Source organism: Schistocerca cancellata, chromosome 3 (genome assembly GCF_023864275.1).
Source record: "Schistocerca cancellata isolate TAMUIC-IGC-003103 chromosome 3, iqSchCanc2.1, whole genome shotgun sequence".
NCBI lineage: Eukaryota > Metazoa > Arthropoda > Insecta > Orthoptera > Acrididae > Schistocerca > Schistocerca cancellata.
The window spans coordinates 796,101,051-796,173,139 of record NC_064628.1 but is presented as its reverse complement, the minus strand read 5'-3'; the positions used below and the strand labels follow the sequence as shown (position 1 = coordinate 796,173,139).

Below are 72,089 nucleotides of genomic sequence, written 5' to 3'. Positions count from 1 at the left end.
GACTACTCGAAAACCGTGGCCTGGTCAGATGAGTCCCGATTTGAGTTAGAAAGAGATGATGGTAGGGTTCGAGTGTGGTGCAGACCCTAGACCGCCATGAACCCAAGTTGACAACGAGGCACTGTCAACCTGGTGGTGACTCCACAATGGTGTGGGCCATGTTTACATGGGACGGACTGAATCCTCTGGTCCAGTTGAACCTTTCATGACTGAAAATGGTTATGTTTGGCTCCGTGGAACCATTTGGAACCATTCATGGACTTCATGTTCCCAAACAACGATGAAATTTTTATGGGTGACAATGCCTCATGTCAGAACATTCTAGACATTTCGAGGAAATGATTTGGCCACCCATATCGCCCATCACGAATCCCATCTTATATTTATGGGACATAATCGAGAGGTCAGCTCGTGAACTAACTCCTGCACCGGCAACACCTTCGCAACTACCAGGGTCTATAGAGACGCCATGACCCAATACTTCCTCAGGGAATTTCCAACGACTTGTGGAGTCTATGTCACATCGAGTTGCTGCAGGACGTCGGGCAAAAGGAGGTCCTACATGATATTAGGAGGTATTCCATGACTTTTGTCACCTCAGTGTACTTTCCTTACCACGTCAGGTACCCGCAGTCCCACCAGGCGACGTTCAATCTCGCGACGGGTAGTGGTCATCATTTTTCGGTTCATTAGTGTATGTTTAGCGTTTTTTAATTCTGGACGTTTCCAATAAAAACCATTTCTAACGCTCACTAGATGTCATCAGTTTGGAGGAGGGATTTTTCATTTCCTTACAGAAATTGTTTTATTAGATTCAGTAACCGGAAAAATCTCCCAAGAACATTGCCTGCTGATACCCCTCTCAGAAACAACACCCGGAAAATACCGAAAATGAACCTTGGATCAGCCGTTGTCCGTGAATGCCAGACCTTTCCACAGTTTCTTCTTCTTTTCCTTCCACCTTTCTCCTGCGACAGAGCATGGTTAATATGACTAGTTTAAGGGAATTCCCCTTCTTGCAGCCATGCAAAACTGTATATGCGTAATATTACTCGTGTCTTAAGTGATCGAAAGTTTTTGAAGTGTTTGCGTATCGTGTAGTGGAGGCAGAAATAAGATACCAGCCTGGTATTCACCTTGTGAGGTGTGGGAAACTACCTAAAAACCACACCTAGACTGGCAGCAAGAACGGGGAAATGAAGTAAATAGTGTGGTCTCAGGAAAGCGCGACTTGTGTCAAGTTTCCAGCTGGGTACCCACAACCACTCCACGCAGCTCAACTCATAGGACACACCGAAATTTCAGGTCACCCAGTTTACCTAAAAAAATCTTTTGTGTAGATGAAGCAAAGCTCTATGTAATTACTGTCTCAGTACAACGTTTGAATCTGGCACCAAAAAAAACACTGCTTTGGGATTCACGCGTGTTCCCCGCTCTGCAGTTTTTCTTATTCGATTTTGAGGAAACTAGAAAAAAAATGGCTCTGGGCACTATGGGACTTAACTTCTTAGGTCATCAGTCCCCTAGAACTTAGAACTACTTACACCTAACTAAAACATCCCTGCCCGAGGCAGGATTCGAACCTGCGACCGTAGCTGTCGCGCGGTTCCGGACTGCGGTACCGTTAATGGTCGATGCTTCTTCTGACGCAGTTGAAGCAGTGTTGCAGCAGAGAATAAACCAGCGGTGGCAACTGCTTGCTTTCCTTAGCCAACAGCTGTCACCCTCACAACAGAAATGGGCGACGTACGATCACGAGCTGTACGCAGCTTACGTTGCAGTAAAAAAATTCAAGCGTTCTTCGCCATTTCAGTATCTTTAAGTACCACAAACCGTTAACTTACACCTTCAAAGTGAAGCCAAATGAGGGATCGTCAAAACAACTGAGGCCTAGTGACTACAATGGCCAATCTAAAACCAACATCATGTATGTGCAAAGCAAACTTAATGTACCCGCTGACGCACACTCTCGGATGAGGCAATCGACGTAATCGAACGTACAACGCCGCACGTAGAGGTCTTAGCTGCAGCTATTGATTTTGATGCCATGGCATGAGCTCAACACGACAATGAGGTGCTGCATACATTGCTTGTGCAACAATCACGTTTCTAACTACGAAGATTGACAATACCGGGCAGCTACGCGAAGTTATAGTGCGATGTCACCAAGATAAAGTCTCGGCCGCTTGTTTCACAGCAATTTCGAGTCCACGCAATGGCTTCAATATACAATCTAGCACATCCCGGAGTGCCAGGAAACACGAAACGGATTAAACAATGTTCTTCTAGCTCAACATGAACGTCGACTGTAAACTGCATGTCCGACAATGTAAGGCTTGTCAAAAGAACAAAATCACACGACATGTCTAGGCACCACTAGGTACATTTATAACTCCTAACCAGCGATTTGACCATGTACACATGGATATTTAGGTCCATTATCAACGTCCGAAGGCTATAGTTACTGCCTTACGATCGTCGACAGATACTCGAGATGGTGTATAAAAATGCAATTATTTTTGGCCGGAAAGAAAGGTATATGCTATAGTACATGCAAAATTCCGTGATCACCAGAAGCGCAGTCTGCTGGGGAAGCTTGGTGAGAGTGGCAGTGATGGGGGGCTGTAGGGGAAATGCTGAGCGCTGGAGGGCAAGTGCCGTTCTAAACTGAAGCCTACGCTCACATTTTTTGTAAATATTGAGTGGGGCTCTTCATGCCCACACTTCATGGCGACCATTCAAAAATATCTTGTCACCTCTGCTTTCGTTAGTATCTAAAAAGAATCCCACCGAAAATGCAGCATTATTTTCGCCTGGTTTGTTAACCATATGCAACTTCCACAGAAACGTCATGAGTGGAGAATTTTGAGTCAAACCTAAACATTTCTCTGGTTGCCATGTCAAAATGTGCTTCCTTTGCCAAAACATAGCGGAGTTTACACTGGCTAACTTCACTCACATGATGTGCAGACAAAGTTGCGAGTGAATTGTGAAACAGTGGTTTATTAAGTCTAAGCGAGGAAAAGAGGAAAAGTAAAGTCACTAGCTAAGGATAAAGCACATGATAAAGTACAAAAAAGCCGGCCGGAGTGGCCGAGAGCTTCTAGGCCCTACAGTCTGGAACATCGCGACCGCTACGGTCGCAGGTTCGAATCCTGCCTCGTGCATGGATAGGTGTGATGTCCTTAGGTTAGTTAGGTTTAATTAGTTCTAAGTTCTAGGGGTCTGATGACCTCAGCAGTTAAGTCCCATAGTGCTCAGAGCCATTTGAACCAAAGTACAAAAAAACACATTTATTGTTCCAAAACCCATAGTATTTGTCACTTCACCAGCTATCGATGGCCCTTAAAAATTACATTCTTTCAGTGATAAAGTCTGTAGTTATTGGAATAACAAGATAGATAATGAAGTTACACATAACAACGATATGGTAAAATACTCTCCTTTTTCCATGCTATCATTTGACAAAATAAGTTTCCTTTAATTTACGTCTATGGTCACAAACTTTTTGGCTGCAGTACATTAGGACTTTGTTTTTATGAAACTGATCTAATGATGGTCATTATATACCGAAACCAGTAATCTGTTAACAAAATGTTTGTGACCATAGACGTAAATTAAAGGAAACTTATTGTATGTACGGGTCTCTGTTTCATTCACGACGATGTCGCAGCTTGTGATTTGCCTAAATCTCCTTTCGACATCTGAAACTGTTTACGAAATATGAGGAATGTTGTGGGTATTTCACTCTGACTTTATCACTGGCAATGCGCGATGTCAAACGAGCGTGATCAATTTTCTCGAGACTGGTTGCAGATAAGAGACCTGTAGGCAAGTCTAAAGAAATATTCAGTATGTTAGCTACATTTTAAACGCAACAACATATTATGTACACTGAAAAGCCAAAGAAACTGGTACACCTGCCTAATATCGTGTAGGACCCCCACGAGTACGAAGAAGTGCCGCAACATGCCGTGGCACGGACTCGACTAATGTCTGAAATAGTGCTGGAAGGAATAAATCTTGCAAGGTTGTCCGTAAATCCGTAACAATACGACGGGGTGGAGTTCTCTTCTGAACTACACGCTGCAAGGCATCCCAGATATGCTCAATAATGTTCATGTCTGGGGAGTTTGGCAGCCATCGGAAAGGTTTAAACTCAGAAGAATGTTCCTGGAGCCACTCTGTAGCAATTCTGGACGTGTGGAGTATCGCATTGTTCTACTGGAATTGGCCAAGTCCGTCAGGATGCACAATGGGCATGAATGGATGCAGGTGATCAGACAGGATGCTTACGTGCGTAGGCCAATCACCTGTCAGAGTCGTATCTAGACATATCAGGTGTCCCATATCACCCCAACTGCACACGCCCCACACCATTACAGAGTCGTCACCAGCTTGAACAGTCCCCTGCTGACATGCAGGGTCCATGGATTCATGAGGCTGTTTCCATAAACGTACACATCCACCCGCTCGATACAATTTGAAACGAGACTCGTCCAACCATGCAATATGTTTCCAGTCATCAACAGTCCAGTGCCGGTGTTGACGGGCCCAGGCGGGGCATAAAGTCTTGTGCTGTGAAGTCATAAAGAACACAGGAGTGGGCCTTCGGCTCAGAAAGCACATAACGATGATGTTTCAATGAATGGTTCTCACGCTATCTCCTGTTGATGAACCAGCATTAAAATCTGCAACAATTTGCGGAAGGGTTGCATATCTGTCCCGATGAACGTTGTTGATCAACGATTCTGATCTTGAGCTGATCGCAATTGCACACTCAAGCTGCCCCTTTAAGCCATGTGTGTGTTACTCAAACGATACTTGCATTGCTCGTGTCAGTCACTGTTCTTTCCCCCTCTCCTCCTCCCAACAAAATCCTTCTGGGTGAGTTACGTCAGGTGTAATAAATCTACCAAGGTTTGGGCTGCTGTTGGACGCAGTCTTCATGAAGGTGACCGTGATGAAGACTGTCTGCCTGTCTGGCGTTCCCCATGGAAGTGATATAGGCACTCTGCTATTCCTGATCTATATAAACGATTTAGGAGACAATCTGAACAGCACTCTTAGATTGCTTGCAGATGATGCTGTCGTTTACTATCATGTAAAGTCATCAGATGATCAAAACGAATTGCAAAGTGATTTAGACAAGATACCTGTGTGGCGCAAAAAGTGGGAATTGACTCTAACGCACGAAAAGAATCCGCTAAAGTTCAGTATACGGTAAGCCACACAAATCTAAAAGCTGTAAACTGAACAAAATACTTAGGGATCACAATTACGAACAACTGAAATTCGAACGATATCATAGATAATGCGGGGAAAGCAAACCAAAGACTGCGATTTATTGGCAGAACACTTTGTAAATGTAACAGGTGTACTAAAGAGATAGCTTACACTACGATTGTCCACCCTCTTGTTTCAAATGGCTCTGAGCACTATGGGACTTAACATCTGAGGTCATCAGTCCCCTAAAACTTAGAACCACTTAAACCTAACTAACATAAGCACATCACACACATCCATGTCCGGGGCAGGATTCGAACCTGCGACCGTAGGACCGTAGCAGTCGCGCGGTTCCGGACTGAAGCGCCTAGAAACGCTCGGCCACCCCGGCCGGCGTCCGCCCTCTCCTGTGGTACTTGTGTGCGGTGTGGGATCCGCATCAGAAAGGATTGAAGGAAGACAACGAAAAAATTTCAAAGAAAGTCAGCTCGTTATGTGTTGTCGCGAAATAAGGGAGGGAGTACCATCGATCTGATACACTAATTGGGGAGGCAGTCATTAAAACAAATCCGTTTTTCTCTGCGGTAGGATCTTCTCACGAAATTTCAATCACCTACTTTCTCCTCACAGCGTGAAAAGATTTTGTAGGCGCCCACCTACATAGCGAGAAATGATCGCCATAACACAATTAACAGAAATCAGAGCCCATACGGAAATAATTCATCGTTCGTTTTTGCCGCATGCGGTTGGAGAGTGAACGGTAATGATAATTAGCATATGGCATTGGTGGCCGGAAGACCCCTCGCGGGGCGGTTCGGCCGCCGCTCCACAAGTTCTTTAACGCCACTACGGCGACTTGCGAGTGAATGAGGATGAAATGATGATGAAAGACACACAACACCCAGTCATCTCGAGGCAGAGAAAATCCCTGACCCCGCCGGAAATCGAACCCGGGACCCCATGCGCGGGAAGCGAGAACGCTACCGCAAGACCTAGAGCCGCGCATAGTGAACGGTAGAGTAGTAGCTAAATGGTGGTACGATGATCCCACTGCTCGACACTTGATTGTGAACTGAAGAATAATCATACAGATATAAATATTGATGCAGATGTGGTTTTTAGGCAGTTCACACATCCCAATAGGCGAATGTAGGGTTGGTACCCACATTCCGCCTCAGACCAAACCGTTCTCGCCCATTGGGTTAACTCTAGACACAGACAAGTGGGGTGTACAGTTTCCATCCTGGAGAGTGAGTAAGAGAGAGATGACTTTAGATGTTTAGTCCCTTCAGATCCTCAATCAGCAGCAGCAGCAAGACGGTCTGCAACAGCGTACGAAACCTTAGTGTACTTACTAGATGTGGCACCGACAAACGCCAAGAACGATTTTATTAAAATCGACTTCGACCTTAGCCTACACTTTTATAGTTTATTTTTCTCCCTTTCTGTTTCTTGAATATTTATAAATAATATTCGAAAATATAGATGGTGACGGCTTGGCACGGTTAGGATATCTTTCATTACGCAACCATACCGCTGAGATAACAGTTGTGCTACGTACATTCGCCATAAACGAAAACCATATCCATTTTTCCGACTGTCGCTTACATTCTGAAAGACTGAATAGCGGCAGGAGTGAGTTACCTTATCGCTACAACGGTAGAGCAAGGGTTCATAGGTGTCAAGCGCACAGGTAAACACACCAACAGTAGCTGGGTTAAGCTTTTTTTTACATTTGGTGCAATATGGCAGACGTTGTGACTCCACGTCTACTGATGCGGCGACCATTTGATCAAGTCCCACACATAGCATCATTGAAGTCTTTTCGAAGGCCCTTTCCAAGGCCGCAGGAGGAAGTATATACATTGATGTGACAAAAGTCATCAAATACCTCCTAATATTGTGTCGGACCTCATTTTGCTCGGCGTAGTACTTCACGTGGCATGAACTGAATACGTCGTTGGCAGTCCCCTGCAGAAATAATGAATCACGCTGCTTCTGTAGCCATAATTGCAGAAACGTAACCAGTGCAGGATTTTGTGCACCATCTGACCTCTCGATTATGTCACATAAATGTTCGATGGGACACATGTCGGGCTAGCTGAGTGGCAGAATCAGTCTCTCGAATTGCCCAGAGTGTTCCTCAAGCCAATCGCGAACAATTGTGACTCGATGATATGACGCACTGTCATACATAAAAATTACATTGTGAAACTTCCCCTTTGAACAATTTATACATGACTGTGCTTAACCTGACACACAATGTTTTTAGCGCAACGCAATCTGACTATCAAAGATCCCTGCAAAGGAATGGCCCTGAGTAACATTAAACTATACCTTTCACAAATAACTTACCTCACAAAAATCTTCATTACTGGAACTACTGCAATACAGCGAGCGCCACTACTGCCAGCTAAATAAAAGATTCAAACTACTGAAGGCACTAACTACTAATAGGGATAGTTAGCAAATGAAAGATTTTAATAGAGAACAAACACTGTATTTACCTTAATATCATCAAAAGTCATAATATATGTAATTTCAAAACTCCGCCATCTCTCTCCTCACATCCACCACTGCTGGCGGCTCACCTCTAACTGCGCAACGCTACGCGCTGTTCACATCCAGCTGCCGCTGCCCAACACTACAATGGCAGACAACAATGCAAAACTAGCCACAGACTGCACACAGCACAGCCAGTGATTTTCATACAGAGCGCTACGTGGCATTACCAATATAAAAATCTAAACAGCCTACTTACAATTGTTGTCTGAAAACATGAAGTGTACGAATGGCTGAAAATGGTCTCCGAGTAGCTGAACATAACCATTTCCCGTCAATGATCGGTTCAGTTGGACCGGAGGACCAGTCCATTCCGTATAAACACAGGCCACATTATTATGACCACCAGCTAGCACAGTGCTTTGTTGACAATTTGGGTCCATGGCTTCGAGCGGTCTGCATCACAGTCGAACTCTACCATCAGCTCTTACCGATAGAAATGGGGACCCACCTGACCAGGCCACGGTTTTCCAGTCATCTAGGGTCCAATCGATATCGTCACAAGCCCAAGAGAACCACAGCCGGCGATGTCGTGCTGTTAGCAGATGCACTCGCGTCGGCTGTCCGCTGCAATAACCCATTAACACCCGATTACGCCCCACTGACCTAACGGATGCATTCGTCGTACGTCTCACATTGATTTCTGCGGTTATTTCACGCAGTGTTGCTTGTCTATCGGCACTGAGAACTATACGCACACACCGCTGCTCTCGGTCGTTAAAGTGATGGCCATCCCCCGTGAGCGGTAGTGGATGAAATTAGGTATTCTCGGCAGACTCTTGACACTGTGGATCTCGGAATGTTGAATTCCCTAATGATTACCGAAACGGAATGTCCCATGAATCTATCTCCAAGTACCATTCCGCGTTCAAAGTCTTAACTGCCGGCGTGCGGCCATAATCACCTCGGAAACCTTTTCAGATGAATCACCTGAGTACGAATGACACCTGCGCCAGTACACTGCCCTTGTTACAATGTGTACGCCATACTGGCCCACCATCTGTGCATACCGCTTTTGTCACCCCACTGTTGTTCATGTAAGAATTAGAAAGTCTGTGCCGTAGTTCCATAGCTAAAAAAGTCATAAATTACTTACATACGGTGTGACAATTATTGAACTGTATGAAAAACGTAAATTAGTTACAAACTACGGCGTTCACACACTTTATCCAACATGTAAACGTCACTACAGTTATTCGGATTTAGGTTATGACACGTTCGATATGCCTGCCACCATTGGCGATGATGTGGCGCAGACGAATAGCAAAATTCTACATGACCCGCTGAAGTGTTGGAACACCGATGCTGTCAATGACCTCTTGAATGGCTGTTTTCAGCTCAGCAGTGGTTTTGGAGTTGTTGCTGTACGCTTTGTCTTTAACGTAGCCCCACAAAAAGGAGTCGCATGTGTTCAGATCCGGAGAGTATGGCAGCCAAACGAGGCCCATGCCAGTGGCCTCTAGGTACCCCAGAGCAAGAACGCGATGCCCAAAGTGCTCCATCTTGCATGAACCACGTCTTGTCGAAATCAGGATCACTTTGGATAATGGGCATGAAATCCTCCTCCAAAACCTTCACGTACCATTCGGTAGTCAACGTGCCTTCAAGGGACATCGCACCGATTATTCCGCTACAGGACACTGCACACCACGCAGCCACATGTTGATGGTGAAGAGACTTCTCGATCGCGAAATGTGGATGCTCAGTCCCCCAAATGCGCCAGTTTTGCTTATTGACGAACCCATTCAAATAAAAGTGGGCTTCGTCGCTAAACCAAACCCCGTGGCCAATCGCGCATTTTGAATGTCCTAACGCGAGCTGTTCAGAAGTTACGACACCTCGAAATACACTGACGAGAAAAGCGCAACACCAAAATGTAATTAATGTGGAGTAATAAAATTTCAAGGATACATCTGTCTAGGTAACATATTTAGGTTAGCTGCAGCTCCTCAAATGGCCTCATCCTAACCAACACATGGCCGTCAATTGTACCGAGGCAGAACTAGCTTTCATCAGAAACCACATCAGACCACGCCTTTCCCTCCAATGAACTCTCGTTTGACATCACCGAAGTGTGAAATGGCAGTGGTTTGGGCTCACGGAAACATGCATGCGTTATGTCGTACAGATGCCGGACAACACTTTGTGTCTGGATTTCCATGCCTGTTGCACTTGGTCGCTCAATACAGGGACGGTTAATGCAGGTTGTTGATGACGCTGGAATTGTCGTCCAATGACGTTCTATATATGCTCGAGTGGAGACCGATCTGGTGATCGAGCAGGCTAAGGGAACATATCGACACTCTGTATAGCATGTTGGACTACATCAGCGGTATGTAGACGAGTGTTATCCAGCTGTAAAACACCCCCTGTAAAGCTGTTCACGAAGGGCAGCACAACGGACCGAACCATTAGACAGACGTACAAATTTGCAGTCAGTGTGTGTGTGATAACAACGACAGTGCCCGTGCTATGATACAAAACCACACTCCGAATGATAACTCCAGGTGTTCGTCCAATGTATCTAGCACACAAACAGGTTTGTTGCAGGTCCTCAACTGGCCACCTCCTAACCAACATACGGCCATCACTTGTACCGAAGCAGAACTAGCTTTCATCAGAAACAACATCAGAAGTCCACCTTTCCCTCCAACGAGCTCTCGTTTGACACCACTGAAGTCGGAAATGGCAGTGGTTTGGGCTCATGGAATGCAAGCTTCAGGGCATCTAGCTCGGAGCTACCCTATAAGCAACCGATTTGTAGGAGTTCGTTGTGTCAGTATGCTCAAATTACTGCTGGCGATCCAGTACGATGCGGCAGAGCCATACGCCGAACACCGACCGTCTGCACTTTCGATAGTGCGTGACTGACCGGAGGTCTTCTGTATTTCTCGTGACCACCGCTGCCAGCAATCATGTACACTGGCTACATTCCTGCCAAGTCTTGTTGCAGTATCGCAGAAGGAGCATCCAACTTCTCGTAGCACTGTTATACGACCTCGTTCAAACTCAATGACGTGTTGATAATGGTGTCTTTGTCGACTTAAAGTCATCCTTGACTAGCATCAAGTCAGCAGGTCCAGTCTCAAAAGTAACTAAGGCTCACGACCGTTATATGTGTTTAAAGCAAACCTGATTTTCATCCTCATAGTCGCTCTATTAGTGCCACTCTTGCGCGACTGGAGTGAAATTGAAATAGACATCATCTTTCAGATGAAGAAACACGCCTATGAACTGTCTTTTATGTCGCACAACTCCTTCTTGGTGTTGCGATTATTTTCTTACAATGTATTTACGCGTTTTCGATGTGTATGAAGTGGCCTGTTTTAGCTGGCAAACTTTGTACGTATATTTATGATTTATTAGACATTATCTCACTGACAGCTCAGACCTACTGCAGGCAAACAAACAGATGCGTAGGTCCCTGCATCGGCCATCGTTGGCGTATCGCCTGCCGTCGTTTTCGACAAATAGGTGTCCTTTCAATACCTGTAGGTACATTTATACTTCGCAGCCCACACTCCTGTGGCTCGAGGACAGAGTTTCATCTAATACTAACATTGCCCCCACTCCTGTACCATTCTTGTAAGGCGCATAGGGATAACCACTGTCTGTAAGTGCTCCATGAATTAGCGTTTTTCTAGTACGATTGTCATGCTCAGTTCGCAAAGTGTAGTTAAGAGAGAAGTAAAATGATGCTTGATTCTTCTCGGAACGTACGGTTTCGAAACTGCAACAGTAAAAACCTCTGTGTTCTTCACGTCAAAAAAAATGGTTCAAATGGCTCTGAGCACTATGGGACTTAACAGCTGTGGTCATCAGTCCCCTAGAACTTAGCACTACTTAAACCTAACTAACCTAAGGACCACACACATCCATGCCCGAGGCAGGATTCGAACCTGCGACCGTAGCAGTCGCACGGTTCCGGACTGAGCGCCTAGAACCGCTCGGCCACCACGGCCGGCTCTTCACGTCACTTGTAGAACTTGCCACAGGAGTTAAGCATCTCCATAACGCTCCCGTGAAGACTAAATGAAGCCGCGAGGTAACGAGCCGCTTTTCTTTGGATCTCTTACAGTTCTCTTATTAAATCTACCTAGAAAAGTTTTCATATTTTCTTCCGCACTCAAGCATTCGTAAGTTTTCTCCCTGATTTACAATCAGGAGACAAAAGTCATGAGATAGGGATACGCACAAACAAGGTGATATTTTTACGCTGTGTTCAAACTCTAGTGATTGATCGATGAGAGGACTGTGGTCTAATAAGCAAAAAAAATGGTTCAAATGGCTCTGAGCACTATGGGACTTAACATCTATGGTCATCAGTCCCCTAGAACTTAGAACTACTTAAACCTAACTAACCTAAGGACAGCACACAACACCCAGTCATCACGAGGCAGAGAAAATCCCTGACCCCGCCGGGAATCGAACCCGGGAACCCGGCTAATAAGCACTGTATCGTGCAGCCACAGTTACAGTATGTGCTAAAAATCATTTCCTCGTGCCTCAACGCATGCTTGTAGGCGCCGGAGCATGTTCTGTCTCACACGTTCACATCGGCCAGGATGCATCCGAAGTGTCAAAAGCAGCATGGATATGCTGCTCCAGTGCCTCTGCATCTACAATGGGCTTTGCGTATACTATACATCTGAGATGGCTCCATAACCAGAAATCGCACGGGTTGTGATCCGATAAAGGAGCAGGCCATGTAACTTGACCCCTTCGTTGGATCCATCGGCCAGGGAAGACACGACTGCGATGAGTCCAGACGTTAACGGCGAAGTTAACCATCACGTAGAAGCCACATAGCCCTTCGAATTATCAATGGCACTTCTTCCAGCAGCGGACACCTGCAAAAGGCGCCTATACTTCCGGCCTGTTGGGTTGCGTGGAAGGCCAACGGCTTCACCGCAATGGTAACACGGGTTCCCGTTAGATCACCTCGGTTTGTGAGGCAAACTGAGGAGCTACTTGACTGAGAAGTCGAGGCTCCGGTCTCGTGCACTGACATACGGCTGGGAGAGCGGTGTGCTGACCACGTACCCCTCCATAAACGCATCCAGCGACGCCTGTGGGCTGGGGGCCTTCATGGCTTGTTCGGGCGGAGTCTAGTTTAGTTTTTAGGCGACGTGGAAGGAAGACTGGTCTCAAAATACGGTCGCCTATTATCCTGGCTCACACATACCGGCTGCACCGATGCTGATGGTTCGCTGTCACCACACCATGGGGGTTCTGCATATTACCCCTCAGATGACTGTTACGAAAGTTACCTCTGCCTTATCCTTGTATACACGTAGTAAAAGAAAAGTATCTGTAAATGAGTCTGTATTCATTTGGATTAAAGAGAAAGGTGTATGTGAGTATATTAAATTTGTTGCTGACTGTACATTGTATTTTCATAAAGTTATTTATTCACCTGCACATTGACCTGTAGCATAGCCCGGGCGAACGCGTTATGCAGGAAGTTTCTTTTTGGCAGGGGGGGGGGGTTTACTACGTGTATACAAGGATAAGGCAGAGGTAGACATATATGAGGATTTTCCAAAATTTGTATTGGCTAATTCTGCAATATGGTAGGTGCGGTAGGCAATTATGTCTCTGTCGACGAAACTTTTCAGGCCAGGAACATTGGGAACTCCAGTACCACCACGTACAATGGCAACAGTCAGCCATCCGTTACCATGGGTGAAAGTGTCATTAACATCTATGCTGAAGTTCAGTCTACAGCCAAAAAAGACACAGGGACCGTCGAGAAGTGCTGTTGATGCAATGTTTTTAATAGCGTTTTTCTTCTTGTCTGCAGCGGAGGTCGACAATTCTATGTTTTCAATAGTTTTGTAGACTGTTTTTCTCGCACGACGACGGTAGCGTCTGTACGCCATCTTGGCAGCGTCCAATGCAGTTGCTATTGAAAACATAGAATTGTCGACCTCCGCTGCAGACAAGAAGAAAAACGCTATTAAAAACATTGCATCAACAGCACTTGTCGACGGTCCCTGTGTCTTTTTTGGCTGTAGACTGAACTTCAGCATAGATGTTAATGACACTTTCACCCATGGTAACGGATGGCTGACTGTTGCCATTGTACGTGGTGGTACTGGAGGTCCCAATGTTCCTGGCCTGGAAAGTTTCGTCGACAGAGACATAATTGCTTACCGCACCTACCATATTGCAGAATTAGCCAATAAAGATTTTGGAAAATCCTCATATATGTGAGTAGGATAGATGATACAAATCCCAGAATCGTGGTTGCCTGGTGAAGAAGCCAGCGACAAAACTGGTCCCGATGTGGAAAGTCCGTCGCTAGGAAGCCCTGTACACACTTTATGTGTTGTCATAAAGAATGTTACACATGGTAGCCGGCTTACCCTGTACTGGCGGGGCAACTGCCTGATACTGACATGGCGGTCGCCTTCCGCAGTTAATCACATTTTTTCCAAGTCTGGTGTCCGAACATTTCGGGTACGTCCTCCATGATTACTGCTTCCTGAAACGAGAACGGCGAAGCAGTTCTGCAAACACTGAATGCTGTGGTTGTTGTCGGCGAGGATAGGTCTCCTGAGACAACCTTGCTGCTCGCCGTCTCTTGCCATTTGGCTTTCCGTGTCGGAAAGCTCTCCATTCGAATACGGAACCATTGGGTACAACGCTGTATCGCATCCACTACAAGGTGAGTCAGCAAGAGAAATAAGTCGGACACAAACTTACCAATTACTAAAGCAGGAGAGGTTGCTAGGGTATGACGTAAGAGAAAAAGTACCACCCTCTAGGAGGAAACCATACCTAATGTAACTGTGGCTGCATGGTACAGCGCGTATTAAACCGCAATCTCTCTAATAATGTGTGACTGAATGAATGGTCGCTAGCACAGAAACGATGCATTTCCGGACATAAGTTCTGCAGACCTTTTTCGTCCCGTATCCTCTCATCGATCAATCCCTAGAGTTTGTACGCGATGGAAAAAATCAGCCTGTATGCAAATAGCGGTATTATCGCGTAATGTATAAAGGGGCAGTGCGTTGACAGTGCTGTCTGTTGTACTCAGGTGATTTATGTGAAACTGTTTCCGACGTGATTTAAGGCCGTACGATGGAAGTAACAGACTATGAACGCGGAATAGGAGTTGGTGCTAGACGCACGGAACATTCCATTTTGGAAATCTTTAGTGAATTCAATATTTAGAGATCCATAGTGGCAAAAGTGTGCCGAGAGTACCACATTTCAGTCATTACCTCTCACCACGAACAGTGCAATGGCCGACGTCCTTCGCTTAACGACCGAGAGCAGCGGCTTTTACGTAGAGTTGTCAGCGCTAACAAGCAAGCAACACTGCGTGAAATAACAGCAGAAATCAATGTGAAACGTACGACGAACGTATCCATTATCACAGTGCAACGAAATCTGGTCTTAATGGGCTATAACAGCAGACGCGACTGACGCTAGTGCCTTTGCTAACAATTAGATATCGACGGCAGCGCCCCTCCCGAGCTAGTGACCATATCGGTTGCACTGTAGACAACTGAAAAACCGTAGCCTGCTGACTCCCGATTTCAGTAGTTAAGGGCTGATGGGAGGGTTCGAATGTGGTGCATATGTCAGGGTGCCTTGGATGCAAGATGTCAACAAGGCACTGTGCAAGCTGGTGTGGCTCCATAACGGCGTGGGCTGTGTTCTCATGAAATGGACTGTGCCCTTGTTACGTTACCGAGCGAAGTGGCGCGGTGGTTAGCACACTTGACTCGCATTCGGCAGGACGACGGCTCGATCCCGCGTCCGGCCATCCTGATTTAGGTTTTCAGTGATTTCTCTAAAACGCTCCAGGAAAATGCCGGGATGGTTCCTTTGAAAGGACACAGCTGACTTCCTTCCCCGTCCTGCCCTAATCCTATGAGACCGATTACCTCGCTGTCTGGTCTCCCCCCCAAACAACCCAACCCTTCTTATGTGCGCCTTCTTGGAGACCATTTGCAGCCATTCATGGACTTCACGTTCCCAAACAACGATGGAATGTTTATGGATGACAACAGTGCGCCATGTCACTGGACCACAATTGTTCACGATTGGTTTGAAGAACATTCTGAACAATTCGAGAGAATGATTTGGCCACTCAGATCGCCCAACATGAGTCCTATCAAACATTTATCGGACGTAATCGTGAGGTCACTTCGTGCACAAAATCCTGCACCGGCAACTCTTTCGCAATTAACGACGGCTATAGAGACAGAATGGCTCATTCTTTCTACAGGGGATACGCTGAGTCATGGCACATCTAGTTGCTGTGCTACACCGAGCAAAAGGACGTCCGATACAATTTTAGGAGGTATCCCATGATTTTTGCCTCCTCAGTGTATACGAGGTTATAAATGACTGAAGCGATTTCATAAATTCGTCGTGGTTACATTAACTTGTATATTGTCACAAAACTCGGCACTCACATAGAAAAACTCAAATGTTTTTATCGTTGCAGCTGCACTTCAGATTTCTGCCATGAGGACACACCAATAAGCAGGCAGACAACATGGCGACAGGTGCCTAGAAAACGTATGTTGTGCTTGAAATGCATTTATATCAGTTTCCTTCGGCCTGCAGAGAGTGAATAAACGGTTGATCATTCTCTCTCTGGACATATTGGAAAATTGACTCATGCTACAACTGGAGACAGACAGTGAGGGCTTCATCTACCAACAGGATGGTGCTTCACCCTATTTCCATCATGATATTCGTTAATTCCTAAACAGGAAATTGGAACATCGGTGGATCAGTCGTGGTGAGATTGATGATCAGCAACTCATGTCATGTCCTCCACGCTTTCACGACCTAACCTCAACGCGAATTTGTTGTGTGGGGTTATGTGAAAGATTCAGAAATTACGCCTCCTCTACCAACAAAATTACTAGAGCTGTGAGCTCGCATCGACACTGCTTTTGCACAGACTGATAGGGACATGCTACGCGTAACGTGGGAAGAACTGATTAGCGACTTGATATCTGCGGAATCAGTAGGAGGGCACATTGGAGAATATGTCAAAAAAAGCTTTCTGGCTTTTTCAATCGGTGTGTGCAAAACCTATGGCAACATGTCAAACCAAAGAGTTACCGCAAATCTGTGAAATTGCTTTAGTCATTTACAACCAACTTGTACTTTCTTAGGTTTATTCTAATCAATTGGTATGGCACCTCTCTTTCCTACAACGTGCCAACGTGTACTACAAGCAATCTGTGGAGACCAACTTTTCTCATACATTGAACGTATCCAAATGGAAATCCTGCAGTCATACTTTTCTCTGATGTGTCTTGAGCGGAATTTCACTTGTTGCGCTTCTACGGTGGTGGCCGTCTACCAATAACGAGGAAGTGGTTCTAGATAGCCTGGCAAAAGACTGGTGGTTTTTGTTGTTCAACATTTGAATCGGCCAGTAGTTTTCTGAATCGTGGTCCCTTTATCTCTTTTGTTGATGACTGGATATATGTTTTGTTCACTTGAAGAAGCGAAAAGTTATCTGTAATTTCTAACCAGAAATCGTACGTGTTGAGATTCGCTGAAAGTATAGTTACAAAAGTCGACACACATTAACGGGTGACAGTAGTCAAAAAAGAGTGAAACAGTGTTGTGGCCTATGGCGCAAGTTACTCAGTCTGTGAATCGAACCATCCGCAGTTGCGTCATCAGCCTCAAGCAGACCGACGCAATCAACATAGGGGTATGCAGGCCAGCCACAGACTTAACTCTGCAGCGGATCTCTGCAGTACAGTGAGGTGACAAAAGACGTGATATCTCCTAATGTCTCCTTTTTCTCGGCGTAGTACAGAAAGTAGGCGTGGAATGGACTCGACAGTTTGTTCGAAGCCCCCTGCAGAAAAATTGAGGCATGTTGACCTCTATTGACATCAATAATTGTAGAAGTGTTGCCAGTGAAGGAGTTTTGTGCACGAACTGACCTCTCGATTATGCCCCATAAATGTTTGATTGCATTCATGTTGGACGACCTGGGTGGCAAAATCATACACTCGAATTGCCCAGAATGTTCTTCAAACCAGTCACGAACAATTGTGACCCGGTGACATGGCGCATAGTCATCCATAAAAAATCCATTGTTGGTGGGAACATGAAGTCCATGAATGGCTGCAGATGGTCTCCAAGAAATCGAACATAACTGTTTCCGGTCAATGATCGGTTCAGTTGGGTCAGAGGACCCAGTCCTTTTCATGTAAACACAACCTACATCTTTATCGAGTCACCAACAGGTCGCACATTGCCTTGTTGACATCTTGGATCCATGGCTTGGTGCGGTCTGCGCCACACTCGAGCCCTACCATCAGCTCTTACTAACTCACACGACTAGACCACGGTTTTCCAATCGTCTAGGGTCCAACCAATATGGTCACGATCCAAAAAGAGGCAGCTGCAGCAGACGTCGTGCTGTTAGTAAAGCCCCTCGCGTCTGTCGTCTGCTGTCATAGCTCATTAACGCCAAATATCAACGCACTGTCCTAACGGATACACTCGTCGACAACCCATATTGATTTCTGCGGTTATGTCACGCAGAGCTGCTTGTCTGTTGGCACTGACAACTCTACGCAAACGCCTCTCCTCTCGGTCGTTAAGTGAAGATCGTCGGCCACTGTCTTGTCCGTGGTAAGCGGAAATGCCTGAAATTTGGAATTCTCGGCACACTCTTGATTGTGTGGATTTTGGGATATTGAATTCCTTAACGATTTCCGAAATGAAATGTGCCATGCGTCTAGCTCCAATTACAATTCCGCATTCAAAGTCTGTTAATTGCCGTCGTGTGGCCATAATCACGTCGGAAACCTTTTCACATCAATCGTATGAGTGCAAATGGAAGTTCCTCCAATGCACTGCCCTTTTTCACTTTGTGTACGCAATACCACCGCCATCTGTATATGTGCGTATCGTTATCCCATGACTTGTTACCTCAGTGTGATGGTGACGTAGCATTTTGCACCACTACGTTCTACCCTTAGCAGTGGCTGAGACTGCTGCAAGCTGTACCATCAAGCAGCATGTCCACAGGCGACTACGTGACAGGAACCCAACTGTTGTCGCAATTAACCCAGATCCAATGAATATATACATGGCACATCACAACGCAGTTGAAAGTACGACATATCAGAAGTAAAAAAAGGTCTCAGTAAACGTAAGTCCGGAAACAAACCGTTTGCGAGATAATTGCAACCTTGTTACCAGCCACTACCGACGTGATTCTGTTTAAACACTGCATGCCGGTCTGTGGTGTAGTCTTTGTTAAAATTTTCTAGAAAACGGAATGTACAGGACAGTATGGTACACAAAAGAATCAGAGACTTAGCTGCCAGTGAACATTGATTTATATCAGTGAGAAAAGTTGAATATCTGTTCCGGACTGGGATTCGAACCTCGGTCTCCTACTTATTAGGCATATCCGGTGACCAATACGCCACCAGAGACAGTGGTCGTCACAACCGCACGGACTAACGTAGCACGCCTACCTAAAAAACCCTGATTCTCAGCTTACTCTACCTGCTCATTAGATTCTTTAGTCGTGGCAACTCGACGATTTCCGTAAGAATTAGAGCTTGGTGTGCATCTGCACTGAAGGGATCATTCGCCGTCATCTTGGTAACTATATATGTGGTGTCTGTTTTCTTCGGACAGAATTTCAAGATCAATGAGGAGGAAGGTTATTTAACCCGTAACGATGGGGCTTAATGGCAGTGACGTACTACGGAGAAGATGGGTTCAAGTCGCTGTTCGGCCTTACGCACATAGATCTTCCGTTGCTTCTACAAATCTCCTGTCCTGAACGATTTGGACGCTTCTTTCAGTAACGTTGCCTTGCTCGATTATATCAAGTCTGTAACATAGAGTCAGTCGTATGTTATAGTTTTATAAGAAATACAAACAAGATGAATGGAAGTCCTGAGATGGGAGTACTCCTCTGTTGAACTGTTGTCAAATAAAGCTGTTTCGCCACATTCAGCGTTGGCTGTGGGCTACATTATCTTTTGTTACACAACGCTGTTCCCAGTTGGTAACACGTGCCACTGCGCGGCCTATTCCTGTTAATGCTCTCAGCTGTTATCTAATGTAAAGTCGTGTCGTGACACATGAATAGCAATGTGACCCCCGTATATCATCGTCCTCTGGGCATTCATTGGTTAGTCATTTCCAATGCCGTTCCATATAAAACAAGCTGTTTTGCGTTACTAGTGTCTACCAGTCTGCACAAGTCCCCGACAACACCGAACTCGCAAGAATGCCGAATACTCCACCAGTTTCGCAAGAAGAATGGGTGAAAGTAGTGAAAAACCGGCTGCACACCAATGGCTTCAGAATTACAGACATTTCTTTCTCAGAGCTGGAGAAGGAGAACAGAGGGTTCCTCGGAGAACATTACAAGGCCAAGGTAACAATCAGCAGAGGCGCCGAAGGAAATGATGAAACCAAAATATTGCGGTTTTTCTTGAAGAACTCCCCTCAAGAGGACGGCTCCCACGCAGACTTCGTTAGGGCAGGCAACGCATACCAGAAAGAAACTTTCTTCTTCGAGACACTGCGGCCACTTCTCAGCAAGCACTTGAAGGGCACACCAGAAGAGACGTCGACGCTGTTCTCCGTAATCAGCCCTTGCTACTACATCAGACCCGACCTACTGGTGCTGGAGGACCTCTCCCCCCAGGGGTACTTCCAGCTGGAGAAGCGCACCCTGCTCAACTACGAGCAGTGCCTGGCCGTGGTGGAAGCCCTGGCGCGTTTCAACGCCGCGTCGCTCATCTTCGAGGAGAAGGAGTCCGCAGCAGGTGGGCGGCAGTGCCGCCTGGGAGACATGTTCCCCATCCTGCGAAAGGATACCTTCTTTGACCAGCCGGAAGACACAGTGTACGGCCAGGCGGTGGCGGCCGGCGTGACCTGTATGTCGGGCCTGATCGAGCTGTCCGCAAAGTATGGCCGCGGCACGCCGAACCACGAGCTCGTCCAGGGCCGGCTGGACGCCACCATGCGCAGCCTCTTCTCCCACCTGCGGCCATCCGACAGCGAGCGGAACGTCCTCTGCCACCGAGACATGTGGCTTAACAACATTCTCTTCCGGTACGTATCGAATGCTCCCATCAGCAGCTCATAATATGCAAAGATAAGCACATTCTTCAAACTGGGGAACTATCAAGAATGGGGTTCCACAAGGGTCAATCTTGGGTCCTTTGTTGTTCTCAATATATATTAATGACTTGCCATTCTGTATTCATGAAGAGGCAAAGTTAGTTCTCTTTGCTGATGATACAAGTATAGTAATCACACCTGACAAACAAGAATTAACTGATGAAATTGTCAATACTGTCTTTCAGAAAATTACTAAGTGGTTCCTTGTAAACGGACTCTCACTGAATTTTGATAAGACACAGTACATGCAGTTCCGTACAGTGAATGGTATGACGCCATTAATAAATATAGACCTTAATCAGAAGCATATAGCTAAGGTAGAATATTCCAAAATTTTAGGTGTGTGCATTGATGAGAGATTAAATTGGAAGAAACACATTGATGATCTGCTGAAACGTTTGAGTCCAGCTACTTACGCAATAAGGGTCATTGCAAATTTTGGTGATAAACATCTTAGTAAATTAGCTTACTACGCCTATTTTCACTCATTGCTTTCATATGGTATCATAAATGGGGTAATTCATCACTGAGGGATAAAGTATTTATTGCACAAAAGCGTGTAATCAGAATAATAGCTGGAGTCCATCCAAGATCATCCTGCAGACATTTATTTAAGGATCTAGGGATATTCACAGTAGCTTCTCAGTATATATACTCTCTTATGAAATTTTTTATTAACAACCAAACCCAATTCAAAAGTAATAGCAGTGTGCATAACTACAATACTAGGAGAAAGGATGACCTTCACTATTCAAGATTAAATCTAACTTTGGCACAGAAAGGGGTGAATTATACTGCCACTAAAGTCTTTGGTCACTTACCAAATAGTATCAAAAGTCTGACAGATAACCAACAAGTATTTAAGAAGAAATTAAAAGAATTTCTGAATGACAACTCCTTCTACTCCATAGAGGAATTTTTAGATATAAATTAAGAAAAAGAAAAAGAAAAAACAAACAAAAATTATAAAAAAATAAAAAATAAAAAAAATAAAAAACACAAAAAATAAAAAAGTTGTTATATTAACTTAAGTATGTTGTTAAATTAACTTAATTATGTCATGTATTGGAAAATTTGACTCGTTCCACATCATTACGAAATATCGTATTCATGATCCATGGAACTAGCATTAATCTAATCTAATCTAACTGACCTCTAGATGTCGCGAGGGGCGGACACACTCCAGTAAAAAAGGAGTCGGGGAGGGAGTTTTGTCGTACCAATAGAGAAGCAGAAACAGCACAATGTTTCGGTCATGAGAGCCGAGTGACCTCGAACGTGGACCAGTCACTGGATGTCACCAGATGAACAAATCCATCAGGGTCATTTTAGCATTTCTAAACCTATCCACGTCGACCGTTGTTGATGTGATTGTGAACTGGAAATGCGAAGGAACAACCACAAATTAACCAACACCGAGCAGATATCATGTACAGACGGACAGAAACCGTAGGGCATTGTGGGGAGTGGAAGTAAAAAGATCACATGAAATCAGCGGAAGGAATAACTCGTGAGTTCCAAAATGTTACCAGCAATCCAGCTAGCACAGTGACTGCGTGTAGTGAGTTAAAACGAATGTGGTACAATGGTCGCGCAACCCCTCATAAGCCACATTTCTGCAAACAATGGTAACCGATGCTTGAGGTAATACAAAACACGATGGATGACTGGAAACAAGTGATTTGGAGAGATGGATCAAGTTATACACTGTGGCCATCATTTTTAATGGCAACGGTGAAGTACGAGGGAGGTGGTGTTATGGTACGGGTTTTTTCCGCGGTTAAGGCAGTATTCCCGTTGCTGCTCCTTAGGAAACGCTAATATGGAAGGATATGAACACATTTTACGTCATTGTGTACTACATACAGTAGAGGAATAGTTCGGAAATGGTGATTGCATCATCATGACAACGCGCCTTGTCATAAAGCAGCATCTTCGAAGCAACGGTTTGTGGACAATGACGTTACTGAAGCAACTAGCCTACCCAAAGTACCGAAGAAAACATAATGGAACACTTTTGGGACGAATTACACGTCGACTTCGCTCACAGCATCCAGCATCACCACCTCCTCTGGTTTGGACTCATGAGTAAAAATGAGCTGCCATTCCGCGAGAGACAATCGGGCACCAGACAGAAAGTGTCCCCAGCGGAGTCCAATCTGTCGAAGGGACGACACACCCCTTGTTAATGTCCACTAATAGGTATCTGGATACATTTGATCAGATAGTGTATTCGTTTAACGAGTTTATATTCAGGAAAACATTGAAGTGAACGATCTTGAAATTTTTTTTCAAAAACAGGATCAGTTCGATTTTGAGTATTGCAAGGAAGTTTTAAGTTCAGAGTGCCATCTAAACTGCTGTCATTAAAGAGATAGAACTAAGATTACTGTATAATAAAGTTCCTGGCAAGTTAAAACTGCGTGCCGGACTGGAGCTCGATCCCAGGGCCTTGCCTTTCGCGTGCACTGCTCTTACTGACGCATCAACGTCTCACTTCTGGCCGTACCTCATTGCTGCATACCTTGTGGGACTAGCATTCCTGAAAGAAAGTGGGGAAATGGTTTGACCGCCGCCTAGGCTAAGTTGTTTCCAGAATGAATCTTTCACTCTGCAGAGTGTGTACACTCTTTCCAATCTGTCTAGCAGATTAAAATGGCTGCCGAGCGAGTACCCAAACCTGTTAATTTGGAAGGTAGTAAGGAGGTACTGGCATAAGTGAAGTTGTGGGCAGGTGTCAGTCACGCCTCTACAGCTCAGTCCGTAAGAGCACTGGGCACGGAAGACAAGATTCCGATTTCGAGACCTAGTCCAACATATAGTTTGAATCTACCGTGAAGTTTTAAAAGGGCGACATTCCGCCGCAGAGTGAAATATTCATTCAGGATTATGGTTTAATGGACGGTCGATAATGAGGCCAGTAGTGACGGAGCACAAGCGAGGATTGGACGAAAGTGTAGAAGGAAATCGGCTTCGAGCTTCTGAGAGTGCCATCCTGGCATTTCCCTTAATAAAAACAGATGAACTGTGTGCAACCTAAATCAGTTTGGCTAATCACGCATTTGATCCCCGACCCCGTCGGATGGGAGCGTGGCTTAACCTCTGCCCCACCTCGGTGAACGAGGATGGGAAATAATATCAACGAAGCACATGACTAAGATACATTAATATAGCAATCGTGTCAAGTCAATTAAGTAAAAATTTTAAATTAATTGACAAGGATTTGAATCGTGCTACTCCAGAGAAAGGCCGACAGAGGTAGCGCTGTTGTTAGACAATGCACACGCGTTGAGGAGGAAAGCGGTTCGAAATTTCGTTTGACTTCCCTAAATCAGTCCACGCCAAGCTGGCTGATTTGAAAAGGACACGTCCGATTTCACTCACTACACACAAGTGCGGTCTGTTCGAGAACGACTCAACATGGCACAAGTAAATGCTAAGCAAAAATTATTTAACTGTCTATCAATATCTTAAATTCACAAGATAGGTATGTGTTTAATTTTATGACTGCATATCGTCCCTGCTTTATAACAGTCAGTTTAATTTTTAAATGATGGAAATCATTGTTAAAATGATGTTAGTATACATATTATATGAGGGATTGCAAAATATACATCAAATATAAAACGTACTGAACATTTTTGTGATCAGTTTACCAGCAAATTATTACTTTTATCTTCAATTTAATATAATTTAAATTTCTCCAAATTGATGTTGTGATTGATACAGTGAAATGTCTGAGGCAGATGGTTATGTTTCTGGTCAATTGGTAGCTAGTATTTTCAGCAGAAAGATCGTCCTTGGAAACACATTCTGCTTAACTCAGAATCTTAGTTTTCAAAAGAAGTTTAGTAATTCTTGTGTACATTATTTTTTCCAAAACTGTTGAGGAAGGTGTTAACATTGCACTTACTAAATTATTAAAATATACCATAATTCCTTAGGTATAAAGGGATTTATCAACAGCACGTTTCAATCTTTGTGGAAAAATACCTTGTGAATGCGATGTATTTCATATATATCACTATATCGACTACGTCAGCAGAAACTGCTTTCACTATTTCCATTCAAACATTATCGCCTTATGAGAGGTTCTTTTAAGGCATAATTTTTTTGTTAATTCGTTATGAAAATGTTGAATTAATACCAAAGTAGCTAAATCTACTTTCGGCATATATTGCAATGCTTTTTCTCTTGAGCTGACTACCAGTTACAAGTTAAGTCATTAAGTCATTATTTTAAAAATGTTTGTTATGTGTTTCGCCATTTCTTTCTTCAGTAACAAAAACATAGAGAGGGAGAGAGAGAGAGAGACAGGGAGGGAGAGAGAGAGAGAGAGAGAGGGAGAGAGAGAGAGAGAGAGTGAGGAGCGAATCTTTCAAACTCGACCATTCCTGTGCGAAAACATAATTTTCCAGTTGTTTACGGAATATATGCTATGTTCGCTAATTGTGTCAAGCCAAAACTGGGAGCTTAACCCGTACCCAATCAGCTCCTGCCTTTTCTTTTGCAAGCAGTGGACCACCACTCTGGTGGGCCATACGAGCTCATATCAAGAATACGCTCCAAGCTCCAACTTGTCTCTCGTTTCCTACGCTTTGAAGAAAGACGTGTGACCCGATATACAAGTTGTGAGAGAAAAGTAATGAGACTGATTTTTTATTGACCAAAGTTTTTATTTTTTTCACACAGCAATATTTTTCCCCTTCAAAGTAGTTCCCCTCAGCAGCTATATACCAGCGGAGTAGTTATTCCAATCTTGGTAGCAGCATTGAAGGGTTCCACTGGTAGGGTCTTGAACGGGTAGCTCATATTCTTGTGAATGTTCTCCAGAGTCCCGTAATGACATCTTTTTAAGACATTTTTCAGTTTCGGTAAAAGAAAAAAGACATACGAATTCAGGTCAGGTGAACAGAGGGATGTGTAACAAAAGGAGAGCCTTTTGAGATCAAAAATTCCGTGATGCTGGCGGCCGTGTGACTTGGGGCTTTGTCATATTGCAGCATCAATTTGTCTGCAATATTCAGTCTCACTCGACTCATCCTTTTCTTGAGCCTTTCAAAGACATCTTTATAAAACACTTGGTTGACAGCTTTCCTCGAGGCACAAATTCTTAATGCACGATACCTCTACTATCAGAACAGCAAATCACCACTATTTTGACCTATGACTTGCTCATTCGAATTTGTTGTTGGTCGAGGAGGTGTCTCAGTCTGCCACTTCTCAGTTTGTTCCTACGTCTGAGGATCGTACTCAGGAAGCTAGATTCATCATTTATGATCACACGACTGAACCATTCGTGGTCATTGGCAATCGTCTCAAGTACGTGCACGTTTCGTTGATTGTCCTTCTGCTCAACTGCGTGGTTTTCTGGCACTTTTTGGCACAGACCTGTCGCATGTGCAAAACGTCGGCCAAAATTTGATGCACGACGAAAGTGTTTCAGTTTAACACGTCAGCCATCATCCTTATTGTTAAACATCGGTCTGATTTCACAACAACACGGTCACGTTCGACGTTTTTGTCGGTTTTTGAACTCAAGGTTTCCTTGAGTGAGGATCGTCTTCCACGTGTTCTCATACTTCCAAAAATGATTTTTGCCAGAGAAAAACTTGTGCTCTTGATAAGGAATGTTCCCTGTGGGCCTATTTCAACTTCTGAAAGGTCACGCTCGCGGAATCCTCTAGTTTAGCACAAAACATGTTGGCATTACGCTGCTCTAAATTCCGCTGATCCAAATTCGTAACACACAACAAAAACCTGATTTCACTGATGGTCGTCTCTAAAATCGCGTGGTGTCTGTATGCAGCTGAAACTCGGATTGAGTATCTGGAAGGGATGAACATAACGGTCTAGACAAGTAGAGTGACAAGCATCGGCAGATCGCTCGCAGTGTTGTCGACCTCATTACTTTTCTCACACACCTTGTATAAGGGAGGCTATTAGCGTTTGTCTAACACCCAAAATCGAAGAAAGCAACAGTAAATTTAATTGAGAGTAACTTATAGTGTCCCAAAGAAAGCAGGTGTTGACAGATGTGAAAATTACCGAACTATCAGTTTAATAAGTCACAGCTGCAAAATAATAACGCGAATTCTTTACAGACGAATGGAAAAACTGGTAGAAGCCGACCTCGGGAAAGATCTGTTTGGATTCCGTAGAAATGTTGCAACACGTGAGGCAATATTGACCTTACGACTTATCTTAGAAGAAAGATTAAGGAAACGCAAACCTACGTTTTTAGCATTTGTAGATTTAGAGAAAGCTTTTGACGATGTTAACTGGAATACTCTTTTTCAAATTCTAAAGCTGGTAGGGGTGAAATACAAGGAGCGAAAGGCTATTTACAATTAGTACATGAACTAGATGGCAGTTATAAGAGTCGGGAGGCATGAAAGGGAAGTAGTGGTTGGGAAGGGAGTGAGACAGGGTTGTAGCCTCTCCCCGATGTTATTCAATCTGTATATTGACCAAGCAGTAAAGGAAACAAAAGAAAAATTCGGAGTAGGTATTAAAATCCATGGAGAAGAAAAAAAACTTTGAGGTTCGCCGATGACATTGTAATTCTGTCAGAGACAGCAAAGGACTTGGAAGAGCAGTTGAACGGAATGGACAGTGTCTTGAAAGGAGGATATAAGATGAACATCAACAAAAGCAAAACGAGGATAGTGGAATGTAGTCGAATTAGGTCGGGTGATTCTGGGGGAATTAGATTAGGAAATGAGACATTTAAAGTAGTAAAGGAGTTTTGCTACGGCTGGTCCTGGCGGAGGTTCGAGTGCTCCATCGGGCATGGGTGTGTGTGTTTGTCCCTAGGATAATTTAGGTTACGTAGTGTGTAAGCTTAGGGACTGATGACCTTAGCAGTTAAGTCCCATAAGATTTCATACACATTTGAACATTTTTTTCTTTTTTGAGTTTTGCTATTTGGGGAGCAAAATAACTGACAATTGTCGAAGTAGAGAGGATATAAAATGTAGACAGGTAATGGCAAGGAAAGCGTTTCTAAAGAAGAGAAATTTGTTAACATCGAGTATAGATTTAAGTGTCAGGAAGTCTTTTCTGAAAATATTTGTATGAAGTGTAGCCATGTATGAAAGTGAAACATGGACGATAAATAGTTCGGACAAGAAGAGATCGAAATGTGGTGCTACAGAAGAATGCTGAATGTTAGATGAGTAGATCACATAACTAATGAGGAGGTATTGAAGAGAATTAGGGAGGAGTTTGTGGCACAACTTGACAGGAAGAAGGGACCGGTTAGTAGGAAACGTTCTGAGGCATCAAGGGATCACAAATTTAGCATTGGAGGGTAAAAATCCTAGAGGGAGACCAAGAAATGAATACACTAAGCAGATTCAGAAGGATGTAGGTTGCAGTAAGTACTGGGAGATGAAGCAGCTCGTACAGGATAGAGTAACATGGAGAGCTGCACTAAACCAGTCTCAGGACTGAAGACCACAACAACCGCAACAACAACTTATGGTGCCCACAGGTATATAAGGAAGTTCTAAAACGAACTGCTTCTCTGACTGATAGATAGGATTAACGAAATTAATGTAGTGATGATATTAAATTGTGACTTTCCAATAGTTACATTAATCGCTGCAGAAGGTAAATCGTGAAAGTCATCAATTTAGGAATTCTTACAATGTGTAGTTTACGAATCCAAAGCCATACTACCATCTTGTGGCATAATTAAACTATTTGACTTAGCGTCTTGTCTCACAACCACTGTACCCACGTGTTCTTTCACGTGTGTCTGTGATATCAGTCTACGTGTTTGTGTACGAAGGATTGCCGGAGAGAAGAGAGAATGGGCTTAGGCAATTTATCACATATGTGAAAATGAATCAAGACAGCGCTCATTCTTGCTCTTATCGGCCAGGTGCAGAGGGGTAAACAGTACTATCAGATGACACAACAAGGTGAAGGAACAATGGCCTCGCGAAGAATTACACCAACAAGAGGCAACTGTTTTGCTGTTTGATCATGCAAGAAGTTGAAGTGGAGTCAGCACTGCGGATGCTATTACATTACCTAATACTTCTATACTAATAAAAATCCTTGGAGCTATAGTCAACGGGCAACATAACTCTACCTCTAGTTCATCCCTTGCATAAGCCATCACTGGATTGACAATACTGCAATAACATGCAATTAGCACATCAATATTTCGAATATTAATTCAGGCCTACGAAACCGAAACCTCTTCTCTCCCCATCTCCAGTTGCACCAAGAAGCTAGTTGGACCTCGCTCAAGACCTTTCTTGGGAGCACTGGGTCCTCCTTGTTGCTGATCGCTCAAACAAGTTGGTCCACTGAGTAGATATATGAACTTCCTCCATTTGTCTGCTACAGGAAAGTAATACTATAATAAGATCTTGGTAACGAAAGGATCCTGTATGCTGGCGAGACTTCGCTATAGTTAAAGAAACGAAAGAATTTTAAATCCTCGTTCATCCATCTGTCTTTGGGTTCTTTGATTAACTTCAGGCTATTACAGGGGTCATTGCTTCAATAGGATCATGGTCGACTTAAATCATTTTTCCGAGTTCAGTGTTGCTTTTAATGACCTCATTGTAGATAGGAGGTCCCATTCTAACTTCCACCATTATTCCTTCCATCATATGAGTTAGTACAACAATACACATTTGTAATAGTATAAGCCCCATGTGCATCGCAGTGGAAAACACGTTCAATAACATACGCAACTTGAGAAAACGCATGAGAAGTTCGTCAACAAAGTTTTTCAGATGATGGTGAAATATCTAATTACATCCATTTAAATACTTTACTGAAATAATTTCTATGTAAAAGTGATACCGCCCTCATTATACCCAAATATCTGTAAATGCGTCACTATTCAGCCATAACTATCCACATTAAAATAATGGAAGAGATTGCTTATAGCTCCTAACATATGTAGCTATCAATGTCAATGGCATCTACACTGAAGGGCCAAAGAAACTAGTATAAGCATGCAAACAGGCAGAATACGACGCTGCGGTTGGGAACGCCTACTTAAGTCAACAAGTGTCTGGCGCAGATGTTAGATTGTTTACTGCTGCTACAATGGCAGGTTCTCACATTTAAGTGAATTTCATCGTGATGTTATAGTCGGCGCACGGGCGATAGGACACAGCATCACCGAGGTAGCGATGAAGTGAGGATTTTACCGTACGGCCATTTCACGAGTGTACCGTGAATAGCAGAATCCGGTAAAACATCAAATCTCCGACATCGCTGCGGCCGGAAAAGATCCTGCAAGAATGAGACCAACGACGACTGAAGAGAATCGTTCAACGTGACAGAAGTGCAACCCTTCCGCAGATTGCTGCAGATATCAATGCTGGACCATCAACAAATGTCAGTATCCGAACCATTCAACGAAACATCATCGATATGGGCTTTCGGAGCCAAAGGCCCATTCGTGTACCCTTGAAGACCGCGACACATAGCTTTACGCCTCACCTGCGCACATCAACAATCACACTGGACTGTTGATGACTGGAAACATGTTGCCTGGTCGAACGAGTCTCGTTTATAATTGCATCGAGCAGATGGACGTGTACTGGTATGGAGACAACCTCATGAATCCATGGACCCTGTATGTCAGCGGGTGGAGGCTCTGTAATGGTGTGATGTGTGTGCAGTTGGAGTGATATGGGGCCCCTGATACGTCTAGATGTGACTCTGACAAGTTACACGTATGTAAGCATCCTGTCTGATCACCTGCGTCCACTCATGTCCATTGTGCTTTCCGACGAACTTGGGCAATTCCAGCAGAAGAATGTGACACCCCACACATCCAGAATTGCTACAAAGTGGCTCCAAGAACACTCTTCTGAGTTTATTCTCTTCCGCAGGCCACCAAGCTCCCCAGAAATACAGGTTATTGAGCAGATCTGGATACCTTACAACGTGCTGTTCAGAAGAGATCTCCACCGTCTCTTACTCACGCCGATTTATGGACAGTTCTGCAGGATTCATAGTGTCATTTCCCTACAGCACTACTTCAGACACTAGTGGAGTCCATGCCACGGTTTGCAGTGGCACTTCTGCGTGCTCGCCGAGGCCCCATACGATATTAGGCAGGTGTACCAGTTTCTTTGGCTCTTCCGTGTGTGTACTGAAACGACGGATATTGCGGAAAGTATTCGGTTCGAAGATCCAAAATGGAATCTGCACGTTTTTATGTTCAGAAGATTTTAATTCCACTGCACGAAAAAGACGTATAAAATAATACGGAAATATTGCGCGAATAGAGGACTCACAATTAATCAAGAAAATTTTCCATGTCATAGATAAGACCTGAAAACCATAGTAGATGCTTAATTGACAGCTGCAAGGACGATATGCAGACAGAAGATTGACGTTTCACAAGTTTACATCCAAACAACTAATAAAATGGAGTATTAATCGCAGGTGTTGACAGATGTGAAAATTACCGAACTATCAGTTTAATAAGTCACAGCTGCAAAATACTAACGCGAATTCTTTACAGACGAATGGAGGAACTGGTGGAAGCCGACCTCGGGGAAGATCAGTTTGGATTCCGTAGAAATGTTGGAACACGTGAGGCAATACTGACCTTACGACTTATCTTAGAAGAAAGATTAAGGGAACGCAAACCTACGTTTCTAGCATTTTTAGACTTAGAGAAAGCTTTTGACAATGTTGACTGGAATACTCTCTTTCAAATTCTAAAGGTGGCAAGGGTAAAATACAGGGAGCGAAAGGCTATTTACAATTTGTACAGAAACCAGATGGCAGTTATAAGAGTCGAGGGGCATGAAAGGGAGGCAATGGCTGGGAAGGGAGTGAGACAGGGTTGTAGCCTCTCCCCGATGTTATTCAATCTGTATATTGAGCAAGCAGTAAAGGAAACAAAAGAAAAATTCGGAGTAGGTATTAAAATCCATGGAGAAGAAAAAAAACTTTGAGGTTCGCCGATGACATTGTAATTCTGTCAGAGACAGCAAAGGACTTGGAAGAGCAGTTGAACGGAATGGATGGTGTCTTGAAAGGAGGATATAAGATGGACATCAACAAAAGCAAAACGAGGATAAAGGAATGTGGTCGAATTAAGTCGGGTGATGCTGAGGGAATTAGATTAGGAAATGAGACACTTAAAGTAGTAAAGGAGTTTTGCTATTTGGGGAGCAAAATAACTGATGATGGTCGAAGTAGAGAAGATATAAAATGTAGACTGGCAATGACAAGGAAAGCGTTTCTGAAGAAGAGAAATTTGTTAACATCGAGTATAGATCTGAGTGTCAGGAAGTCGTTTCTGAAAGTATTGGTATGGAGTGTAGCCATGTATCGAAGTGAAACTTGGACGATATATAGTTTGGGCAAGAAGAGAATAGAAGCTTTCGAAATGTGGTGCTACAGAAGAATGCTGAAGATTAGATGGGTAGATCAGATAAGTAATGATGAAATATTGAATAGAATTGGGGAGAAGAGGAGTATGTGGCACAACTTGACAAAAAGAAGGGACCGTTTAGTAGGACATGTTCTGAGGCATCAAGGGATCACAAATTTAGCATTGGAGGGCAGGGTGGAGGGTAAAATTCGTAGAGGGAGACCAAGAGGTGAATACACTAAGCAGATTCAGAAGGATGTGGGTTGCAGTAAGTACTGGGAGATGAAGAAGGTTGCACAGGATAGGGTAGCATGGAGAGCTGCATCAAATCAGTCTCAGGACTGAAGACGACAACAACAACAACAACATTAATGGCAGAGAAAGACAACAGAACCATAGTGACCTGAGAAGTCTTCGCAAGATAAGAAGATCAAGAAGACTACATCTTCCTAATGATTCTGTGTCCTCTTTAAAAGCCCAAACTAAATATCATCAACAATAATGATAATAAAAGAATAAAAGTCAGAAAAATGATTAATAATAAAATAGAGTCTTAGAGTTATTGTCAAATATAAACTATATACAGCTGGCCGCTGTGACTAGCGGTTCTAGGCGCTACAGTCTGGAACCGCGCGACCGCTATGGGTGCAGGTTCGAATCCTGTCTCGGGCAGGGAGGTGTGTTATGTCCTTAGGTTAGTTAGGTTTAATCATTTCTAAGTTCTAGGGGAGTGACGACCTCAGATGTTAAGTCCCATAGTGCACAGAGCCATTTCAATCTTTATGCAAGCCTTCATCAGTTCTGAAAAAAATTCTAGACTTAAGCTTTGTTACCCTCTGCTTCTGTGCTGGTCTCTGTAAAACTCGTGTCACAACACCCTCGACCCAACTGCTTGTGATTTCTGTTTCCTAAGTGGAGCTTCGACAGAAGTCGACTCGGTGCTCGCGTAATGAATTGCTACTTGTTTAAATTTATAACAAGCAGTATGAATGAAAATTATGAAGTACGCAATACTTACCACGTACCAAATGACTCTGCCTACACTAACAATAAATATAATATTTTGTTGCAAACAATAATACAAAAAAGTTAAAAGCTCTGCGTCAATACTCAAAACCGTAACTGATCACACATTCAGCATCATTAGCTTGCAGCACATATTTTCCAAGAAATGTGTTGATACATCGTAGCTGGCCTTTGCCTTTAATGTTCCAACACCTCAGTATGTTAAACATGTTTGAATGAACGTTGAATGACATATCTCTTAATGTGAATGAATTTATCTATGGGTCTTCGTAATCAAGTACCCAACTTTAATTATGCATGCTTTCGATGGGTATTCAGAACAACTAGTAAGGTCCCTTGATTGCCACGTACCTCGACTGACATCCCATAAAGTTTAAGACTTACAAACTCAATTGCTGCTTCAATAACATTTAAAGAAGAACTGAGGGACTTCCAGCTTCCAGGTCTTCCTACAGGAAACGAAGGGTGCCACAAAGAGCCCATAGGTGGAAGAACACCAAATATCCCGACAGACACAAGCCAGGGCCACAGTTATCTTGTCGCATCCCGCACTCTCGAGCAATACTTTGCTGTGTCCTGCACACTTCGGGAGAAGCCCATCGTTCGTGTATGCCAGGAATCAACTAGTGCCGTTTTTTTCTCGACACGTCCACGTGTAATGGTAGTTTATGATGGATGGTGGAAAGTTACTCAATGATAAATTTGGAGCAGCAAGACTGTTAAGCCGGCTACGAGCGGTTGATTCAGACCTGTTAGTCATACCATGCGGTCAGCCATTTGGCTTCGGCCGCTATTACGTGGCTCGCGAACCTTGTATGTGTGCTCCTTGCATTACGATTTCAAGCGGACATGAACCCTTTATGTCCAAATTAGTCGACCGAGCGGCAACCAAACTCAGCTCCGTCTTCGTGTAAAGGTAAGCACGACTCACTGTTGTATTACAACTTTACGCATACTCCACCATATTGTGATAGGCACAATTCGATACACTGTGCTGGATGTCCACTTGTTTTCAAGATTTGTTTCATTTGTTAAATTGATTCTCTACTTCCCTCCCTCTCCCTCCCTCTCTCTCTGTCTCTCTCTCTCTCTCTCTCTCTCTCTCTATCTATCTATCTATCTATCTATCTTTCTCTCTCACACATGTGTGTTAGTGTTATTCAGTGAATTCTGTTTACTGCTCAAGCGGCTAGTGGATGAGTAACGACGACCTCACAATGGTAGTCCACTCTGTATCGCTCACCAATTCAGTACCATTTCGTGAGTGGATGACCAGTATTTCAACGAGCTAGGCCGGGCTTGTTGATGAGGAGACACCCCAGATATCATTCAGTCCACTTGTAGCAATGGTGCCAAAGTGTCCCGGGTGTGGTAATACCATAGGTCATCGATCAGTCGGTTATGCCAGTCTATCGAGACACACTGATGAGCCAAAATGTTACGACCATCTGGTGACGAATTGCTGCCCCGACTGATTACGTCAAGAAGAGCGATTATAGCTACAAGCACTGGTACAGCCGCATGCACTGCTACGCAATGTCCATGTTGATTAGGTTCTCCTTAAATGCTTTTATGTCGATGTAATTTCCGTTGGTATACTTGTCTGAAGGAGGGAGGCTCCTTGTAGCCACGGCCCCAATGATAAATATCATGATTTAATATACTAGACAAACAATCATTGCCTGCAACCAAGAGACTTCAACACAGAGACTCTTAAGATTATGAACTACAATAACATTAACAAATGCAAAACATTCTCTTCTTTCGTTCACTCCTGTAAATAATTCTCCCTGCAGAAAGCAAACTGATGAGCCAAAATGTTACGACCACCTGCTTAATAGCTTTTTTGTCCGTGTGTGTTTGGAACGAAATATATCACTGATTCTGCGTATCAAGGATCCTTTCTTTCAGGAGTGCTAGTTCTGCGAGGTTCGCAGGAGAGCTTCTGTAAAGTTTGGAAGGTAGGAGGCGAGGTACTGGCGAAAGTGAAGTTGTGAGGACGGGGCGTGAGTCGTGCTTGGGTAGCTCAGTTGGTAGAGCACTTGCCCGCGAAAGGCAAAGGTCCCGAGATCGAGCCTCGGTCGGGCACACAGTTTTAATCTGCCAGGAAGTTTCATATCTGCGCACACTCCGCTGCAGAGTGAAAATCTCATTCTGGAAACATCCCCCAGGCTGTGGCTAAGCCATGTCTCCGCAATATCCTTTCTTTCAGGAGTGCTAGTTCTGCAAGGTTCGCAGGAGAGCTTCTGTAAAGTTTGGAAGGTAGGAGGCAAGGTACTGGTGGAAGTGAAGCTGTGAGGACGGGGCGTGAGTCGTGCTTTGTTAGCTCAATTGGTAGAGCACTTGCCCGTGAAAGGCAAAGGTCCCGAGTTCGAGTCTCGGTCTGGCACACAGTTTTAATCTGCCAGGAAGTTTCATATCAGCGCACACTCCGCTGCAGAGTGAAAATCTCATTCTGGAGTTCATAGGTAGGTTTGTTGAGGTATGTGGCATCAGACGACTACGCACGGGTCATGTAATTCGCATAAACAACGGGCCGCTGATTTACGTACGCTGTGATGGCGCCCGACAGCGACCCATATGGGTTCCATAGGATTTACGTCAGGAGAATTTCGTCGTCGAGACATTAACGTGAGTTCACTATAATGGTCCTCAAACCACTGTAGCACGGTTCTGGCTGCAAGACACGGACATTTATACCGCTGAAAGATGACATCGCCGTCGGGGAAGACATCAAGCACAAAGGGATGCAGGCGGTTCCAAGCTGTCAGCGTTCCTTCGTTTACTACAACAGGTCCCACCAAGCGCAGAAGAATGTTTCCCATAGCATTATATGCTCCCACTAGTTTGTGGCCGTGGCGCGCTGCATCTTTCGAGCAGCCGTTCACCTCTTTGACGACGTTTGTCGATACGACCAACGACCTAGTGCAGCAAAAATGTGATTCATCCAAAGAGCCGACACGTTTCTATTGATCGACGGTCGAATTCCGACAGTCCCGTGCCCACTGCAATCGTAATTGTCGATGTCGTTGGGTGAACTTGTGAACAGGTAGGGTTAGTCTGCTGCGGAGGTCCATGTCCAACAATATACGATGAACAACGTACTTCGAAACATTGTGCCTGCACTAGCATCGTGCTCTTTCTCCATTGATGCCACAGATCACCATCTGGCCTACTTTACAGAGCAGACATCCTTCCGATCCCCATGTTCGGCGTAGAGTCGTGGACGTCTAACCATTTAGCGCCTAGTGGTAGTTTTACTGTCCTTCTGCCTCTTTCCGGAGAGGCTCACGACTGTAGCACGTGAACATTCGACCAGATCCGCCGTTTCAGAGATACTGCCTCACAGGCTCTGCCCTTTGTCAAAGTCCCTTATCTCAACTGATTTCCCCATTTGCTGCCCAGATCTTCGCTGGGGTAATTTCCTGTCCGTGTCTGCTCTGCTTACATAGAGGGGCGTCAAAAAAATGTATACACACTTTGAAGCGTCATAAAAAAATTTATTCCCGTTCTAAAATGTTAAATTTCTGGAAGTTGAAAGCTTAAAGTCGAATTTGAAAAATAAATGTACTCTGCAAATGTGATTAATGTTCAAACTGGTGCCCTTCAGCATCAATACATTTCTGAGTACGAGTCACCACTGATTCTGTACATCGTACCAAAGTGTCCAATGCGATTTCTGCGCACACCGCCTGAATCTCATTCCAAAGTGTGTCCAGGTTACGTCGTTTACGTTTGTACACCTCATCTTTTACTGTGCCCCATAAGAAGAAATCCAGCGGCGTGAGGTCTGGAGAGCGTGCACGAAACTCGATTGGTCCCCTGCGTCCTATCCACTGGCCTGGCACCTTGTGATCCAGGTATGCTCGTACGTCCCTATGATAGTGCGGCGGGGCGCCATGTTGTTGGAAATAAAACTCATCATTACCGTATAATGCACGAATGGCAGGGAATATGGAATCAGCAAGCGTTGTTAGGTAAATTTCCCCAGTAACAGTACCTTCAAAGCGGAAAGGCCCAATGAGTCCCCTTGCAGACAAACCACACCACACATTTACACCAGGCAAATTCACAGCGTTTTCAACTGTAATGTGAGGATTATCTTTAGCCCAGTACACACAATTGTGCATATTGACAGTTCCATTGAGTTTGAATTGGGCTTCATTCGACCAAATTATGCTACCCATAAATCCCGGTTCACGTCTCACCATCTCCTGAACCCACTGACAAAATTCTAACCTTCGATCTGGATCGTCGACACTTCGCTGTTGCACTAGCCTTGGAATGTACACACGAAAGTCGCCTTTCTTCAGAATGCGTAGCACACTACTATCACTTACATTACTCTCACGTGCCGCTTGCTTAGAAGATTTTTGAGGCGAACGCTGAAACAGTTCCAAGACCGCAGTTGTGGAATCATCACTTGTAGCTGTACGAGGTCGCCCTGATCGACCTTTATGCACATCACACACTGTTCCATGAATTTCGAATTTGTCTCGTAGACGTGTAATTGTTAACCTTGAAGGTGGTTCTGTACCATACTCACTTCTCCACTGTCTTCGAGCCGCAGCTACATTCTCAAACTTCCAGCACCACTTAATTATCTGCTTCCGCGCTTCAAAGCTCATACGCACGTCCGCCATGTTGCAGTTACTTCCTTGCCACTGCTGCCACCTGTTGCAGAAACATAACATTACTTTCTCACAGATATTTAAGTTTGTAGAACGGGAAATAAATTGTCTATGACAGTTCAAAGTGTGTATACATTTTTTTTTACGCACCCTGTACTTTTGTTATTGCGTGACGTGCCCGCAACGCCAATAGGCGGTAGGAAGCGGTCGTAATCTTTTGGCTTATTAGTCTATACGACCGTCCCTGTGTAGTGTAACGACGTATAGGTTTGTTTATAAATGATTTTCTTTCGACATATGACCATGTGCAGACTTCGTCACCTACGTCAGTTACAACCCACTACAAAATGATTTATATTCTTTTTAAATTGTCACAGAATGGTTCTTGAACGAAACTGTAACACATCAGTCGAGTCGTATGCAAAGAATTACATCACTCGGGCCAATTGGTTTGCGTAAACTTTTTCAATTTAAATTTCGTTTGTTTCTCCTCAGAACTTACATTGACACACTTTATCTTGACTTAATCGATATCAGAATCACACATTTTCAACTTTAGTAGTATCCACTATTTTATTAACTTCCTACATACAGACGTTCTGAACCTGAGGCTTAACAGAATAGGACTGACTTTTCAACAAGATTAAACTCTATATGACGTCATTGTTGTACAAAAAGAGTATACAAATTCATTTTTAATTTTTAGAAGCACGACGCAACAACTCGGTTCCAGGATCTTCTGTTGCTCCTCGGCTGTCGACCCGCGACGTATAGCGGCCAGCAATTTCCTCTCTGGTCGCGGCAACGAAGATGCTGTCTCCGTTCGTTGCGCCGCCCTCTCCGTACATGAAACACATAAAAAAATACAAAACTTTTAGATAATTCACATCTATTACCAATAATAAGAAAAATATATAAACAAACTAAATTAAACTTATAGTCACCTGCAAACTGGGCTGACACGGGTGGATGGGTGACGCTTCAATTTCGCGTCCCACTACATACCCCACCCACAAGCTCAGTTTGTCAGGTTTTTAACCGAAAATAAGACCTTTTCTATATACCATATTTAACTGTTAATACATTTTCCTTACATTTTACGTAATCTAGAGTCCTTGTTCTCAGATAGATTTAATTCTTTTAATACGATATTGTTGTGACTATTTGTCATTTACTCTTAATTGTGCCATTGTGGTAATTCATAACCGAATATATGGAGATTACTCCTCTTCATTTAATAGTTGCTAGTAAATACTAATTTGGTACGTTCTTTAACGTTGTTACATTAGGACAGAGCGTTCAAATTGTGGTAAATTAGTCTCAGTTTTATTCATTTACTAGAGTTACTCTTTCCTAAACTGTACATTACTAATTAGTTTCTCACAATAACTAATAGTACTACTTACTTTACTTCATTCTTTCCCTAATACCTTATTTATGCCTGAGGTCAAGAAGAAATCAAGCAAAACTTTCTTTAGAATCTCGGCACGGCTTTCTTTGCCTTCGGACACCTTGTTGGGTAATGGCAATTTATTTAGGAGAAACATGCGAGAGAGCCCCGTTTGGTGTGTTCTATATTAACACTATTACAAACCTCTATTAAAGGCACTCTGCTATGTTCTCGTGAGCCATATAGCTCTGGACGCCCATGGTCCCTAAAATTATTGACCATCCCCTTTGGTTCCTACTATCCGAGTAAACATGAAAATATACAAAATTCCTTTTGACCTAATAGCAAAATTTCTTTCATATAAATCCCCCTTTTTGTTATCTTTCTCTTTTTGAAGTACCAGTAGATTATTGTAGGTCACTTGTTTAAGCTTTCTGTTTAATTCTTTAAAATAATACGTAACTATCACGAAAACTTCACATGAATAAACTATGAACGCTCTTCCGTATGTAACATATACTAAATATTAACTTATTTAGGAATGAAGGATTTCATTTGATCAACACTACATAATCCTTTAATTACACCTGATGAAGGTTCCATAAGAAGTAACGCTTTGGGATGTACAATCTTATGTACAACATATGGACCTTCAAAGATAAAGAAGAATTTTCTACATTCCTTACTGATCTTCGAACTTTTAGGATGAGATCGTACTAGCACAAGATCTCCTACCTGAAATGAGGGTTCTATAGCATGTTGATTATAAATTTTAATTCTCCGTTCGGCATTTTTAATAATCTGTTCGCAAACTTTTTCGTCTGGGATGCATTGTTGGATCTCATTTGCTGGTGGCCAAGGTAGAGCAGCTAGTAAAGGCTCACCTATAATTCGTAGAATAACATTTTTCTTTCCTTTACATAATACGGTAATCCACTAATTAGGACTCGTATTAGATGACTTTCAATCATTGGGTCTCCCATTAATTTAGCACGGTTTAAATGCCATTCGAAATAATTCTATAACCTCTCCACCGTTTAGAATATGGAGGAGGGTCTAGCAACTCTAAAGTTAAGTGTTGTTGTTTTCCTCTTGACCAATAATGTTGTTTAAACTGCTTAACAAAATCATTCCAGTCCCTAAATTCAGTTCTATGCAGTACTGCCCATTCCGCAGCTTCTGCTTCTAAATGTCCTATTACAAATTGAATGCGTTTTTCATTACTCCATTTGGGAGATAATGATGTTTCAAAAGCTTTTATTAAGATTATAGGGTGAAGTTCGCCTCCTGGTTTGAATACAGGAAATCGACTTGCTACATTTGAATTTGTCGTTATATCATCCAGACATTCTGCGAGAGAAATAGTCGGATTTTGTTTAGATTGCGGAGACGGAGTTGCATCGGATCGGCTTGCCGTGATTTCTTTATTCATATTGTTGTCGTCCGAGCTAGCAAATTCGATGCGACTGTTGTCTCTGATTATGTTATTACCTCTGCTATCTGAAAGGTTTTCGTTATTATCTAATTCCGATAACCGTTTAGTAATTTCCTGTATTCGCATTTCTGTATTGGAAACGCGATTAGCTAATATCGATTCTTCACTGTGTTCACGATGTGAACGCTCTGTACCTTCGTCAATGTTATTACCTTTGGCAGTCTCAAGGTTACTGCATATTTCCGTAATTAAAAATTTCATGTTTTCTATTTCAGTATGATCTTTTTCTACTTGATGCGTTAATGTCTCTAATTCTACATTATCTATTGAAGAAATCTCTACAGGTTTGGTAGAGACCTCTTTAATAGATCCCAATAATTCTCTACGAACAGTTTCCGTTTGCATAGAAAATTCATCTCGTAACATATCGTTATTTTTCTGTATTTCATTTACAGCTAAGATATTGACACTATCTAGTCTCTCGGTTAAGTCAGTAATATCGTTTCGCATACGAGCTTTTTCCTCTCGTGATTCCTGGATATGTTCTTCTAACCTTATACAATTATCAGCAATCTCATTACTAAGTCCTACTAGTTTTTCCTGCATTTCAACTTTAGAAGATTCTATTTTATCACTTAATTCTCGGCTGGTTTCATTAAGATATTCCTGTAACCTGTCCGTAGATTTTGTTAGCTCCCCTTTAAGTCTAGCAGTAGATTCCTCGTTAGACTGTTTTAACTCCTGTTTTAGTTCCTCTTTCAATCTAGCAGTAGATTCCTCGTTAGACTGTTTTAATCTAGCCATAGATTCTTCGTTAGAATGTTTTAATCTAGCCATAGATTCTTCGTTAGACTGTTTTAATTCCTGTTTTAGTTCCTCTTTTAATCTAGCAGTAGATTCTTCGTTAGACTGTTTTAATCTAGCCATAGATTCTTCGTTAGACTGTTTTAATTCCTGTTTTAGTTCCTCTTTTAATCTAGCAGTAGATTCTTCGTTAGACTGTTTTAATTTAGCGATCGCCCTAAAAAGGGATCTCATGCTCCTATCGGACATAGACTGCTCTTCGTCTGACATTTCACTTCCCGACATTATTGTAAGATATTAACTAGTTAAACACGCAGACTTGTAATCAACAATCCCGTAAAAGCACACTCCCTATGTACAAGACTGCACTTCCACCTTGAAACAAACTCACCGGACACTAATATTGTAGTTTGTATTTCTCGGTGATCAGTGGGCTGCTATGGGCTGCAGATGTAACAGCCGTCGATGCAGCCGCTGAGATGCTGCGACCCCGCTTCCGCAACCGGCAGGACGCTGAGTCGAACACCGGAGACGTCACTGGCTGCAACCAGCCCGTCACCGCCGTAGACAGGCGAAGCCCTCAGAAACACCTTTAATACCAGCCGGAGGAACGCCCCGCAGCTGACGTACTGGGCCTGTTAGTTTAGGGAGAAAAAGGGTTGTCGGGGTTTGCAGCGTTCAGCTGCTGCCCAACAGATGCGCCTTCTCGTGGAATAACTGCGTGACCGTACTGCTTGGCTGTGCTCCGTCAGATGCCCACACCCGCGAAGTCGCCGCTGGTTGGTGAAGGCTCCACGAGAACTCGAGTTGACTTCCGAAGGACTCTTGATGTTTTGTTTCGTACCTGTGCGTCTTAGTTGAACACAAGTCCTGTTTATAAAGTCGCCACGGTGTAGTGTAACGACGTATAGGTTTGTTTATAAATGATTTTCTTTCGACATATGACCATGTGCAGACTTCGTCACCTACGTCAGTTACAACCCACTACAAAATGATTTATATTCTTTTTAAATTGTCACAGAATGGTTCTTGAACGAAACTGTAACACATCAGTCGAGTCGTATGCAAAGAATTACATCACTCGGGCCAATTGGTTTGCGTAAACTTTTTCAATTTAAATTTCGTTTGTTTCTCCTCAGAACTTACATTGACACACTTTATCTTGACTTAATCGATATCAGAATCACACATTGACTAAACCTTTTAGATTCAAAGTTGCGATGACCACTGTCAAAATTCAATAATCTTGTCAAATATACTATTAATCAGTTCACATAATTCTCCATAAATAAATCCTCAGAACACGTGTTTCAACTTTAGTAGTATCCACTATTTTATTAACTTCCTACATACAGACGTTCTGAACCTGAGGCTTAACAGAATAGGACTGACTTTTCAACAAGATTAAACTCTATATGACGTCATTGTTGTACAAAAAGAGTATACAAATTCATTTTTAATTTTTAGAAGCACGACGCAACAACTCGGTTCCAGGATCTTCTGTTGCTCCTCGGCTGTCGACCCGCGACGTATAGCGGCCAGCAATTTCCTCTCTGGTCGCGGCAACGAAGATGCTGTCTCCGTTCGTTGCGCCGCCCTCTCCGTACATGAAACACATAAAAAAAATACAAAACTTTTAGATAATTCACATCTATTACCAATAATAAGAAAAATATATAAACAAACTAAATTAAACTTATAGTCACCTGCAAACTGGGCTGACACGGGTGGATGGGTGACGCTTCAATTTCGCGTCCCACTACACCTGCGCACATTCATGACCATGTGCTCGGTCGGCAGGTGTGAGCAGGGCAGGCTGTCGTGCCGGCTGGTGGACATGCAGCTGATAACGTACTGCCCGCCGACCACCGACCTGATGATGCTGCTGTACCTGACGACGACGCGCGCCTTCCGGCGGCAGTTCGAGGCGCCGCTGCTGGCCGCCTACCACGAGACGCTGGCCGCGCTGCTGCGCCGCCACGGCCTCGACGTGGACCGCGTGCTGCCCTGGCCGGCCTTCCAGCAGTCCTGCCGCAAGGCGCGCCGCGTCGGCCTCCTCATCGCCAGCTTCTACTGCCCAGTGTCCGCCTACTCCAAGTAGTAAGTCGCCAGCTCACGCTGTTCACAAATACAGACGAAAGAGGTGCAATACATGAGGCCACAAAAGTCATGGGATACCTTCTAATCGCCGGCCGGAGTCGCCGAGCGGTTCTAGGCGCTACAGTCTGGACCCTCGCGGCTGCTACGGTCGCAGATTCGATCCTGCCTAGGGCATGGATGTGTGTGATCTCCTTAGGTTCGCTAAGTTTAAGTAGTTCTAAGTTCTAGGGGACCGATGACCTCAGCAGTTAAGTCCCATAGTGCTCAGAGCCATTTGAACCATACCTTCTAATCATGTGCCGGATCCCCTTTTACCCGACGTAGTACAGCAACTCGACGTGGCATGGACTCAATAAGTCGTTGGAAGTCCCCTGTAGAAGTACTGAGATATGCTGCCTCTATACCCGTCCATAACTGCGAAAGTGATGCCGGCGCAATATTTTGTGCATGAACTGACCTCGAGATTGTCTCACAAACCCTAAAAAGTTTTGGTCATATGTAAAATCGGTAAGCGGATCTAAATCCCCTATTCAGTCACTCGTTGACCACGATGGCACCGAAACAGAGGACGACCGAAGAAAGGCAGAAATACTGAATTCAGTGTTCCGAAACTGTTTCACTGCGGAAAATCGTAACACGGTCCCTGACTTCAGCCGTCGCACGGACGCCAAAATGGAAAATATTGAAATAAACGATATCGGAATTGAAAAACAACTGCTATCACTTAGTAGCGGAAAAGCATCCGGACCAGACGAGATACCCTTAAGATTCTACAGTGATTATGCTAAAGAACTTGCCCCCTTTCTATCAGCAATTTATCGTAGATCGCTGGAAGAACGTAAAGTACCTAGCGACTGGAAGAAAGCGCAGGTCGTTCCCATTTTCAAGAAGGGTCATAAATCAGATGCGAATAATTATAGGCCTATTTCGCTTACGTCAATCTGTTGTAGAATAATGGAACATGTTTTGTGTTCTCGTATTATGACGTTCTTAGATAATACAAATCTCCTTCATCATAACCAACATGGATTCCGCAAACAGAGATCATGTGAAACTCAGCTCGCCCTATTTGCCCAAGAAATTCACAGTGCCGTAGACACTGGCGAGCAGATTGATGCCGTATTCCTGGACTGCAGGAAGGCATTTGATACGGTTCCGCACTTACGTTTAGTGAAAAAAATACGAGCTTACGGAATATCGGACCAGGTTTGTGATTGGATTCAGGATTTCCTAGAAGAAAGAACACAACATGTCATTCTTAACGGTTCAAAATCTGCAGATGTAGAGGTAATTTCGGGAGTACCGCAAGGAAGCGTGATAGGACCTTTATTGTTTACAATATACATAAATGACTTAGTTGACAACATCGGTAGCTCCGTGACGCTATTTGCAGATGACACGGTTGTCTACAAGAAAGTAGCAACATCAGAAGACTCGTACGTACTCCAGGAAGACCTGCAGAGGATTAATGCATGGTGCGACAGCTGGCAGCTTTCCCTAAACGTAGATAAATGTAACATAATGCGCATACATAGGGGCAGAAATCCATTCCAGTACGATTATGCCATAGGTGGTAAATCATTGGAAGCGGTAACGACCGTAAAATACTTAGGAGTTACTATCCGGAGCGATCTGAAGTGGAATGATCACATAAAACAAATAGTGGGAAAAGCAGGCGCCAGGTTGAGATTCATAGGAAGAATTCTAAGAAAATGTGACTCATCGACGAAAGAAGTAGCTTACAAAACGCTTGTTCGTCCGATTCTTGAGTATTGCTCATCAGTATGGGACCCTTACCAGGTTGGATTAATAGAAGAGATAGACATGATCCAGCGAAAAGCAGCGCGATTCGTCATGGGGACATTTAGTCAGCGCGAGAGCGTTACGGAGATGCTGAACAAGCTCCAGTGGCGGACACTTCAAGAAAGGCGTTACGCAATACGGAGAGGTTTATTATCGAAATTACGAGAGAGCACATTCCGGGAAGAGATGGGCAACATATTACTACCGCCCACATATATCTCGCGTAATGATCACAACGAAAAGATCCGAGAAATTAGAGCAAATACGGAGACTTACAAGCAGTCGTTCTTCCCACGCACAATTCGTGAATGGAACAGGGAAGGGGGGATCAGATAGTGGTACAATAAGTACCCTCCGCCACACACCGTAAGGTGGCTCGCGGAGTATAGATGTAGATGTAGATGTAGATAAATGTTCGATGGGATTTATATTGGGCGATCTTGACGGCCAAATCAGACGCTCAAGCAGTGCCGAATGTTCATCAAACCAATCGCGAACAGTTTTGGTCGGTTACATGGCGCACTGACATTCATAAAAACTGCATCGATATTTGTAAACGTGAAGTCCATGAATGGCTGCAGATAGTCTCCAGGTAGCTAAACATAGCCATTTCCGGTAAATAATCAGTTCAGCTGGACCAGAGGATCCAGTCATTCCGAATAAACACGACCCTCACCATTATACAGCCACCACCAGCTTACACAGTGCCTTGATGACTACTTGGGTTCATAGCTTCGTGAGGTCTGCACCACACTTTTAACCATACGACCAGCTCTTAGCAACAGAAATGGGACTCATCCGACCAGGCCATCATTTTTCAGTCGTCCAGGGTCCAACCGAAATCCTCACGAGCGCAGGAGAGGCGCTGCCGGCGATATGGTTGCTGTTAGCAAGTGTGCTCGCGTCGGTCTTCTGCTGCCATAGCTCATTAACGCCAAATTTCGCCGCACTGTCCTAACGAATAAGTTCGTCGTACGACCCACACAGATTTCTGCGGCTGTTTCACGCAGTATTGCTTGTCTGTTAACACTGACAACTTTATACAAACGCCCCTGCAATCGGTCGTTAAGCGAAGGTGTGAGGTAAAGCCTGAAATTTAGTATCTGGGCTCACTCTTGTCACTGTGGATCTCGAATACTGAATTCCTTAAAGATTTCGGAAATGGAATGTTCCATGCGTCCAGCTCCAACAACCGTTCCGCACTAAAAGTAACCTCCTGACGTGCGGCCATAATCAAGTCGAAAATCTTTCCAAGCGAATCACCCAAATGACAGCTTCGCCACTAAACTGCTCTTCTATGCCTTGGGTGCGCGATAAGTGTATTACCGCCATCTGTATATGTGCATATCGCTATCCCGTGACTTCTGTCACCTCGTGTATTTCCACTGGTCATTCCATGGATTTAATTCCTGAAGGCCCAACGGTACCGACCGGCCGCCGTGTCATCCACAGCCTATAGGCGTCACTGGATGCGGATGTGGAGGGGCATGTGGTCAGCACACCGCTCTCCCGGCCGTATGTCAGTTTCCGAGACCGGAGCCGCTACTTCTCAATCAAGCAGCTCCTCAGTTTGCCTCACAAGGGGCTGAGTGCACCCCGCTTGCCAACAGCGCTCGGCAGACCGGATGGTCGCCCATCCACGTGCTAGCCCAGCCCGACAGTGCTTAACTTCGGTGATCTGACGGGAACCGGTATTGCCACTGCGGCAAGGCCGTATTCCATGGATTACGGTAAAGCCAAAATCCTGGTCACCGTCTCATCCTGCTACGATTCAGTTGTCATGAAAGCTGTGGGAATACAATTAGCAGACACCCTGCTGAACCAAGACGTTTCCACAAATCGTGTAAATCACTCATTTCACGTCTACACTCTGAGAGATTTTATTTTTCTGAGTTTTCGCTGCCTGGTATTCCAACAAGTGCCATCCATTTTATTAATTAACCACATAAATCATAAGCACTGTGGATTTGCTACCTCGGAGTTTGCCATGTTTCATTCTTAGACCCATAAAGTCTTTATCTATGACCTAACGCTCTTGCACCGTCTCTCTTATCTCTGACGCTCGCGTATTTACTCTACAGTATATCATCGTGTCAGATGATTTTAATTCAGTCACTGACTCGCCTCGCTTTCCTTTGCTCTTTACCGTTCCATATATGAATTATTTATCAGTTCATCAAATTCTGCTTCCTCCTCGTCCACACTGAATATCTATGCATGTCCTACGCATCATGAAAACAAGGTGAATACTATAACAACATGCCCCCCTTAAAATATCGTCTAGAAACATATAGTTAATACCGTAAGTGTCAATCATCTTTCTGAGATTTGTGAAATACATTTACATATTAAATATAAAATAAAATACGCAATTAAAGTGGCTTGTACTACACACACACACACACAAACAAGCTAAAGGGAAACTGTACATTTGTACTAATATAAAATACACAACTGGGTATTAAAATTGTATGACCATGAAGGCTACATGCAACAAATGTCAAATTGGCATGAAGTGTACCAAACGCTCTGACATGAAAGCTATTGAAATTTTAGCGTGACCTCTCAAAGACGGTAGGAGTAAGGCTATCTTCACTCTGTATCTAAGGAAAGATAACGCAGTAGATTTCTCAATCAGAAATAGAATCTCACGTTGGTTTTTTGTGAGAAGATCGTATTATGTCTCATCTTAGAAGTAGATACGTTTGCCAGCCCATATCAGCATACGACAGCGGAAATATCTTCAGTTATTGCAACTGCGGTTTATCTATCCATGATACTGCTGTTCGCATTGGTCACGATTCTACGACTGTCATATGAATATTGAATCGGTGGGTTCAGTAGGGTCATGCTTCAGCGTGTACATTATAACACCCAGGATGACAAACTTATTGTTCAGCCTTGCACGCTCGTATACAATAACATCACGTTCCTTCATCGAAGAAATGGGCTTTTTGCAATGAGATAAGAACCCAAAAGGATAAAAAATGTGATTGCCCAGAAGCATAAGCTTCAGTTACCTAGTGCCACCAACATCTAAACGTCAGGGCCTAGAAAAACTACCCCTTCCTACGGTACCTATACTCAAAAGAGGATCACGCTCTCTCACAGGGCCACATTCAATTCTTGCGGCCAGTACCCACTGGGACCATAGTGGTGAAGGTGCCATCTTGCTTGAATCACTCAACTTTGCTAGCTGTACAGCGAGTAACACGTCGAAGCTGTAAAACATAGAAGGCTGCAGGTCGCAGTTGGCAGACCTAACCACTGTAGGACCCAAGTACTTCTAACCTCACCAGGTTTCGCCTGGCTACACCCAAGTTCCCATTTGGTTCTTAGCCATATGCCGAGTTACACGTAGTCCGAACTTGATTACTACTCGTCACAGCACAAGTAACCATAATGACGCTAACGTGCGTCCTCTATTGCAAGTCTCATACTGTCTGAGAACGCCATTTATCTTGAACATCAAGGATAGGGTAGACCTGACAATTTTAGGGGTAACCACAGTGTGGTCTGCCAAGGGGCTCCATCATATCCCCCAAAACAACTCGGATACTGGTGTATTCCATGTGTAGCTGACATCTCGGACGATTTCCCCAGCTGTTGCCCCATGTTTCCCTACCAAGAAGGAAGGTACTCATGTCAGCAGACTCACCTCACCACGGTTTAAGAGTCACTGTCCTCCTCCACAACATCTCTAATTACATACTGTAGAACGCACGTTTCCTAAGTCACTGGTATCGTGCAGTTCCTGCCAGTTTTGTGAGTAAATATCATACAGTCTGCCAAGGGATTGTATCATGGTCACACAGGGCCTGAAATACTAGGGAATCCCATCTCATAGCTTGATGTGTATCCTAATGGGGTTCGTCCGTGTTGCATCATGATTTATTCCACATAGGCAGTGACACCAACCACTAGAAAGTCCCACATTAAAAAAATGTGGACAGACTCTTCATACGACGCTCCCAGCTGAATAACCTCTGTTCTGTCATCCTGTCCAGAGACACCTACTCAATATATTCAGCAGCAGACCCTAGTACAGAGTTAGATCCGTTGTTGCTGCCAGAGATGGCAGGTCTACTAAATTTCACATCCTATATACTGCAGTGGACCAAGGGTGCAGGGCCACTTCTATGAAAGGTTGGGTCATGGTGGTGTGTGGATGTGATGGGGCAGGCAGGTGGTAGCTTAGAGCAGCAACATCAAAAGGCAAAACGTTTTACCACCTCTCACGTGACTACTCTCATAGCATCTTTGTGGAGGCAGCAGCAATGTCCCCTCACAGCACATGACGAGAATGATGCATAGCACCAGCGAGCTGATCAATGTCTTGTCATGACATTGGTGCCCATGAATGCTGACTTCAGAAGTTTATGCAGCGGAGTGTGGCCCAGTTAGTGGTATACAGCTGCCCTGAAGATTGTCAGGTAGTATGCAGGAGATGCCAGTGCCTGGTGGTAGACCTCACTCCTGTGAGTGATGACACGTGGTGCCCAGGCGCCTGCATCAGTATGGAGCGGTAGGTAGCTGTACTGCCAAAGACTCACTCTGCTGCCCTCCAGAGCAGGAATGGGTTGGTTGGTTGGTTGATTGATTTGAGGGAGGGGACCAAACAGCGAGGTTGTCGGACCCATTGGGTTAGGGAAGGACTGAGAAGGAAGTCGGCTGTGCCCTTTAAAAGAAACCATCCTGGCATTTGCATGAAGCGATTTAGGAAAATCATACAAAACCTAAATCAGGATGGCCAGACGCGGGTATGGACCGTCATCCTCCCAGATGCGAGTCCAGTGTGCTAGCGCAAGCGTCTGGCCGATGTTGTGGTGGGCCAGAAGGCAGCCCCTTCATGGAGATGTTCCAAATCCAAGATGGAGGACTTGGCACTAGCAGATGCTGAAGCAGTGAAGTCCCGAACATATAGCAGCTGCATGCTATTCCATATCGTTCGATCGTCCATCGTAGCCCTCTCACCCCTGGTGCTACAAAACTCTCACATCCATAAATTTCGTCTTATCTTTTTTTTTGATATTTCAACAGTGTATTTCAGTAAAGTCTCTTCTGATGAAGGTACTGTCGCCAGCTATCATGGAAGGAATATATGAATCGCACTTGGCAGAGCCTCTCGCCTGTAGGGAATTCTGCCGCTATCTGTGATCAAGAGAGGACACTAACGGCTGGGTACTGACTGTTGGATCCACCATAGGTGGGTGCCGAGGGATAGGTGGGTGCTTCGACAGAAAGTAGTAATGATTGGAAGTACATGTTATCTGAATGACACAATAACTTAACTTTAACAGCAAGTTGAAGAGAGCATCCATTAATCAGAGCGTAGCTGTCGTACGTAAACACCATCACATATAGCTACCATAAACTACTGAGGCTTCGGCTGACACCACTCGTGGACTGTTAGTTGACTGGACTGGTGTCTGTGCAGTTTCTTATGCCGTCTTAGTCGTGGAGCTGTGCTGAGTGCTGAGACATGGCTTCAAGACCGCGGATTGGCGAGGCTATCACATGGTTTACTGCCAACCTTCTGCCTGTTGAGGTATACTGACAGCACTAAAAGCTAAGAAAATCCGAAATGGTCCAACCACAGCTGACAGTGAGTGCATTGTGAGGTGCGAGGAGGTTGAATGCGGACTCCTTTTCCTTAAGAATATCTGTTCATCTATGTTTATTGCAGAATCGCCATAGCTTCAGTGGTTGGCAGTTTCACGTGTAAAATAAAAACAGCTAAAGAGTTGCTTATTATGAATTTCAGTTTGAGTTATATCTGTGAAACGATGCCTTTGGACTGATCATTGAATAACTGCGTCGGAGAAAAGACCTTCTGTTAACGAGAGCGATGGGAATGACAGTGCTAATAAAAAATGCGATTGGGGGAGAAAAATAAAAGTGGTGATGCTTCATGCCCGGTCACCTTCTGATGCCATAAGTACAATAGCGCAACTACAACATCACTCGAAATCACTTTCGAAGAGATGACAATGTGGACCGGTTGTTAGAGCCTAACACTTCGTGTGGGAGTTGTGGTTGAATGTGTATGAAATTCAGGCGCACGTCATAAAAATCCTGTTCACTCTCCTTGCATCTTGTAATACTTGTGTCCCTCTCTCAAAAGATTTGGCACAGTCGCAGATCTGCTGATTACATCCTTAATAACTATAAAGAAGGTCGAGGATTCTCTAATCTGCTGAATGATTCTTTAATTTTTAGGGAAATCAGAATAATTTATTGTCACGATGTGATGTGATCCACCACACTTCATTGCAACCGCAAAGCAGAGATTACACACGAATTAAAAACTCAGTGTCACACTATGTACATGTCAGAGCGATCTTACTGTCTTAACTCTCCTTCTTAACGTGAACATCCAAACTTAACTTTCAAGAATGAACTTCCAAACAACTGCTAAGACTGAACTGACAAACTCAACTCCCAAAACTGGTGTCCAGCTATTCTGGCGTACGTGTTCTCCACTTTTAGCCAATCAGGGTCCAGGAAAGGGAACGCTACCTTTCAAGAGATAGTCGATGAGAGATGGGAAAACAAGTTGCACTGTTCTCTCACACAGTCAACCACGCACCTTCTCTGGCGTTTTACGTGTTATTCACGCACCCATTGCGTGATCAGGATGCAATATGTGTCGCCCATCTGGATTTAAGCCGTATTACACCCCATTGCGTTTTCCGCAAGGGCAGATGAGCCATACATATTCCAGGGCCATATGAAACTTGGGCTTCCAGAGCAACAGAAGTCGTATTTTCTTGATTTCTTTAGCAGGGAAACGGTTTTTTCAATTAGTGTGGCAAAATTCCTGCAGTTAAAAAATTTCTTGACGTTTAAATCATACTAGCAGTCAGCATAGAGAGATTAGGAGGGAAATGTTTTCTTCAATTACTGTGGCAAAATTCCTGCAGTTAAAAATATTTCTGAGCATTTAAACAATGGTTTCTTCAATTACTGTGGCAAACTTCCTGCAGTTAAAAAGATTTCTGGGCATTTAAATAAGACTAGCAGTCAACATAGAGGGATTAGGAGGGAAACGGTTTCTTCAATTACTGTGACAAAATTCCTGTAGTTAAAAAGATTTCTGGGCATTTAAATAACACTAGCAGTCAACGTAGAGGGATTGGGCAAAAATTTGAAAACACTGCGAGTAAATGCGTGCTTGAACATAAATGAAGATGCTAACCAAGCCTTTAAATAGCGTTGCTTTATGTGACCACGATGCTCAAGTCATATACAGGACAGTTTTTTGTGTAGTTCCGAACATAGGCAAATTGTTGATGCTCGTATGGTGTGTGATTCTGTAATCAAGATAGCCGAAGTTTTTGATGTTTCAAGAGGCACCGTATCGAATATTTATACCACATGCAAGGATAGCGGAAAAACATCATGTGCAGAGTCATAACACAGACGAATGTGCGTGGTAAGTCATCGTGACGGATGGTCATGGAAGAGGAGTGTGGCGAAAGGTAAGAGGTCGACAGCTGCAGAACTGTATGTCGCACTCGCGAATCCTTTAGCAACAAAACAACATGAAAGCAACTCCATAAGCAGGAAACTACAGAGCGATCTGGAATTCCAAAACTACTCATAAGTGATGCAAATGCCCACAACAGGATAACATGGCACCGAGCCATAAAATCTGGACTGTGGAGCAATGGAAGAATGTCATTTGGGCTGCTATGTCTTGTTCCACACTGTGTCCTATTGTGGCCGAATTTACGTCGTAAGAGTGACACTTGGCGGGGGTTCGGTGGTGATCTGGGCAGCTAAGTCGTGATATTCATGGTCCCCATTGGTGCTCTGCATAACCCTTGGCAGTAATGCTACCATTTTCGCTCACGAGGTTCCAAGACGATATAACCTTTGTTCACACAACTCGTGTCTCCCAGGATTGGTATTGTGAGCACGACGATGCAATTGTCGCATCTCCCCTGGCTACGCCAGTTACTAGCCTTTGTCATCTACTTCGGAGAGAAAGGTGTGTGATCGCTATCTACGTCCATCATCATCACTGTTTTGCAGGAAGAATGATATAAGATGCTCTCGCAAATCCAAGACGATTGGAAGCTGTTTCGAATGCCAACGGTTTGGCTACTCCGTATTGAGCATGGTAATGTGTTGTGTTTGTGGTGTTCCCAAACTTTTGTGCACCTCCTATAGAATCAGTAATAAAACTAATAACACAGCAAGCTCAGAGGCTATGTCCAGATGAAGACCAATGGCTGCGTCATGCGGAAATATCAATCAATATTCTTCGCATTAACGAAAAATAATCAATAACTTATACATCTCACACACCAGTATCAGTGCAGATCAAGCTTTTACAAAATAAGATACGGACAGCGCAGCTTAATTGCATGCTACTTCGCCGTTAGGTGATACATTGTAGCAATGAAACTTCCTGGCAGATTAAAACTGTGTGCCCGACCGAGACTCGAACTCGGGACCTTTGCCTTTCGCGGGCAAGTGCTCTACCATCTGAGCTACCGAAGCACGACTCACGCCCGGTACTCACAGCTTTACTTCTGCCAGTATCTCGTCTCCTACCTTCCAAACTTTACAGAAGCTCTCCTGCGAACCTTGCAGAACTAGCACTCCTGAAAGAAAGGATATAGCGGAGACATGGCTTAGCCACAGCCTGGGGGATGTTTCCAGAATGAGATTTTCACTCTGCAGCGCACACTCCGCTGCAGAGTGAAAATCTCATTCTGGAAACATTGTAACAATAGTTACTGAATGCTGTTACCCTAATAAGTATGCCTTCTCTGTTGCTTTGTTACTCACTGTGAATGCATGGTTTGCAGCGCTGCCGAGTACGACATCTACGACTTCATAGTCCGCGATCGCACCCAGCAGACGCGGGAGGCCTACCTCACGGACGCACAGTACCGCTTCAGGGTCGACGAAGTCATCGAGGAGATGGTAGAAGACTACATCCTTTAAGCATCTTTCGTATAACCAGCTGCCGTTGTACTGATGGAGTGGCGATCTGCCACAAGCAGTCAAGGGAAAGAAGAGACGCAAGAATCCATCATGAAACCACATTACTTCAAGTACGCGTGTAGAAACCTCTCGTAAGATGGCATTAGTCTGAGAGGAAAACAAGTCTGTGATACCAGGTAACTGAGGAAATTCACGTGGATGTGGTTTCGGTTCTTAGAATAAGGCAGAAAGCATATAGAGCCATATAAACAAAGGGACTCTAATTCAGAGAGCCTTTGCAAGCCGCATCCGAAATACCGTTATGGTGAGTTTCTTGAAACAAGGAGGTTTTAAAAAGGAACAAAAACTTTCATACGATGTAACTTGCTATAAAGTGCTATTGAAATACTGAACGGAGATCGAAGAGAAATTATTTAAGACATTTTCTGTTGGGGATGTGCATTTGTTTTGTACGCATTTGTAACAATAAAAGCGAAAAAGAAACGCATTAATTTATCAGTACAGCGTAAGCTGGCAATACAAACCTCTGCACAGTTCCCGCGTTTCTGTCAGGTGCGTAGATGCCCGATTATGGGCACAGCTCTCATTAGGTAAGTATCGGCGTGGTGGTCCATACTGACAGAGAACGGCAAAGACAACAACACTGTCATTTCGTTATTCCAGGTATCGTCGATATTTTCGATACAAGCATTTACACGAAAACGACGGTGATTAATTCAAATGGGAGCTTGTATGCCCTTAATAATTTGTGAAGAATTGAAATCTGAAAATATTCTGATAAGATATTGTACCAGCCAATGTCACAACAACTTATAATTACAAAAGCGCATAAATAAGCCAGCGCTCTCATCTAAACTTGAGGGTATTGTTTGGAAATCCCAGCTTCTGTTGTAAATTCTACATGGTAAATGGTGTAAGTGTAAATATTTTTATACGTGGAATCTTACTGTGTACATAGATCAATGTATTGGCTGTTTTTTCTTTGCGTCGAACAGTCGTCCCACAAATGCGTCACAAGCTTTATGAGCTGATGTTTCTTTCATGGTCGTACTGCACCACTAAGTGGGCTAAGCCTGTCAACATAGACTTACCATTATGCGCCCGCGGATTCGAACTTCAGCGCCTGACCTGCTGCTCAGGGTAAAATAACCATTAATGGTTTCCTCTTGCCACATGAACTTCGAGGTTCTAACTAACCCAAAAACATACGACTTCTAATGGCTATAGTTTTTCTTTTGCAAATGACGTAAATACTGATGAAATGTTGTTCAACTCACCATATTCAGACACCAATTGAAATATCTGCATTTATACCCGTTACACCCTGTATTTTTTGTCAGGCTATCTGAAGTTTAAGACCAAATTCTGATTCTTTATGTCCAGTCTGCGATGGCACATAACATGCATTACAATAATAAAAACTTCATTTCTTCTAAAAAGTGGCATCATAATCTCTCAACTTCCTTGACGTACGATCGAAAATTTGACATGAAACAGTCAGACCTCACAGGGAAATTGAAGAAGGAAGTTAGGAAGTAACATCTGCCTTTTAAAAGCATTGACGAAAAACTGAAGTCAACAACATCATTTGTCAGTCACACATGCAATGAAGTACTCAGAAAAAACTGGTCACGTTTTTTTCATAACAAGTACAGCTTCAGCTTCTATTTAGTTCAGATTTTACTTGGTGATACCAAGTTCACTAACTCTGGATGTTTCAAGTCTGACTTAATATCTTGTAAAGGCACTGGAGTAACAATTCGTCCCATTTAACTCTATGTCATGTCTTACTCTTATTAGTTACTTATAGTTTTGACATGTAATCCTTACCTGTCCGTTCCCGGTAGCTGAATGGTCATCGTGACGGACTGTCAATCCTATTGGCACGGGTTCAATTCCCGACTGGGTCGGAGAATTTTCTCCGCCCAGAGACTGCGTGTCCTCGTCGTCATCCTGTCATCCTCATCGACTGCAGATCACCAAAGTGGCGTCAAATTGAAAGATCGGCATCCGACGAACGGTCTGCCCGACGGGGGCCCCTGGCCATAAGATTAAATAAGATAAATCATTACCAGAAACACACACTCACCAAATTCACTTCGCAAGGCCGAATCAACTGACATGAGGCATTAATTGACTACTTTACAATCCATATGTAATGTGATTCTGAATAGGTTAGTAACGTCTAAATATACCATATTTTTTAGATGACTCAGTAGCATCCCTTATTCTAGGTGTCACTAGCTACACCTGTAGCTCGAACACAGTCATTTGATGTATTAGTGTTATTGTTATTACTGTTGCCACTGTTTTCTGTTCGACAATAGCTTCTAAGGTGCTGAAAAGCAGAGTTCCAACTTTCTCTGTTAAGTTAACGTTGTTGGTTTGCACACTGTGCACAATCTGGTGAAATGTTTCAGTATGACATGCATTTATTTACAATGGTTCGCAAGACAAGGAAAATAGTTTGTGAGTCCCAGTAGCTTACTTTGTAATATATGGAATACAAATTCAGAGGAATAATTACATTATGGAAAGGTAATTTATAACACGACAAAATTGTTTTGCAGCATTTGCTTCTTTCGAAGCAGAAAAACTCATAATTTGCCTTACAAATCTTATACCCATTGTCGCTACCAGTTTGTAAAGAGCAAATAAACTGTGAATAGGAAGAGCATCCTTTAGACTGAATAGATGTATTTTCTCCACAACATATAGAAAAGTTGCTTGTATTTAATTTTTTGCTCATTTCCACACTATGTATATTATTAATAAGTTACGTCGAAGAACTCAGAACAGGAATAAAAAGCTAACACTCCTTTGCAAAGTAAGGAAACGCATTCTATTTTTTTTTTTTTTCATTTCTACTTTACGCAGTGCATTACGTTTTAATATACTTTGAAAGATAGTGCTTACTGTTTTGTGTGGTGAAGTAAACACTAAGTGAAGTGTCACGATAACGATCATATTCGACAATACTGGACGTACCTCCATATGGGGAGAGCTGGAGACATATACCCAGGAACACTGTCAAATATGATCTTTTTGGGGTCGAGGTGTTATGATGTGGGGGGAGGCACAATGTTTTATGGGCGTACCGATCTTTGAAGACTGCACTCTCACAACGTTATTGTGACACTGTACTCCTTCCCACGCACGTCTTTCAGGGTGCTCTGGCGCTGGCTTCATTATCATAGATGACAGTGCGCGACCGCATCGAACAGCGCAATTGGAGGAGCTTTTGGAACGAGAGAAAATTCGGCGAATGGACTGACCTGCCCGTTCTCACGACTTAAATCCCATCCGATATGTGAGAGAAGCATTGGGAGACGTATTGTAGCATGGCTACATGCACCAATGATGCAATGCAACAAATTATTTCTTAGCCAATTTCTATTGAAAGCATGTGGAATTTGTTGTGGTATTTCGTGGAATATTCTTGCTTCAGCCCCTTTAGTTTCATGCAGTTCCAATAGATGGCGGCACCATACGTAGCCTTCAAAGTGGTGTTTGTGACGGAAGTGCGTTCCAGAGAACGGCGAGTCGTGCGAGGCGTGTGTCATCATCGGAACAAGGTCGTACAAAACGTGTCCGATCTCCCGCGTATGGCCGGCAGCAAATAGCTCTGACTCCTGCAATGTTAGAACGGGCGGACAATCTCATTTATGGTGATCGATGCATCACAGTCACACACCTGGCGGCACAACTGGACGTCCCCTAGAACTTAGAACTACTTAAACCTAACTAACCTAAGGAAGGCACACAACACCCAGCCATCACGAGGCAGAGAAAAATCCCAGACCCCGCCGGGAATCGAACCCGGGAACCCGGGCGTGGGAAGCGAGAACGCTACCGCACGACCACGAGATGCGGGCTACGTCTCTCGTGGTAGCGCTGTCACACTCGTCCACGAGTTGGGGTACTCAAAGGTGTGTGTTGACTCTATTCCTCGCCAATCTAACATTAGACCATAAAGAGCGTAACACCCCACCCGTCACTTAGCTGGGTTTGGCGTGTGTTCACCCCAGGTAATTGACTAACAGATCAATAGAGAGCGCAAAACTGCCACAATGTCGCATAACGCAAAGAAAGTAATATGGCCCTGTGACTCCTGATTGAACTGCGGTGGCAGTGTTGACATTAATTGATTCAGAATTGATCCCTTTTAATTAGAAAGGGGTGCACATTGACGTTACATTCAGCTGTTGAACACCAGATGCAAATGTTGAACATAAAATTAGTTAAGAAAGTGACTTGGGATTTCAACTACTTGATTGAAAACAGATGCAGTCGATTATCACAGATTTATTATAACTCACAGCCTTCAATCATCACATTACACGACTCTCCTAACAGGCAGTGGTAATAAATTGCGTTTGCGTGAAGTAAAGTGCGATAAATCAAAAGTAATTCCTATCGACTGACCCAGGCGTAATGCGAAGTGCGAGAAGAATTCTACAATACACGGCCCATGAAACCCTCGTGGAAACTTTGCCGACGTCATCCAACAAATTAATCAGTGGCCGGAGCGGGCGCAATATCACCGAGTACAGCGTGGCGGAGCAGCGTTGTTGTGCAGATGTCGGCGACCCATGGTGCTGCAAGGCTGCACTCGTCTAATCACTCCTAGCTATCTTGCTCAGCACATAGCTGAACCAAAACTTCCTATCTCCAAGCTCAATCGTTCCATTTGCTAAGTCATAAACTGCAGAGATGCTCACTCTTTCTCAGGCAAGCTGAGTAATGAAAGCCACGTCCGCACTCTAGGCAAGCTGGGAATGGAAGACCACTAAGGAGACTTCTCACAGTCCGCTCTTTGCCTCAGTTTGCCCTCCAGCAAAATCACTTACGCCAATTGCAGCGCAAGTCACGTTAATTATGCATCGCTATCCAGCAATTCCTGCTCTGGGAAGTGAACAAATTCCCACAAAATTTCCCTTCCTCTCAACTTCTGCTATTTAGCTCCTCCCAGGCCACCCATCAAGGTTAGCGTCTGTACAAACACTAAGTTTTCCGGAATTATGACTCCCAGGAGAGTACTTCAAATTCCTTGGTCCTATGTTCCCATCGGAGGCCGGCGTATTTCATTCTGTCGCTCTTCACCTGATTTACTTCAGACTCTGTGAACCATGAATTCAGCATGAAGTTGCTATAGTCATGAACACGCATATTTTGACCTCTGTTGACCACTCCACCGTAGCTTTGCGCGGCTTTCTCACATGTTTCACTGAAAATGGGACAACGGAGATTTATCAACAGGCGTACAAGTTCTCCATCTGCTTCCCGGTACACCAGCATGGGGTCAACCACCCCCCCTCACTGTCACTCATCGTAAGGCAGCTGGAGGCCGCGCCGGGTCAACATTTTTTCAAGAGTTTGAGCTGCGCTAAGCTGCCTATTGTCGCTTCCCTTCGCCGCTCCCCAGCCGAACGCCATGGTCAACTTGAATACTTCCCTGGATTAAACTGGCCTCCAGTAAATCGACGCGTTTCCACAAAGTTTTCATGTCATGTGAATTACTTTAAAACCATCACCCAACGTTAATTATTCCAATACGTCCATACTATACCCTGTACAAGATGCATTGTGCCTTGTCAGTCATTTTTGTTCAGCCCTACTGTTCGCTCAACGTGAGTTAGGTGATCTTTAATGATTTCATGTAAGGGGCATAGTCCTTGCCATCTTAAAAGAGCAATGAAGGACCATTTATGCAGAGTAGCTTGTGCGTTACAATGCTGATTGTGACAATTTTTGTCGAAATCGTGAAACATGGTGAGCCGTGCGTGGCTCGTGTTCGTGACATCTCTCTCTTTTTTTTACATTCAGTTTTTACTGTACTGCCACCTCGTTTTGTTAATTCAATTACTGCTGTTACTGAGTTCCTGCCTTGCCTGCCCGTGAGGGGCTGCAGCAACGCTTATCGATATATGCCCCACCATATTATCTCTGCTGACTACTATTACTTCCTGGTTGTCGTGTGTTGAAAAATTAGTTCGCATCTGGCAGTGAGTTGCAATGCGCCAGTAGTAGAGTTCGGGCCTGGCAGTTGGACGGCTGGGACGTGGCAGGAGTCAGTCGGGTTGGAGTGGCAGTGAGGTTCAGATAGTCATGACACGCCCGACCGTTGCCCGCACACATGGTTTCAAAAGGGATGGTCTTGGTTGATCGCCGGTTGGTCGTCTTACTGGACGATGTGATTACTCGCTGATCGTAAATGGGTTGGCGATGTGTGCGTCTCAACTTGTAGTACGTCCTCGTCACTGCATAGTCACTGTTTTTACCATAGGTCGTGTTCTTTGTCCAAGTGTTTGTGATATTGTGTGTAGCTTCTGATGTCGACTGCACAGTTATTTTAGTGCTGTTTCCGTGCTGACGTGTAGCAGTCCCTCGGTTGGTGTGGATCAGCCAGGAAATCTCTGCGGGGCGCAGTGGGTTGGGCCCGCTGGGGGTCTCTACGCAGTGTGGAAGTGTGTGGGAGCTGTTCCAATTGCTACGAGGTTCGTAGCTCACTGACCCAGGACATCAAAGTTGAGTGGTGATTTAATTACCGAAGCCAGACTGTTCACATTGGGCCGATGGTTTTCATGGTTGGCTGTTGGGGGTATTCCCGTGAGCAACAGCGAGTGTTCGAGTTGGCGAAAGTTTGGCTACCATCCGGTGGAGTTTAACTGTATTTTCGTTATCTGAAGTCCAAGTGCACCAGCGGAATTTTATGCTTTGTGGCCGTTAGCGTTCTAGTTACCTGCCCTGGCCGCTGACGTAAAATTAAGGCAGTGTCCTTTCTTCAGCGTGTTGTTGCTGTCCAACACGTGTGTGTAGTTTTGACAGCTTATGAATACTTGGTTGTGGGCGGCTACGCCTTTTAGTTTTAGCTTTGGAGTTCCATGTGCACTGGTCTGGTGGAAAGCAAGTCGTCTTGTCGGTGGGTCCGTTGACTGTCTCTTGGTTGAGTTGCCGACGGATCGGATCTAGTTGGGCCGACTACCTGTCTCCCCTAAGCGAACATTTATATTTCAAGTGACCGGCTCCCGGAAGCTTCTGGGTGCCGCTGGCTGTACTGCCTTTTCTTATTGGTGTTTGTATATTTTAACGGCTTATAGCCGATGGTTTGAATTTGTATGCTTTTAGTTGGGTTTTAAATAATGGGCCTTCAGCCACTTTAAAATTTAAATTCCTTACTTGTTAAATCTTAGATTGTTTGGGCCTTCAGCCTATGTAAAATATTGTTTAAAGATAAAGCTTTGGGCCTTCTGCCTACTAAAAATTATTTTAGTTGCCCTTCTGCCTACCAAAAATTATTTTAGTTGTTTTAAGTAATCGGCTTTCAGCTGTTTTTAAATAAAGTTTTTGTCTTTCAAGTATCAGACTGTGTGGGGCCTTCAGCCTAATTGAAGATAAGGCAAATTTTACCTGCAGTCTTAAATCATGGGCCTTCAGCCGTCTTTAAGTTAAACTTGTTTGCTTTTCAAGTGTTAGATTTGTTGGGCCTTCAGCCAAGTTATAAAACTTACTTACGTGAGGCCTTCTGCCTTCTAAATATTCTGTTTTGAGTCTGAATTTTAAGTTAATGGCTATCAGCCGTTTTTAAATTTAAGTGGTTATGCCCTTAAGGCATAAGATAGTGTGGCCTTTACAGCCGATAACTAAGTTCAAAAATTTTTGCTGTATTGTTTGGACAACTAAATAAAGTTATATGTGTTTGAGTGTAACTGACAGCCTCCAGCCGGTCGCAGTGGCCGAGCGGTTCTAGGCGCTACAGCCTGGAACCGCGCGACCGCTACGGTCGCAGGTTCGAATCCTGCCTCGAGCATGGATGTGTGTGATGTCCTTAGGTTAGTTAGGTTTAAGTAGTTCTAAGTTCTAGGGGACTGATGACCTCAGAAGTTAAGTTCAAATGGTTCAAATGGCTCTGAGCACTATGGGACTTAACATCTATGGTCATCAGTCCCCTAGAACTTAGAACTACTTAAACCTAACTAACCTAAGGACAGCACACAACACCCAGTCATCACGAGGCAGAGAAAATCCCTGACCCCGTCGGGAATCGAACCCGGGAGTGGGAAGCGAGATCGCTACCGCACGACCACGAGCTGCGGACAGAAGTTAAGTCCCATAGTGCTCAGAGCCATTTTTGGCAGTCCCCATTTGGACCCTTTCCACAATTCCAACTACCGGTTCTGTCCTGCGGACTTAAGCAGGGCGTGTGACATCGGTTCAGAACTTCGAACCGCAAACAAAACGGCAATCCTTGAAGTGGCGCCTCACCACTTCTCCTCGGATGAAAAGTTCAAAGCAGCATCCTCAGCCGGGAAAGTCGTGGTGACGGTGTTATGGGACTCTGAAGGTGCTACTCTGCTTGATATCCTCCCTTATGGTGCAACCATCATCTCTGAAGTGTATTATGCTACCAGCAGGAAGGTGAAGAAACGCCTTCAGCGTATTAGTCGCCACAAAGATGTGAACGAACTTCTCCTTCTCCATGACAACATTAGGCCTCACGCAAGTCTGCACGCCTGAGAAGAGCCCACAAAGCTTCACTGGACCTGTTCTTTTTCATCCACCCTACATCCCGGATCTCGTCCCTTCTGACTTCCATGTGTTTGGCCCCACGAAGCATGCGCTCCTTGGGAAGCAGTATGTGGATAATGGGGATGTTATTGATATAGCAAGATATTGGCTCTGACGTCGACCACTAGAGTGGTACCATGTGGGCATTCAGGCCCTCCCAGTAAGATGCCGTAAGGCCGTCGCATTGAATGGAGATTATGTTGAAAAATAGGGTTTGGTAGCCAAAAGAGTGGGGGTTCATGTAGTATACTGGAATCATGAATAAAACCAACTTGCTTTCAGAAAGAACAACGTGTTGCATTACTTATTTAACTTCCCTTCTATAGCGTCACTTCTCATCTAATCTCAACTGTTTCCTTAATAACCCTATCCCAATAGCTGGAAGTTCATGCCAGAATATTTGTTATATACCGTAGAATAATCACTGTCAAGGCAGTGTTTTGCTTTAGTAGATTTGCTTAGCTGTTGTAAGTGTGCGTGACATATATGCTTAATTCATCAGACCTAACTGGCGCACTGTATCGAAGCGAATGAGTAAAGACACTGAGAGTTCAAGGGTATATGCTGTGAAATCATTCAGATCTGCGTGGGTGGCCAGGTTGAGACATAAGTGAGATGGGCACAACAGGGCAAAACGCCAATGCCAGAATTGCGCCAGACTCCCCACAGGCTACGCCACTATGGTTGCTGTTGGACGTTCTTACTTGCCTGCCTAAAAATGCTCGTAACTGCCGAGAAACATAATGGATGAATTACATTTAAATTGTGTATTTTCTCCTTACTATAAATAAGAAGTATGATATTCGATACATATAGGCAAAGAAAGCCTATCTTCCACCACGTTATCCTGGTTGATTATTATTCATTTCAATCCGGCATTTAGTACAGAAATAGTCTTAAAGACTATAGTAAAGTGGAGAGAAGCGCCAGCTCCTGATTGACTTACACAAACATACGTTGTATGAGCCTGTCTAGAGACGAGACAGGTCGAGGAAAGACTTTTGTTATTGGCTCCTCATGAGTGGCGGACGGTCAGAGACTTCATCACCGATAGGTTTGAGTGTAGTGACATGTATGGGCATCCGCAGAAATTTTTGCAAGAGAGGTAAAAAGTTCTAAATTTGCAAATTTTCGTATAACTTACTCAATATGTTTGAAATGTGTTATGTCCCTGTAACTAAACTCGGCAAGATGTACACAAAACGTTTATTACTCTAAACGACTGATAGTTGTCCACCTCTTAGTATTTTAAAGTAGAACGCTTTGATACTTAAACGGTAAGCATATTTCATCAGTATATGCGAAGTTATGTTACTAATGTGAAAAATGGATGCCACCTTTTTGATGCAACGATCTGAAATTACATCTTCATACGATTATATGCAAGGTATCCAGCGAGTTATAAAATAAAGCTACAAACTACTACCAGAAACGTTACTGAAATATCCGTACAATAATATGGAACCCGAAAATTACAAATCTGCCACAGAAAAAAAAAGTCAGAACCTTTGAGTAAATCCTACTAGATATCATCAAAAATAACCAACAAAAAATGGAAAATAAATAATCCTCACAGTGTAGAAACAGGTGACAAACTTTCCAAACGACTTATTCAATTTTGATGGCATGTACAACAATTAGTTTTCATCAAAACTTCACGTATGATCACGTTATTTGATTTATTCCATAACTTTCACACTTTCTATTTTATTAATGTTCATTGGCGTAGCTAAAGTTGAACAAGATGTCTTATGATATATTTTTTTGGTTGATCAGGTAAAGTGTAGCCTAGAGCTCGCATACAACTAGATGAACGAGTAAAATACCGCAAAATCACTCTCGATCTGGCTGTACAATTGATATTTAACAATTGAACCATTGCTATCCTCGCCTGAAGTTCGTTACATTACTGAGCAGCCATTCTAAAAGGGCTGCAGAGCTACCATTGATGCAGGGTTGCACCCGATGGAGTCTGAGAAGGTCTCAATTCGCGCTGCTGCTACGGTCGCAGGTTCGAATCCTGCCTCAGGCATGGATGTGTGTGACGTTCTTAGGTCAGTTAGGTTTAAGTAGTTCTAAGCCTAGGGGACTGATGACCTCAGATATTAAGTCCCATAGTGCTTAGAGCCATTTGAACCTTTTTCCAGGGCAGGCAAGTACATCTTGCCCCCCCCCCTCTCTCCACCAGCCGCCACCACCCTTATGCACGCTTATTATGTTGTGCAACATACGTGAAATGTTGCATATGCATTACCTAGCTGCCGGCCGTGGTGACCGAGCGGTTCTAGGCGCTACACTCTGGAACCGCGCGACTGCTACGGTCGCAGGTTCGAATCCTGCCTCGGGCATGGATGTGTGTGCTGTCCTTAGGTTAGTAGTTCTAACTTCTAGGGGACTGATCTCAGTTGGCATCGTGCGCCCCTCTCAAGAATCGGTTCGTCGAGGAACGTATTAGCATTGCGGTACGTTATTCGCAACTCGCCTTGCTAACTACGCAGTTAACACACTCAAGTATGATCTGTTGCAATGTGGTCAGTGAACGTGATGCATCGAAAGACGAGTGACTAATAGTTTAAACTGTGTCATGATCTAGATGGACATTTGTAAGTTACAAAATGTACCAAACATATGCGTCATGTACCAGTATAGGCAAAGTGATCAAATATCATCATAATACAGGTAAAAACAATACTATGATATACGAGAGGCGCTTACAGTGTGTCTAAAGTATTCCTCGCAGTTGTGGCATGTCATACATTGGTCAGACCATCAGAACCGTTACGAAAGAATATATTGGATGTAACATTACTGTGTGTGTAATGTCGTGATCGAGCTGTGCTAGTTCATCCTCTCCTATGGAATCCAGCGGACCAAGATCTGCCCTAGCATATCCGTTCCCAACCCATACATTCGCCACTTCGCCCTGTCTCACAAAGAATACTTTCAACAAACTATATATAGCGTGCGCACAACATCTGCAGGAGACATTAAAATGCCAAAGTCACGATTGGATCCTAGCCTGGAAATAAATAATTAAAACTCTAGTTAACACTAGACTTTATTATTGTAATCATGCCCCGTTTGCAATTGCTTTCAAGAAACACAAGGTTAATCCTGCACTAACCATTCTAACGCATTCGCATGTATTTTCAAAAAATCCTTCAATGAAAAAAAAACTCGCTTTGCACTTGATAACTGCCAGAAGTAATTACTGTTTGTTCTTTATTGTGTAGTTAAGCTCATAATATTTTTACGATCTAGGACTGTCATCAGCTTTGTGAGTACTGGCGTTGCACTGTCGGTAAGCACGTTTACACACAAGAAACACAGCTGAATTAGAAATGATACTGAAGTTTCTCACTGATATAATCAAATATCTTGATAACAATCCATGTTCGTCATGTACGTAAACACGGCTCCTGTTCCAGAGTACACTTCTATAAAAATATTTTCGTCCGATTTTTCACAGTATCGACACCACATTGCAATAAAGCATTAGTCAAAGTATCACCACTTTCCACAAACTCGACTTAAATTACGATATGGTACACTGACTGGTCACTGCAACATGTACGCAGTAGCAACAATGACCAGCTCCCGCGACAATGTCTTGCAAGTGCCATCGCACTACTTTAAAGTTCAAATACTGTACTGCACAAGGTGGGATGACTTTACCTTCACAACCCTTAAAGGGTCTTGACCTTACGTAGTCGAAAAACGTGCGTCAGACCGTGTTTCGCAGAATACGACCAGTCCTGATGGGAATGCTACCTGCGTAACGCAGGCCTAGGTGCTAACTCTTTGTTTTCATTACTCACTCGATTCATAGTTGCTAGATAGCGCAGTGCGTATCTGATCTGTCTTTCTCTATAATCATTCTGCAGAAAAGTGACTTCGAGATGGGCTAACTTAACGGACCAACTTTCAGTTTCTTAGATGTCGTGGGTCCAATGAAGCAGCGTTCAAAGTACACTTTCACGCTGAGCTGGATAGTAACAACTGTTTCCTGGAACAGCGCTCTCTCTTTGCATTTATGCTTTGAAATGATGGGGTGTGCTTCCGTCGAAATATCGCCGGTTGTCGAAGACGGCAGCCAGCTGCATTCCCGTCTGTTATTTCAATGTTTATGCTCCTAGAGAAACTTTCATTTTCGTATCCATTTTTCAGCATGTCCACTAAGCATTCTGAAAGTTACAATGTATTGAGGAAATGTGTGTGCATACCTACATCGACGTCCAAATAACTATACTGCAGTTCACATCTAAGTGTTCATAAAACTACATTCAAACTATCCCTCGACTGTTCCGCTCTCGAGTAGTACTTACGGGAAATGAACATAAATCTTTTCGTACGAGCTGTGTTTTGTTTTATTATTATGGTCATTTCTCCCTTCTACGTGGGACTCAACAAAATATTCTGGCATTCAGAATAAAAAGCTGGTGATCGCAATTTCGTGTAAAGATCTCACCGTGACGAAAACGATTTGTTTTAATGATTCCTATCCCAACTATCTTATCTTATCCCTGAAACTGTCTCCCCTATTTCGTGATAACAGGAAACAAACTGCTGTTCTTTGAACTTTCTCGATGCCCTCTGTCAATTCTCTCTGGTAGGGATAGAGTACTGCGCAATAATACTGCAGGAGACGAGCGTAATATAGGTACTCTCTTCGGCGGATTTGTTGCAACTTCTAAGTGTTCCAGTTGCATATCGCTGCACGCTTGTTGAGTTAGAAAGAGGAAGGAGTGGACAAATGGAGATTGAACGTCATTCATTACAAGAACAATACTAAATGTAATTTATTTCCAAATACAGATTCATTTAAAACCCAAAACCACGTAATATTCAAGACAATGACTTCCTTTTTGGATAAAACGACAGCAAGTATTTTGATTAAGACAATAAGGTTGCAGGAGCAGTCAGTTAAATTTAAACTAAACAGTAATTCTCCAAAGCAGCGAAGACTGAGTAATAAATTAGCTAATCTCGGGAAGACGCAAAATAGTTTAAACAGTAATTAATAACAAATACTTTGAATTCAGCTTTCAAAATTAGTAAATGACATGAATCGAGTATTAAATACCGAGAGCATTCAGGGAGTGGTTGTGTTTAAATAACATTGGCTCTGACGTCACAGCGAAGAGGGACGCCTCACAATATCCCACCCGAGAAACTCAGATTAGATGCCTCTAAAATACACATGAAATACGATTTTGAAAACAAGAGAAAAGATACAAATAATCACGTACCTGCGGTGTGCAAAGTACATCCAGTTCCCCGCAGGTTAAGTGAAGGAATCTACCTCTCCCTATGACAATTCAAGCAACGGGAACTAAATAACAGTCACACACTTTCCATACACGAAGTAAGTGACGGCTACTGGGAATTATTCAGTAACCATTGCCTGTGCAGGCGGTCACAAGCAAGCATTGAAATCCAAAAGCGAGGAGCAAGGGCCGTCAATAACACTTATCAAATTTTTAAACCACCACATACATTAATAAATACACAGTCTGTTAAGCGAGATCGTGGTCCGATTAATCAGTAGGGAAAGATATTTAACTACAAACTAAAACATATACACACATCATATATAAATAAAAGAAGAACTGAATTACAGCTAACAATACGCGCAGTCACCCACAGCTTCGATAATTGCATGCTTGACCCCATATTTTCTGCATATTCACGTGTACGAGACCTCAAAACGAGTCGAATCTGAGTTGACGGCTGTTTCAGAGTCGAGATCTTTTTTCCTTGCAACTTCTTCTTGATGTGAGGCCACATATGCACATCAAAATAAGTTTTGCAATACCTCGGTTCCGAGAGTTCCGGAACCTGTACAGAAAATTGGAACAGAGACCAACATAAACATCATTTCAGCCCTTTTTATTGCTCGTGAAAACCACACATTGCATGATGTTGTACCACTATACAGCGAGTCCTTCAGAGGTGGTGGTCGAGATTGCTCTACACACCGGTGCCTCTAATACCCGGTAGCACTTCGACTTGCATTGATGCATGCCTGTATTCGTGGCAAACTATCCGCAAGTTCATCAAGGATCTGTTCGTACAGATTGTCCCACTCGTCAACGGCGACTCGGCATAGATCCCTCAGAGTTGTTGGTGGATAACGTCGTCCATAAACAACCCTTTTCAAACTGTCTCCGGATTGTTCAGTAGGGTTCATGTCTGGAGAACATGCTGGCCACTCCAGTCGCGCGATGTCGTTTTCCTGAAGTAAGTTATTCACAAGATGTGCAAGATGGGAGCGCGAATTGTCGTCCATGAAGACGAATGCCTCGACAATATGCTGCCGATATGGTTGCGCTATTGATCGGAGGATGGAATTCCACGTATTTTACAGCCGTTACGGCGCCTTCCGTGACCACCAGCGGCGTACGTCAGCCCCACATCAGATAATGCCACCCCAAAATAGCAAAAAACCTCCGCCTTGCTGCATTCGCAGGACAGTGGGTCTAAGGCGTTCAGCCTGACCGGATTGCCTCCAAACACGTCTCCGACGATAGTCTGATTGAAGGCATATGTGACACTCATCGGTGAAGAGAACGTGATGCCAATCCTGAGTGGTCCATTCGGCATATTGTTGGGCCCATCTGTACCGCGCTGCATGCTTCAAAAATGGTTCAAGTGGCTCTGAGCACTATGGGACTTAACATCTCAGGTCATCAGTCCCCTAGAACTACTTAAACCTAACTAACCTAAGGACATCACACACATTCATGCCCGAGGCAGGATTCGAACCTGTGACTGTAGCGGTCACGCGGGTCAAAACTGAAGCGCTTAGAACCGCACGGCCACAACGACCGGCCGTGCTGCATGGTGTCGTGGTTGCAAAGATGGACCTCGCCATGGACGTTGGAAGTGAAGGTGCATCATGTAGCCTATTGCGCACAGTTTGAATCGCAACAGGACGTCCTGTGACTGCACGAAAAGCATTATTCAACTTGGTGGCGTTGCTGTCATGGTTCCTCCGAGCCATAATCCGTAGGTAGCGGTCATCCACTACAGTAGTAGCCCTTGGGCGGCCTGAGCGAGGCATGTCATCGACAGTTCCTGTGTTTCTGTATCTCCTCCATGTCCGAACAACATCGCTTCGGTTCACTCCGAAACGCCTGGACACTTCCCTTGTTGAGAGCCCTTCCTGGCACGAAGTAACAATGCAGACGAGATCGACCCGCAGTTTCGATCGTCTAGGCATGGTTGAACCACAGACAACACTAGCCGTGTACCTCCTTCGTGGTGGAATGACTGGAACTGATTGGCTGTCGGACCCCCTCCGTCTCATAGGCGCTGCTCTTGCATCCTTCGAATCCTTGTATCCTTCAGTGTCAACTGCTATTTTTCATAGCATGCAGATAACTTGTATAACCTACTATGTAATTCCTTTTGAAATTTTGATAACTTTACTAGACGATAAACGACAGCATCAGCCGGCCAGGGTGGCCGAGCGGTTCTAGGCGCTACAGTCTGGAACCGTGCGACCGCTACGGTCGCAGGTTCGAATCCTGGCCCGGGCATGGATGTGTGTGATGTCCTTAGGTTAGTTAGGTTTAAGTAGTTCTAAGTTCTAGGGGACTGATGACCTCAGAAGTTAAGTTCCATAGTGCTCAGAGACATTTGAACCATTTTCGACAGCATCATCTGCAAACATATAAGGCCTAATTCACACAGAAATGGCGTAGCGCAGACTTCTGGCACAGACGTCCGTTTGTCGCCAACAGTGGCGCACCTAAGGGACGTGTGGCGGAGACGTCCAAGTGGCACCCTGCTGTTTTCATTACTTTCAGGTCATCGGATGTGCCACAAAAATTGTTTTATGGAGGTGAAGCGAAGCTACATCCGTCTCTGCAGACAGTTCCTCAGTACAACTTTACTAAAAAATTAAAAATCCCTGTTTTGGGAATCGCACATGTTCCCCACGATTTAGTCTTTCTGATTCGATTCTGATGAAACTGTTCTCCAAAAAAATTGATTTTTCGACATCTTATGCTCAGACTTCAGAGCTTGATAATGAACGGGATTTATTTTCGTTATTACTCGTAGTTCTTCTGATACCTCCAAATAGGTAAGATATTTTGAAATGTTTCCATTGAAGTATGTAGTTACTGTTCATTTTAAGTTTGTCGTGTTTTAGGACATAGGCTGTTTCATAAGAGTGTAGCTAACATATCGAAATTGTCTTTAAGGGTGGAAAGAGAGCGGAACCTCTTTCCAGTCCCGAGTAAATAAGTGATATGTATTGACGCTTGACCGCGCCGAACTGTGACACGCAACACTCGACGTTATGGCTGCGCGCTATGAGGATTTGTGGCTCGTGTTTCTCTTTCGTATGAGGTTTATGAAATCAGTTACAATCACATTCAAGTGAATGTTGCATTAAGACTTATTTTTATGTCAAAACTAGAGATAGAAAAGCGCAGATCCAGCAGCATAGTTTCTATACACTGTATACATTTTTATTGTGTACACTGTTTCATTCGTGAAACATTTAGTAATCGTTTCCGTTCACATATTGTCACCCATATGGCGTGTGTTGCAACAAGCAATGAATGAGAAATGCAGTTTTACTACTTATCTAACTAAAGTATTCGATGTTCTGGATGTTTTCTGCTTATCTATTTTATGCTTACATATTTGGGCTTTCTTAATCAGTGTATATGTGGCAAACGCCATTTGCATATTTTTAACAGTTATTACTCAATCACTTATGTTATCTTTGAATAAGGAGAATTATCTTTTTTATTTTTCTGGACGAAGAACAATAATCAGTGCAGTTACGACGCTGAACTGCTGAAACATTTTGGTTTTCCTGTGTTACTTATCGCAGAGATAAAAACCCTTTTTGAGAAAGTGCAACAACATAGGCAAAAATACATAACTTTATTGCCACACAAATCTGTACAAGCAGCAGGAGAAGATACGAAAAAATTTAACACTCTTCCTGCTGCAATTACACTAAACATGTACAGCCATCATTACATATTCTGTCCTCAGTCAATCGGTTTTGCAAGACAGACGTGCAAATCCACTATTAAC

General features: G+C 43.8%; 1 protein-coding gene across 1 annotated transcript; it reads left to right on the top strand.

Moving 5' to 3' along the window:
• Positions 1-20,044: 20,044 nt before the first annotated feature.
• LOC126176574 (uncharacterized) lies at positions 20,045-54,461 on the top strand. The gene is made up of 3 exons (XM_049923735.1): positions 20,045-20,877; positions 43,401-43,700; positions 54,323-54,461. Exons 1-3 carry the CDS (start codon positions 20,045-20,047, stop codon positions 54,459-54,461), a joined length of 1,272 nt encoding a protein of 423 aa, XP_049779692.1.
• The last annotated feature ends 17,628 nt before the right edge of the window (positions 54,462-72,089 follow it).

What these genes read in the sequence shown, in the direction of transcription:
- LOC126176574 (XM_049923735.1), top strand. Translation starts at nt 20,045, where the DNA reads ATGCCGAATACTCCACCAGTTTCGCAAGAAGAATGGGTGAAAGTAGTG. An exon ending in CTTAACAACATTCTCTTCCG is followed by an intron (nt 20,878 to 43,400) that starts GTACGTATCGAA and finishes CTCGGTCGGCAG; the next exon opens with GTGTGAGCAGGGCAGGCTGT. An exon ending in GTGTCCGCCTACTCCAAGTA is followed by an intron (nt 43,701 to 54,322) that starts GTAAGTCGCCAG and finishes CATGGTTTGCAG; the next exon opens with CGCTGCCGAGTACGACATCT.